This window comes from Mangifera indica, unplaced genomic scaffold, assembly GCF_011075055.1.
Source record: "Mangifera indica cultivar Alphonso unplaced genomic scaffold, CATAS_Mindica_2.1 Un_0080, whole genome shotgun sequence".
In the NCBI taxonomy this organism is placed as follows: Eukaryota; Viridiplantae; Streptophyta; class Magnoliopsida; order Sapindales; family Anacardiaceae; genus Mangifera; species Mangifera indica.
The window spans coordinates 28,941-99,563 of record NW_025401172.1 but is presented as its reverse complement, the minus strand read 5'-3'; the positions used below and the strand labels follow the sequence as shown (position 1 = coordinate 99,563).

Here is a 70,623-nt window from a genome sequence, read left to right as displayed (position 1 = left end):
AAAGGGACGAACGTTCACCCACTAGGGTTTTCAAAAAGCTATTGAATTCGTAAAACACGTTTTTATTTATAAAGAGTTCATCCTTAGTCTTTATCCATACGATTTATGATTTATCCAAATTTTTTAAAACGAATTTGGATAAAACTATATCTTAATCCAATTCATGATGAACGAGCATTCATCATCCATGAATGAGTGTTCATGGTCAAGGAAAAAGTCAAACTGAGCTAATTGAATCATATTGGACAAACCTAGTCCATTTATGATTTTACCTAATCTAAATACACAAGGATTATTACTAAATAGCTTTATGGCTTAAAGTCTGAATTAACGTCTTTATGCATATGACCCATAAACTTTTTATCAAATTGATAATATTTAGATTCAGATCAAATCCAAACATAAACCAAGATTGACATTTAGTAAGACATTATGACCACCTGACTAAGAGAGTGTCAATGAACAACTTTAGACTTTGTCAACTACATGGTTACGTATAATTTGATCAATTTGTCAATTGATATCTCTTAAAGTTAAGACATGAATGTATGTCTATCTCCATAACTCCTCAATATGACTAATACACATCGTTAACCAACTAACTTGGACCAAGCTTTGACCTAATCCCACTATGGCCATAAATTCGATTTCATGTGAAATATCACCTTACGTGTTTGGTGAGTAACGAATCATTTATTGATCCGCTATAGCCTTTATGCATATCTTAATATGATCAATCACTACTTTTATGATTACCCTTATTATAGTGGCATGTTTGATAGTATCAAATCATAACAATTCTTGTATGAGACAATTTGATGACTTCAAGTGTAAAAATCACATATACCTGCGAGTTAGAGGATTTTTTTCATAAATACTAGAGCAATCATCTATATGAAAATCCTCTTTTTAGGTCAATTCGATGAATACGTCTACAACCTACATCTATATGTTGCACCAAAATGTTAGTTAACAGTTTTGATACGTAAGAAATATTACCACATTTCGGTGGGATCGTTCAACACTACAATAATATCATCACTATTACGTTTATCATTGGTCAAAATAATATTAGGATTACAAACATTTATAGAATAACCATCTAATGTGTTCATAGGATTTTCACAATCATTTATCAAATCCCTTTATCATGATTCTACTATTTTAAGAGAATATTATTTATGCGATCATATTATGCAAAACATTAATACAAATGAATAATAAAATTCCTTTATTAATAAATAAGTAAATTATAGTATTACAAATATACAAATTGATTGGCTTTATGGAAGCACCCTAAGAAGATGTATATATTATATAATGAATTTAATTTCACAAGAAGGAATAAGTTTAACACATACAAAAATGGGAACAATTAAGCATGTTATTACTTATATTTGTATCATCTCTAATATGTTTTCAAGCAGAGCATTAGATGTGTAAACAAATGTGAGTACGAAGAAAAAAATAAAAATTAACATTAAAACTCGTTAGAATTTAACCTTTTTAATGTTAAAATCTTATGAAAGTTATAAAACTATAATTACTCAATATTTTAATACACAACCAAAAGTTTATAAAGATCTTAATATAACGACAAATGCGCAAATATATTTTAAATCTTGGTACTAAATGTGAAATAACTTCATTAAATTCACTAATTTTATTTATAATTTATAATTTCATTAGTTCATAATTTCTAGAAATACCAAATCTTATTGTGTTTTTACACGATTTTGTGTAAACAATTCTGAAATAATATTATCACCAAATTGAAAAAAAAAAAAGTTGATTAATTGTGACAACTTACCTTACCATATAATCCCTCGTATTTTGTTGAATATATGTGAAGTTAGACATCTTCCCTATTATAAAAGTTGAAAAACTAGTAGAAGAAGATTTATGTACCAATCTTGACCTTACAAGCGAACTTTGTTATTGCCTTTTAAGTGTGGTGACATTCGAACTTGTATATGTTAAACTAGAACCGTAATATTTGCAAAATATGTAATAAACGATTTTACCACAAATATATTTTTATTTAACTAAAATGATCTGACACTATTGATTTATGGGTTTTTTTTTTTTTAATGAAGGTTGTGGCTATGATTCATTATCAAAGTATTGATTTTTTTATTATTGAAATAATTTAAAAAATTAAATTCATTTAAATTAAAATCCACTTTGAAATGAATTTGAGGAAAAAATATGATTAATTGAATTGAACAAATATTAAAATAAAATTAACACAAAAATAGTTAGAAACCATATAAACTTGACTTGAGATTTGAAAGAATTCGATAGATTAAAAAATTTGAGAGTGAAGTGATTACTTAAATAATTGTATAAATTTAGTAATATTTTAAATAAAAAATAAAATAATATTTTATTTAATTATATAATAATATTATTTATATATTTAAATTATATATATAATATTATTTATTACTTATTAATTTTAATTTTTTTGAAATAATTTTAATAAATGATAAAGGGCGAAGGTATTCTTCCGGTTGGCTATTATATGCTAACACTGTATTGCCATAGCCTTGCTCGTCTTCCAAATGTGAAAATAATAAAAAAATAATTATAAAAAATAGAATTGTCATCTTGATTTGAATGTGAATTTTGTGATTTTTCATTTGGGTTTCCACCGAAGACAGTGAGATGAGAGCCGCCATTATTGGCTGCCAGTAGGGCTCGATTTTCGCAGATCTACTTTCTCCGTTAAGGTTTCTCTTTCTTTCTATCAAAACAATTCTATTCAATTACTTGTTTTTTTAACCTAACTTTATTGCTCGCCTAGGGTTAAAGAAAACCTAGGTCTGGGGCTAACAAAGTCGAATTTCTAATCAAATGTTAAGCTTCTTTTGAGATTGAGACACTTCGATTCGAGGTTAGAACCGTCGTAATTCTTATCTTATCACCTTTTTTTCTGATTATGTTTTCACTGACTATCTTCTAATTGATTGTTGTATAAATTTTGGCGTTTAGTTATTTCAAAATGGGGGAAGTTGTTCCCATTTACTACGATATAATCGCTTTTATATGCACTGCTGGAGCTACTTCTTTGGCTGTTTTCCACATCTACAGACATCTTTTGAATTACACTGAACCTACTTACCAGAGATACATCGTCCGCATCATTTTTATGGTCCCTGTAAGCGTTTCTTTCTCTATATGTAATCATTTTTTACATCTTTCACTGCACGTGCTTTTGAGTTTAGTTATTATGAATTTTGTATCTCTTTCTGTCTTCCCTTTCACTTGTCAAGTTCTTCCATGGATTTTCCGAGATGTGTCTTTCTGTAATTAGTGGAGTAGTTCTTGTAAGGAATGGTTTGCTCTTTCAGGAGTGGACAGTGGGATACTTCATTCCATGAAAACTTGCATTTCATGCAGCATTATATTCATTGTTGCATTTTTGTTGAGTCTTGCAATGTTAGGAAATTGTGGCTTATATTATCAGTTACTATATTGTCTAAACTATGTGAACCTTTCTTCGTGGCAGGTCTATGCATTGATGTCTTTCTTGGCTCTTGTTTTACCAGATAGTGCTATATATTTCAACTCCATTAGAGAAGTGTAAGTATGTTTATTTTTATATTTATTTTGAAATGTGGGCATTCAACTTTAATTTTTGTTTAGTTTTGTGGTTGATAGATTTTGTCTTTCTGGCAAGGTCTGTCAAATCGTTGCCATATTGGGAAGTAACACACTAAATGTGTATCCATTAAGGTTTAGCTTGTATTTTTTTTCCCTTTGATTGATAAATGAGTTACTCTTAGTTTGTTTTCAAGTTAACTGTTACTCTACATCTTCAAGAGTAGGCTCCATGGTTCTGAAATTTCTATCATCTCTTTAATTTTCTGTTCCTTGGAGCTTGTTATGGGGCCAGTTCTATTTCTTGGCTTCTTCCTTTATGCTTCTGGGACAGCATTTAACTTCTCTCCTGACAAAAGGATAATGGGAAAAGAGTAGGATATGCTCAGTAACATATGGTGTCCTATAGTTTTTTTTCCAGCTACTACATGCCAACTAGTATTTTAATGGTCTGTAGTAGCTGGCAAAATTTCACATTGATCTTCTCTTCATTTAGAGGAAGAGAGGTGAGGTGATGGTGTCACTGAAGTATTTCTATACCACAGTTGGCAAAGAAGGAACTGTAGATATTATGAAATTAGCACTGGGTCTCTAACATCAGATTTTAGGAAACTGAACTTCACAGAGGTGGATGCAATCCAAATGACCCAACAAATTCCAAACCTATCACATATATGCATGCAGTGTGGATAAATGACTAGATACAAGAAGCAAAAACCTCTGAACACAGCTCCTTGTTGTAAATAAACAAGAACTTTGGTAAAGCGTAAAACAGAAAAAAGATTCAGATCACTGCAGTTTCTGAAATTTTGTAGGATGAAAAATAATGACGCGTCTTTGACTTCGATGGTTATAGACACCAAGAACCCAAAAAATAACTATTTGCCAAAGAAGGCAGGGAGACTCCCTGAAGTAATCATAAAAATGTCCTGTCGCATTCTAGATCACTCAACAAAATAATTATCACTGCAGACTTCCATAAAATGCTTCTTTATATCCTCAAACGGCAGGGGAATTGCTCATAGAACTAAACAGCAGCAGAAAAAGAATTTTAGGGCAAAAGATCATTATTAGAGTTAGAAGCCTAACTAAAAATTGCAATTCTTGGGAATAATATTGATATTCAGATCATATTTTTGATTAATTTGTGCTGTTAGTTGCTTGTTTGCTTTGTAGATTTTACTTCAAAATATGGTTGTAATTTTTACTTGACTGATTTTCCTGTTGTCATTAACCAGTCAGAGGCCTCTGAAATACTTTTGAAGGAATAAAACTTGCTTTATTTATGCAAAAAAAAAACAAGTGACAAGTTATGGTTTGCACTGTGGAAACCATTCTTTGCTAATACTGTTCTTTGAATTGTTTCAGTTATGAAGCTTGGGTCATTTATAATTTCTTGTCATTGTGCCTTGCATGGGTTGGTGGCCCTGGAGCAGTTGTGCTAAGTTTAAGTGGTCGTGTTCTAAAACCATCATTTTGTTTGATGACGTGCTGCTTCCCTCCCATACCACTAGATGGGTGAGTTTACCATTATTATTGACTGAATGAATAAGTTATACTTATTTTTAGATTCCACAATAGAATCAGTGCATCTATAAATATTTTTGGAAATGTTCAGATTCTGTTACAATCTTTACAACTTGATTATATACTTAAATGCCGTATTACTGATGATAAACTTGCATATGTGGTAATGCAGGCGTTTTATAAGGAGGTGTAAGCAAGGCTGTTTACAATTTGTAATCCTAAAGCCCATCCTTGTCACTGTAACTCTCATCCTTTATGCTAAAGGGAAATATAAAGATGGAAATTTTAGTCCGGACCAGTCGTATCTTTACCTTACCATCATTTATACAATCTCATACTCTACGGCTCTTTATGCTTTGGCATTGTTTTATATGGCGTGCAGAGATTTGCTACATCCATTCAATCCAGTTCCAAAGTTCATCATCATCAAATCTGTTGTTTTCCTAACTTATTGGCAGGTGAAATTTAATTCTAAACTTTTTACCATTAGATATTAAATATATATTATTTCTGTATCTGCAATATGTTTTTAAACCCATGACAACATTAAATTGGTGTACTGCTGGCATAAAGCATTAATTGGTTTTCTTTAAGGAAAAGAGTACTGTAGGGGTCTGAGGAGTGAAGGGAAGAGATGAATTTTACATTTAGTATTGATAGAGGGGAAGGATTCATCTAGAGGAGAGAGCGAAAATGCTCTCACAACAAATTGAATATTTCACTGCCATAGACCTTCCAATAATGAGCTATTGCAGACTATTGTTTCATCACTCATAGGAGTGGTAAACAACGAACTTATTATTTGGAAATATTCTAGAAATTCTGAGACTTTGGAAATTCCTGAAATAATAATGAATCTAGTTTCTTTAATGAAAAGATAAAATTTCTTCTCTTGAGTGCTAAAATGCAGTTGTAAATCTGAGACAACCTAAAATCTATGATGATTTTACTTCCCTATACAACTTAATCTCTTCTCAAATTTTCAGTAGATGTGATTCAATGCAGTGTTAGTAGAGCCAATATTCATGATAAGACAGCTATTCAGAAACAAGTAAAAGCACTGCTGTTTTATAGAAGTAATCCAGCCTCATTATCAGTTATTAGATTTTTCTTGTAACCTTGAGAGTTGATTTGATGGGTTTTACGTCTCTTAGAGCCATCTACATGACGTGTATAATAAGTTATCTAACTATCAAGATTTTATGGTCCACTTGTTAATTTTGAATTTGATGAACTGATTAGAGGTGTGAGGGGATTTCTGGGCATCCAATCTAAAATTTATGGAAAGACAAATGTTGTTTTGAATATATCATTTTACTAGACTTCTTGTCTTATTTAAGTTGATTGGTGCTCTCTTTTGTTTCTTTCTTGGTTTACTGTTGATGCTTTTTGATGAAAGACTATTGAGTTACCTAATGTTATCTGGTGTTTTTAAAGGTTGATCTGATTTTTCTGTCTTAACTTAGACTTTATCTACTAAGGAAGGTTAAATTTGTAGATTGTTCTGTTTTAACTTATTTGTCTTGTTTCTGTCAGGGTGTTCTGGTTTTTCTTGCTGCGAAGACTCGATTAATAAAGAATGCAGATCAAGCTGCTGATTTTCAAAATTTTATAGTATGTGTTGAGATGCTTATTGCTGCTGTTGGTCATTTTTTTGCATTCCCATACAAGGAGTATGCTGGAGCAAATATTGGTTGCTCTCGTGGTTTTACGGGAAGCCTTGCACATGCTGTGAAGTTGAATGACTTCTACCATGACACTGTTCACCAGGTGCACTGGTGCTTTAACATTGTATCTAGCAATTCTTCTATTGTTTAATTCTCCATATCGTAGGTTGCTTTACCTCCACAGCTATACTGATGGTTGTTAATATTGTGCAGTTTGCTCCAACTTATCATGATTATGTACTCTACAACCATAGTGAGGGTGATGAGGGAACAAGGAAATACCGTTCACGCACTTTTGTGCCAACTGGCCCGGAAATGGATGCTGTGAGAAGGAATAAACACATGTTTGGAACCAAGCTGGATGACATTCAGCTATCAAGTCTTTCATCTTCTTCTGGAAGCTCTCAGTCTGATATATCGAAGTCATCTTTGCTTGTAGATACCTCGAATTCGTTATCTGTGCCCTATGATATGTCACTTATTGATATTGACATTTCCAGTTACCCTGAAAAAGTTTCTGCGGCAAATGAAACTGGGACTCAATGACAAGAATGAAGATTCCACTGCATATGTGTGAGAAGAGTGTCAATACTAGGAACCAAAAGAGTTGCGACGGATAATATATTTGCCTGAAGGAAGCCTTGTTTGTCTAATTGTGTATGAAAGTGGTGTTAAAAAAATGATAGAGCCCTCAGTTGTCTCTCTCATGTGCTTTCAAGTATTGTAATCACTGGTACAAAACGAAAAAAAATTGATTTCTGGGCCGATTTCTTCACTATTGTCCAGTGTGTTGCCTTGCCATTGTAGATATGGGCTTCCATTGTCATACTTGCTAAATCATTACTTTAATCACCAAATTCGTTTCTGAATTGTTTTCGGCCACACATCTGAAGACCAATCATTTTGAATTTGGACTTTTCTAGTGTTGGTTTGAAATTTGGAGATGGCTGTTATTTTCTTTATTCTGGATTTCTTCTTGTCTATATGTACTCACTAAATGCATATAGGTTCCTTGGTTTTTTTGTCTTTATTTTCTTTCCCATTCTTTATTTTTTTATTTCTTTCTGGGAAAGAGGGGATGGGGGATTTGGTGTGGTGTGACGTGTTCATTTTGTCTTCGAAGTTTATATTTTTATATACAGTTTGGTTACCAGTTGGACGTTCTGTTAGATCCAGATTCTAAATTGGGTATCTTTTTGACATTTTTTACAACCAAATGATAATGAAATGAAGGAAGAATCTGATTGGATTGAAGATGGTGCTACATTGAGTGAAGTTATCTATATGGTTTAGGAAGAAACCATAGTGCACGGATTTCCCGCTTGTGTTAGCCCCACAGCTGGAGTTGCCGGGCATCTGAGGTGACAAACTGCCAAACTATGATTTGTAGATAGATAATTTTGTTGCTAATAGGAGAAGAATATTTGATAGTAAGCAATGACTAGATAGATGGCCCATTTTGGAAGGTATAATATGTGTATATTTTGCTTTTCCGCTGTTGATGAGAAGTTACAGGTATTATTATTATATAACAATTCATGTGGGTGGGTGAGTAGCTAAATTTCAATCAGAGTGAAGTGGTTTCCTTTTCAAGTGAACCAAAATGACAGGCAACAAGCGTCGCAACTTTTGCTTTATTATTAATTATAGGCGAAGGAAAATTATGGGCACTGCAGCCATGTTTTAGGTTTTAAGAGCTGACAATTGTAAGTAAAGTTTGGCACAAGTTATTAGACAGGAAAACTTGGAGGAGAAACAGTGGATAGTCAAAATAAGTATAGTTTGTTCTAACTTGGAAAACAGGACTTTTAGCAGCATCGGTGGGTGGGTGCACCAGTCTGTCTTTGATTCAGAAATTCGGAGAACTTCTTCAAAGCTAGTTGGCATTACGTTGTATCCATGTATTCTAGATGCGTTTGTCTCACTCTTTTTAACGTTACGGGTAATCAACGTTCTTTTCCTTTATGCAGCGACTCAAAACAGTGTAAAGGTTTTTTTTTTTTTTTTAAATCATAAGATTATATGCCTAATTTTATTTATAAATAATAATATATCATTTTTTTTTATAAAAAACCTAGACCATAATAATCAAACCCACAATCATAGTACCAGATAAATTAAAATTTTACAAACGTGATAGAGACTCAAACTCAGAGTTCATCTTGAAAGTTTTAATACTGCACCGGTTTATTATCCCTTAGGGTCAATAATAATGTGTCAGTATATAATTGAGTGTTGATTTATTTTAACTTTCAATTATTTAATCATATGATAATATATTATTGTTTTTATATAAAATTACGTATGTAATATTGCTCTTTTTTTAAATTTAAAATTGTTTAAAAGAGCAATGAGTTATAAATTTATAATCAACACTAATTTAGATACTAATAACGATATACAATTATTTAATTGATTATTATTTTATCTTTAATTTAAAATTAATAAATTATATAATAATAAATCATTTTTTATACCTAAATAAAGAATTATTATAAATATATAGTTTTATTATTTTTAAAATACCACTTAATTGGCAAATCCGCTTGTTCTTGGTAGGATGTGAAAATCCTCAAGCGTGGGATTTGCTACAAAGGGGTTAGGGGTGTCAAAAAAAAATTCGATAATCCAGTTGAAGCAATTTTTGAATCAAAAATCGAATTAAAAAATAGGGTATTTAAAAAATTAGTTCAAATACTGATTTAAGAATATAGAAAATTTGATTTTTTAGTTTGATTATCGATTTATCAAATTTTTTAAACCAGTTAACCGAACTGAATTAGTTTTTTAAAAAATGAATAAGCAATTAATAAAATAGGATAATTCTTTAAACTTTGGTTTAAATCTGGTTAACCAAATATTTAGTTCGGTTAATTAATATTTTTAATTTAGTTAAAAAATAATTCAATTTTAATTTATGATTTTTTTCTAAATAAAAAATTTTGTTTAGATTGATTTTAAAAATGACTAAATCCATTCAATTAACCAATTTTAAATACTCTCACAAGAGGTTGATGTAGACTATCCAAATGAAACCAAACCACCCCTGCCCAAGTTGATGCAATTGACCCACCCCAATTTGGTTTCGGCCTTGAGCTTGTCCGAGGTTAGAAAAGATAAATAAATAATAATAAATAATTATTAATAATTTATGTACGATTGATAATATATTATCATTTAATTGAATAATTTTTAATTAAAAATTAATACATAATTATATACTAACATATTATCGTTAATATACAAATTAATACTTATTGTTAGTTTACAATATTACTCAACAAATAAACATAAATGGTTAATGACTTGATCGTTCATAAGGTTTGTTTTGAATGCTAAATATCTTCTAGTTTGAGAAAATCACTTTTATCTTTAATCTTTCTTAGCATCATAACTGAGCTAAACTGATTATTATTGGACTCAAGTTAGACTCGATTAGACTTATGCAAAATGTTTGAGTTTGAGTTTGAGTTAAAGACGACAATGGGTCATATTAGATCAACTTGAGCGTGATCCACTATGCTTATGGGTTATGTAGGCCAACTTACAAAAATATATAGGCCTGTAACATGACCTATGCTATGTTGAGTTCTTAATAGACCAACTTGTGAGCTTTTGGTGGGTTGGTCTGTTAATTATATATATATTTTTTATTTTTTTCAATTATTTTTTGTTTTTGGCTATATTTTTAAAATTTTTCATACTAATTTTTTCTTATAAAAACAATGACAAATAATAATAATTTTGATTCCCGATATTATCTTTTTGTTTTTCTATCAAATTAATAATAAATTTATTATTATTTTTTAATTTTCATAATATTAATGAATACTATTAGATTTTCTGTGTAAATTATTTGGATTTTCTATTTAATAATAAATAAATAATACATTTTTTTTAAATAGTGCACAATGTCGTGCCACCTCAAGTTAGCCTGCGACATAACTTGCATGGCTCATGGACCGCTATAATGTGTGTTGGACCCTTACCGATCGTGCCAATAAAATGGAGCTCAAGTTGGGTCTTGACTCAACCTAACCCCTTTGATGTGTCTAGCTTGAGATCAGTGAATTTCAAAATTATAGAATTGAGTTCGAATTGAAGATAAAAACTATTGAATTGAACTCGATTAAAAAAATTATAGTTAAAGTTTTAAATTTTTATTTTTATCAATTAACACTTTATATACAAAAATTTGACTTTGGATTATACCTGTGAATTTTAGAAACTAATGGGGTCCTATTAAATTGTCATCTTAGTATGTCAAAGTTAATTATGGGCAAATATAATTAGTTTTCAATAAAATTATATACATACTTTTATAAATAATTTAGATATATAAATAATATATTATTATATAATTAAATAATTTTAAATTAAAAATAAAATAATATTTAATTATATAATAATAAATTATATATATTTAAATTATATAATAAAAATATTTACACATAATTTTACTAATTAACTTTACGGGATAAAAAGTAGGACTTTGAGATATAATTTTAAATTTTCGAAAATTTATTAGTTTTATAAAATCTGTCTAAACTGATTAACTCAGGGACAATAAACTTGTCGAGGTGGCAGCGAGTAACTGGTGAGCGAGCAGCCGTAATCCAAAGCATATCCGAACCACGTGTAAAAGTTGGTTTATTTACGAGAAACCGGTTTGGCTCTTGATAATATTTTCAGGTTTAGAGGCTCTCTAAGGCAGTGCACTGATGGCAGACAAACTTCTAAGAAGCCCAAAGCCAAAACCAAACTCCAAAGCTATGTGAAAGTCTAATCCATTTCTATACCCAAGTTCAACCCTTTCTTCTTATATATATTTTCATAACCTTTCAGTTTCCACCAAATTATCATTCTCACTCTCTTCTTTCTAAGCCGTCATGTTGTTGGTGCTGCACAATCAGCTTCAAACCCCACTCTTTAGGAGCGAGTCATTTGGGTACATGGAGCAGAGCAAAGTGATGATGGAGAAGAGACGGCTCTTCCTGAGAAGCTACCACTTCTGCAGAAAGAAGAGTGCGAGTGAGAGAATCAAAACATCTCTTATAAGAGTCAAGACGGTGATGGGGCTGAAGCTAAGATCGGCTTGTAAATTTCGGAAGTTTGTTTGGTCAAGGCTTAGATGGAGCTTAAACTATCGGAGAAGAAGATTTGTTCGTCTTGTAAACCACAACTACCACCACAAACATTGCAGCTCTTCCTCCAGCTTCCTGTAGTGGTAGACAAGACAACTCCGTTTTTATTTTATCATATTATTATCCTTATCTTATCTTTTTCTTACTGTTTCTTCAAAGATTTGATGATATGCTTGCTTGTTAGAGTTTGGTGTTTTATATACAGAAAGCTAGTAACTTTCCTGCAAATCTCTCATCAAATTAGTCTAGAAATGATAAATATGTTTTCTTTTTTCCTTTTTGTCAAAGTACTTCTGCTAGTTGCTTCACATGTCCATTAGTATGGATCATAAATTCTGTAATTGCTAAATTTTATGTAATTAGTCATTGACTTTACTGTTGTCTTGCGAAAGCTATGCCGGGTTGGTGTCAAGGGTGGAAGGGAATCCTTTTCTTCAAGTAAATGAGGGATATGGAAAAAAGGGGATTGATGAAATTTAAAGTTCAAAGTTTGAAAATTTCAAGGTTGAATTTAGTTTGAGGTGCCATAGACTAAAGTTAGGCATGCAGTTCCCAAAGATGAAAGGTTGAATGAAGAACATGCAGAGAATGATGATGTGTAAAGATATTACCATTGCTGTTGCTGAATTTGACTACATACACCACACCACACCACGCCACACCACTCTTTTCTTTATTTCTTTCCTTATCGTTGATGACTCAGCGCCATCTCCAAGACTTCATTTCCCTAAGACATCTTTGATTTGATATTGGGGTAATCCATTTATCGCCTTTGGATCTTGGTCAAAGGTTTTTATCAACTTTAATCCGATTAGGTTAATTTAGTAGCATGGCATATTTAATGGTAATGGTGCATATGGAGCAAGCTGTTTGAGAAGAATAGCTTGAAAAATGACAACTTTCTCATTCATTTATTGACGGAATTTCCATTTGGGTAGTTGCAGAAAGACTGCTACAGTTACCCATATATATATCTATATATATTGGTTTGGTGGGGATGACGGAGAATGAAAAGAAAAATAAAGGCAAAAGAGAAAAGAAAAGAAACGTGAGATAATCTTCTCTGTTATTAAACTATAAGGAGCAAGAATTCCAGTGGATTAGGTGGCACAAAGACATTGGAAATCTACGTCACTTACAGGTCGAAAGTGCTAACTAAATTCACTCATCTCTTTGCTTCTCTTTGTGGACAAATATGAATTAGTTAAATAAGAAAGCATATTCCAGGATCAGCAACTGTGCCAGATCCTACTGTTTATTATTAAGTCAAACATAATATGGACATTCTTCTTTTAAATTGCACCTTTCACACAGCTACGTATGTTTAAAGCAATCGTTTGATTTTGAATGAAAAAAGACAACTTTAAAAACTGTTCTTAAATGATATATATATATATATATATATATATATATATATATATATATATATATGTATGTATGGCAAAAGAACTTATCCCTACCCCAAGACCGTTACTTTTTTTAATTTTTACTCCTTAATTTTAAAAAATGTTTTTACCCATCTTGAGACCATTAAAATTAACTAAATCATAAACTTGACATAGGAGGAAATTATTATTTTTTAAGATTTAAAAGAGGGAGGAGTAATATAAAATTTTAGTTTTTTTAAAATATTACAAGTAAAATATCATTTTTACCTTTAAAATTAATAAACTTAACAATTTATAAGTAGGTGAAATGATTTTTTTAAATTAAAATATAAAAATTTGAAAAAACAACAATAGTTGGGTTTGAATAAGTCTCTTGGCCTGTATGTAATTGTTAAACTGTTTTCATACATGTCATTCGCGATAAACTTATGAAATCCATGAGTGATACGGTGGTATGATGATACAATATATATACCATGAAGTACCAACTGATAAGGAAAATTTAGAAAATTTGTGATGAGAAGTGAGCGAGGAAAGTTGAAAAAACTAACAGTGAAAAATATGTGCTTAATTGATGAAATTTGAAAAGCGATGATATCAAGCAAAGAGTAAATTCCTGATTCATGTCTGATAAAAGTCAAATTGAATCCAGAGCAATTACGATTAGAAGGAGAGAAGGAGAGAAAACCTCAGGGAAGAAATAGCCATTTTTCAAAATTTGAAAGAAAATTTAGGGGCAAATAATGAGTTTTCAAATTAAGGGGGGAACATGTGATAAAAGTTTAGTTTTTTAAAGAGAAATTATAAAAAATGGCCAAAATATCCCCCGATTAAGCAAAAATGCCCAAATTCACTATTCTTAAGCAAAAATGCCCATAGATTTTTCTAAAATACCAAAATTACCCCTCCCCTCATCTCATTTATATAAACTCTCTCTCTCTCACTCTCACTCTCACTCTCATTACATATATTTCTTATATCACTTAAATACTTACTTTCACTCTCATTTTTATTTAATATCAATTACTACGGGTTCGTTCGGAAAGAAGAAATTCATATTTCTGAATTCGAATAAAAAAAATCAATTCGTAAAAACTATATTGAAAATAACATATTATGAATAAATAGATATATTGAAATACCCTAAAATGTCAATAATAAAAAAATTACTCGAAAATCTAAAAAAACATATTTGAATTTTGAAAACTACACGTTCAAATAGCTTATGAACGAGAAAACCGAAAAATCGATCAAAAATTTCATAATTACATCGTAAAACGTGTCTAAAAAAGCACATTATAATTACAAATATCAAATTTCAAAATTACATATCAAAAAAGTCTAGCCCGATTACAAACAAACTCAAAATCATAAAAACCAAAAATCCTAAATTTGATAAAATAAAAAAAATTGCATAATACACATTGAAACAGTTTTATTTTGGCCTCCAGATTTGGTGCAACTAGAAAAACTAGTTGTCGTTATAGAGCTCGAAACGAGCTTCGCGTTGATATATTACAGGCCCTGTAACTCCTCCCGGATCAAAAGTTATGGTCGTTCAAAGTCTGTCTCATATAAACTCTATAGTTTTAAAAAAAGTTAATTTCTCCCCAACCCACCGTATACATAGCAACAACCCACTGTCAGGTGACAAATTTCAAAAAAGCCCACAGTGGACTGAGGACTCTCACACAACTCTCTAATATTTTGAAAATACTATTAAGCCCTCTAACCCACTGTCGACAGGGGGAAACACTGTTCCCACTATCAACTTCCGATCGCTTCGGAAAGAATTTTCGATCAAAAATTCGTCGTTTCGTTCTCCAATTTCAACACAAATCAAATCTACATAGGTTATAATACAAAATCCCTCAACCAATTCAACAAAAATAACCAAAAATCAAAACATTTCTGAAGGGAGATGATGGAGAATGAAAAGAAAAATAAAGGCAAAAGAGAAAAGAAAAGAAACGTGAGATAATCTTCTCTATTATTAAACTCTCAACTCATCAACTATAAGGAACAAGAATTCCAGTGGATTAGGTGGCACAAAGTCATTGGAAATCTACGTCACTTACAGGTCGAAAGTGCTAACTAAATTCACTCATCTCTTTGCTTCTCTTTGTGGACAAATATGAATTAGTTAAATAAGAAAGCATATTCCAGGATCAGCAACTGTGCCAGATCCTACTATCTATTACTAAGTCAAACACAGTATGGACATTCTTCTTTTAAATTGCACCTTTCACACAGCTACATATGTTTAAAACAATCGTTTGATTTTGAATGAAAAAAGACAACTTTTAAAAACTGTTCTTAAATAATATTCTAAAATTTTATATATATATATATAAAAGGCAAAAGCACTTATGCCTACCCAAAGATTGTTGCTTTTCTAAATTTTCACTCTTCAACTTAAAAAAACTTTTTTTATCCATCTTAGGGCTGTTAAAATTAACTGAATCTATAAATTTGATCTAAGAAAAAATTGTTTATTTTTTAGGGTTTAGAAAAGAGATATAAAATTTTAGTTTATTTTTAATATTATAAGTAAAATAATATTTTTATCTTTAAAACCAATAAACTTAATCGTTTATAGATGGATACAATAGTTTTTCAAAATTAAAGGGTAAAAATTTGGAAAAACAATAATCTTTAAGCGGGAATAAGTCCTTTGGCCTATACGTAAATGTTAAATTGTTTTCATACATGTCATTCGTGATAAACTTATGAAATCCATGAGTGATACGGTGGCATGATGATACAATATATAAACCATGAAGTATCAACTGACAAGGAAGATTTAGAAAATTTGTGATGAGAAGTGAGCGAGGAAAGTTGAAAAAACTAACAGTGAGAAATATGTGCTTAATTAATTAAATTTGAAAAGCGATGATATCAAGCAAAGAGTAAATTCCTGATTCATGTCTGATAAAAGTCAAATTGAATCCAGAGCAATTACAATTAGAAGGAGGGAAGGAGAGAAAACCTTAGGGAAGAAATAACCACTTTACAAAATTTGAAAGAAAATTTGGGGGCAAATAGTGAGATTTTCAAATTGAGGGGGGAAAATGTGATAAAAGTTTAGTTTTTTAAATGTCTTGTTAAATAACAGTTTTATCTTTAATCTTAACTGAAATTTTTAACAGAAATTTACTTATAAGTGAATATTTGTATTTTTGAAAATTAAAAATTAAGACTTATAGAATTTCACTATACTTTGGGTGGGAACAAGTCTTTTGGCCAAGTCAAATTGAATCCTCAACATAAAAGAGAGAACATGCACATAAGAGTAATATTGTATCTACAAACAAATATTATTAATATATCAATATAATTTAACGCGATAGTATATAATTAAGTGCTTTTGAAATAAAAAAATAAACAATTATATCACTTAAACAAATGTCGTCGCCTCATGAAGGCTTTATATTTAAGGTACTTGTGAGTATATTTGGTTTCCTCATAAAAAACAGTTGTTATATAGGTATAGGTTCAAACGAATACAAGATCAACATGTCTTTTGCTTATCGATTAAAAAATCAAGTTATAATGTTACATCCGAAGATCCGAATGTCTAAATATTAATTATTTAAAAGAGATAGCAAGTCATAATAATATACACGAAGTTTTTTAATATAACACGATTTTTTATTTTAATATATTTTAAAAGTATTCAATGATATCTTCATTATGAATAGTATGAATATTTGGATAATTTAGTATATACAAAATCTTATTTTTTATTTTGAATATAATTTGAATACTTTGTTAAAAAATTCAGAGGGAATAAAAATTTTGGGGATTGTTTGTACTATAGACATAATTCAATTAAAAAAAAAGGGTAGACCTTTCTCTCATTTTTCATTGCTTTTCAATTTTGATGGTGGACTCAGGTCCACCTTCATAATGCTACAGATCCCTTCCTTATGTTATGTGAGGTGTAATTTATATGAATAAATTAATATGATTTATTTTTAAATAAATTTTTGTTCACCTAGTAAATGAGAGTTAGTATTGATGTTAAGTGGTAAAGTGACTCTCATCATCACAAACAATTATTTTAGTTCAATTATTAGGCCAAAAGACTTGTTTCTCTATAAGGTATAGTGAAATCTCAAAGTCTCATTCTCACACTTTCAAAAATTTAAATATTTATCTATAAATCAATTTTTGTTAAAAAATTTAGTCAAAAATAAGGATAGAATTATATTTTAATAATAATATTAAAAAATATATAATTTAACCTTATTTTTCATTTCAAAATTTGAAAATTAACAATTTCATCTATGTCTAAACATTTTCAATTTTGAAAAGTGATTATTTCCCCTCACATTTTGGATTTTTTTCCCCTCTCCCACCACCACTCCGTCTCTGACGACTTCCTCATTTTTCCTTCATTCGGTTGGTTGTTTTTCACTGTGATTTGTCAGTGCACAGTGTGACGAAGAGACGAAGAGATCTTTGTCTCTTTGTCCCATTGTGCGATAAAGAGACGAAGATCTCTTCATCACAAGATCTCCAGACAAAGAGATCTCATCGTGGTTTGCCAACGCATGGCGACTGTGCGATGAAGATCTCTTCGTCAAGGATTCGTTGCATTGTCTTGGCCGAAGAAGGCTAAAGAGGGAAGGGAGAAAGACTGGGAGGGAGAGATAAGATAGGAGGTAAGAAAGCTGATGGTCAAAGACGGTGAATTGTCGTCAGAGAGAAGAGAAAAAAACCTTAGAAGGGAAATAGTCATTTTTTAAACTTTAGGTGAGAGAAATTATGAGATTTTTAAATTTGAAGAGAAAAATGTGATAAAATTTTAATTTTTTAAGTAAATAATGATTTTCTCTCTACCTATAACTGAGATTTATAACATAAATTGATTTATAGTTGAATATTTAGATTTTTAAAAGTTAGAGTATGAAACCCTGATATTTCACATGGGAGCAAGTCTCTTGACCTAATTATTAATCACCAAAATTGATTAACACTGTCCCAAAAGTGACTAAATTTTCAACTTCACTTCATCCTAAGCCAAGAAGATGTTTCCCAAGTAAATCTCGATTCTCAAGGCAAAGCCATCAAAGTAGATGACAACATGTAGTTGATATGTTGGTCCGGGCTCATGAATATCTACCAAACCCAAGCTCAATTTCCGAAGCAAATGGACACTCTTAAGGAGATTAAGCCCGTGCATGTGTACGATCTTAATCAGTCCTCGATGAACCCAGCTAGTGCTGGTGGAACAATTAAACAATCACAACAATACAAGCGGTCTGTCTTGTCGAGTAGATGACAAATTAGACCACACGTCACAGACCTGACTCCTCATTGTGCTTTAATTGGTAAAAGGTTCACAAACTTCACTTTCATTATTGACTAATCTCTGTTTCAAAACAATTAGCTAGATCTGCAGCTCCATTGGTTAATCATAATTACCACATTCATATTCATTCTTCTCCTTATCAAATGGATGAATTATAGCAGCTGCATCCCATATTCTTTTCTCCATTAATCTCATATACTGCCACTCAGTTACTCATTTTAGAGTCTTTTTTTAACGTGGTTTAACCGAAAAACTGTATAAGGGCATATGTGAACGATGTAGCTGATAATATATGTGAAGTCAATTACAAAGGAATTACCTCTTTCATTTTTATTGTCTCTCTTTGCCGTTTTATAGGGATGGAATTACGTTTGAATACAATATGATAATGAATGATGATACGATAGTGGGTTTCATAATGCATGGAATAGTAAAGACACTTCGCAGTTTGTTGCTGAATTCTAAGAAAATTATTTCAGGAACATATGAAATTAATCCATTTTGCTGATTTATTGTGAAGATCGTGGTATACATGGTCCTGGTTGTGTTGGCATGAGGCTTCTAGAAAAGAGATAGTCTTTCACAAGCTTTTGGCTGTATAGTTGCCCTCAATTTTAGAAGTACAAATAGTGATGCTAAAACTTTCATTCTACTTAATCAAACTCTACACAAACAATCAGGATTTCAACTAACAAGATGACGGCAGGTGGAGAGTATTTAATGTCTCGTACGCTTGAGTCGTGTGCCAATTGAGTTGCTTCAAAAGTCATGATTTCTTGAGGGTTATGTTTCTTCTCTTTAGATTGATACACATATTTTGGAGTAGTTTTTAATGAAGAAGATCTCTTCCCACTTTTCCATGTACAATGTGGAAAAGTGGGAAGGCAATGAGGTGTATTATGCCATGTACAAGCAGGAGAAGTTTGATAGCAAATTCCAGGAAGAATATAGAAGATATATTCAATGCCAAGCTTTCTACCACCAAGGAAGATCCTGGTGAGATGTGTGAAGCTGCAGCAACTCTAACACCTCAGACAGCCGCTTTTCCTTCCCCAGAAAGTGTAAGCCTCAGTGAAAGATGACCAACATTAAGAAGGGAAGCTTATTTGTTCCCCACTTCACTCTCAAAGTCAGTGCCTCTCTATGATATAACAAGAGGTTGCTTAATTTTACATACGAAAGGTAGTTCTTTATTTGATTAGAATGGTCTTGCTCTCCCAACACCGGTTGTAGTTAGACAGGCTTATATGAGTAATTAGAATGGTCTGTGATCAAATAAATACCATTCATGTTGGCATCCCCATTTTTGTAGTCCATGTTAAATCTAGGCCAAAGGACTATTTCCCACCCAAACTATGCTGAATTCTCAAAGTTCCCCCCATTAACTATGGAAATACCATTTACCCACCCATGACCAGTTAAATTTAACAGAACCCTAACGCTTGAAAATTTTATCTTTTTTTGCCCTCCTAAACTTTAAAAACTAAAAGTTTCTCCTAGCCTAAGTTTTAAAAAATGGCAGTTTCACCCTAGGGTTTCGTTTTGAAATCTCCAGCGACATCTCCAGCTCCATTGCTAACGACCTCTCCCTCCCGAAGCATCTTCTCCTTCCGGCGATCTCTTTCCTCCTATTTGGAAGCTCGATCGACGTTGGAGAAACCTTGGGAGACGAAGAACGTCGTCAGGGAAGACAAAGTTTTTCGTCTTCCCAAACAAAGACAAAGCTGTCGTCTTCAATTGGGAAGACGAAGAACTTCGTTTTCCCCGATGAAGTTCTTCGTCTCCTAAGGTTTCTCTGCCGTCGATCGGACGTCCAAATGAGAGGAAAGAGATCGTCGGAAGGAGAGGATGCTTCGGGAGGGAGAGGTCGTCGGCAATGGAGCCGGAGATGTCGTCGGAGATTTCAAAACAAAACCCTAGGGTGAAAATGCCATTTTTTAAAACTTAGGCTGGGGGAAAATTTTAGTTTTTAAAGTTTAGGGGGGCAAAAATAGATTATATTTTAGTTTATTTTTAATATTATAGAGAAAATAACGATTTTACCCTTACCACCGTTAATTTTAACAACTCATGGGTAGGTAAACGGTATTTCCGTAATTAATGGGGGGAATTTTGAGAATTCAGCATAGTTTAGGTGGGAAATAGTCCTTTGGCCTTAAATCTACTCAATAAGAACTGTAAATTAATACACATAACCTGTCATATATTAACTGCTGCTTCATTAATTTAGTCTTTTGATTCTACTGTTTTGAAAGTACTTACCCTAGGAAAGTTCATAAAAATGTCAACTAATGTCCATCTAATCACAATGAGATAATTTTAAGTCACACCGACTAAAGTTAATCATCAGTCACCTGTCTTACCAAGACCTTTTCTCAAGTTAATATCTTATTCATCCATTCTTACCCATTTTACTAGAATTGTAAGCTATTGACAGGATCATTAGTTCAACTTCTGTTACTATAAGTTATGAAGTCTTTCATAAATTGGGTGGCTTCTCCTTTATTGTAACTAATAATAAAGTGAAGGGATGACCTTGGGAAGGAGTGTTTGCCGATATTCCAATATAGAGTTGCTTTCATATTTATGTAGATTCATTTTTGTTATTGGTGTTTGTGGTTGTAAATGACTACACTTCTCTTATAGCCAATAGATGTGGATACGTTTTGGGCAAGAAGACTGCAAAGAGTTCACATGATTACTTGGTTATGTCTCCGTCAACGACAAATTTATATGCCTCCCACCAAAGCCAACACTTGGAGCTTTAACTATTCTTGTCTTCCTTTTTTGGTGAATTATCTTCCCAATTTGGTTTATGTATACACGCCATAGACAAATTAATTTTATTTGTAGTTATATAAAACTCCAATTTTGTAGTGGTTACTGTTTCAAGTTGAGAAATTTTAGAAGAGGTGAAAAAAAAAGTTTCTCTTTGGCCCGACTACTTGAAATTCCATTCTCTCTGAACAAAGGAGAGAAACTTGAGGTCAGTTTTGATAGGTTCTCTTCTTTTTCTTCTCATTTGATCCCATCAGTCAAGGGCTGTATTGGCCCTTGTTTCAGTATCTTGATTTTGTTCTTTCTGCGCTATGTAAATACCTATATCTGTTCATGTCCGAGTCTGATAAAGAAATTTCTAGAGTTGGTAGTACAGTTGATGATGATGATGATTATGATGGAGATGATGATGATCAGACGGTTGAAGGTGGTGGTGGTGGGGTCCATGGGAATGAGGGTGAGGAAAATCATGGAGGGTTTTCTTGGACACAGAAATTTAGACGAAGGGTTAAGAAGGTGGTCCTATTTCCAGTGGCAAAGGCAAAAAAGCAACTCTATAAGAGAAGACAAAGACTACAAAACAAAAGGGCTCCTCTTTCTGATGATTTTGCAGATGCTGGTGAGAATTTTGGCGATACTAGTAGTAAAGCTTGCTTCTTTTGTTTTATGCAACCACAAACTTTAGATTCATCTGCTGCGTCTGTCACAAGTGACCCCAATGATCCTAACTTCTCTATTGAGATGTTGAGGTCTTTGATTGAGAATAATGATTTCTATTCTAAAGAATGCAACCCCCACCTGAATTTTCACGGGTTAATGACTCTGGAGGATTGATATTGTTGTTTTGTGGTTATCTTTTGCCAGAAAGGTCAAACTTTTGCGTGCTCTATTGGTTTCAGCTGATTCTTAAGACTGGATTTTGGCGCACATCTAGAAAATTTTCATGTTATTGGTCAAATACATTGTGGACGATCATGTGGCATTTACCATTGTTTCTTGAAGTTTTGACTCCAAAACAATAGCCTAATCAAGCTCTGGCATATTTGTTTGATGAAAAAAGAAGAAAAGAGCACTGTGATCCACTGCCCAATTAAAACAGGTTATTGAAATCCCTTCTAGTTTTTCAATTGCAGAGAAATTTAGTATACTTATAGGTCAATATTGTCAATATTCATATTCTTAAGACATGATTTCATCATTTCATTCTTTGCGCACGATAAAGTGTGATTGAGTTCAGATTTCTGTGCACTGTTTGTTGCTACATGTGCCTGATTTAATAGGAATTGTGGAGAATTTCGAAGGTTTTTTAAGGACGTTTGGTTTGGGGAATGTTTTATTACTAAAATTAAAAGATTACCTTAAAAGATAGATTACCATGAGGATTAATGCATAATGAAAGATTATTGAAATCTTTTATTACTTTGTAAACCAAACAAGACAATAAAATAATAAAAGATAGATTACTAAGGTAATCTTTAAATTTTTCAATCAAATGAACCTTTAGAGTATACAATTTTAAGAATGATAGCCATCAAGTCCTTTCCCCTACTTTGCTTTATCTAGCTGCTTAGACTGTAAGGACCACTTAGTGTGAACCACATGGATGATGTTTAATAAGAAAGCAGCTACTTGGCCAGTCAAGATAAACAGTATATACAGTTCAGATCACAATTCAAAATGGTTTTCAAATTTAATGCAACCGCTGAATATCAAAATGGACAAGTTTCTGGGGATATTATTTCAAAGTGTATGTTTAGAAATTGAATCTTCCTAAATTTAGTACATACCAGTAGTAGAATTCGCCCGTATATTGGTAAAAGCTTTTCTAGTTACAGGTTATGGTATTCTTGCCGATGGATATTATTGCAGACTTATGACTACTGCGACCATGTTTTAGATAAATTTTTTCTACTTGTATTTTGCATTTGTTCTCAAAATATTCAGAATCAAGGTCTATGTTTGATTCTTTTATCTTTGGTTCTCCCTCATACAGTGTTGTGAGTGAACCATTGTCCATTTACATGTAACTCATGGGTTCAGCAATAAACCCTGTTAGGAACTTTTGAACCAGATTACACAACCTTTTTTTTGCCAATATTTTGGCCCTAAGGCCACCAAAAATTATAGTTCTCTGGCTTCACTATCTCCATATTGATATATAATAATGATATAGATGTATCTTCATATAGTTTTCCATGGCTTCATTACTGGAATCTGGTGAATAACAATAGCCAACAGGTGTGCTTCTAGTTGCTGGAAATAGTTTGTAAGTTTTATTAGCTTCTATAAGACTTCATTGGTCTTAAAGAGTAGAAAATAGCTTGTGAAACAGAGTTATGGTTGACAAAATTCTCGGTAAAGCCAACTAGCTTGTGTCCATGAAAGCAACAAATCAAAGAGAAGAAAATACTATGCCAAACTGGAATGAAATAAAAATGTCTCTTTCCAGCAAAGTCAGAAACATATGTTTATCAGAAGTGATTCACCAGTTCAATTTCTTTGCCAAAAGTAGGCCATGGCACTGGGTACATGGATTCTATTATTATCAATATCAACCTGCCAGAATCAACAGTTCTAAATATATAACTGCCAAAGAACTATTCCCACCCAATGTTTGGTGAAAAGACCAAAACACATCCACAGAAGTTCAAAAACCCAAACACACACTTGTTTCTAAATTTCCATTAAAATTACAATAAAATATTAGGGTAAAACTGTCATTTTAATTATATATTAAAAAATATATAAATTAATTTCATCTCCCCCCCCCCCCCCTAATTTTAAAAATAGATATTTCACCCTTAGGTCTCAACTTTGAAAAGACTTTTCCACAATCAAATCCCCAGGTTTTCTCCTCTCCAACAATGACGACTATATTGATCACCATCTCCATCCTACCTACTCCCTCTACCACCGCCGATGACTCTAATGACATGCGAAGAAGCTCTAACCAATGACTAATTGAAGATGAATCAAAGACCATGGCGTTCCATCGAATCTGTTGCAATCCCTCATGTTTTTGTCATCTTCTAGTCTTCTCCTAGCCCATGGTTCCAGACGTGGTTGTTGAATCAGACTGACAAGATTGAATTGACGACCTTGTCAATTGGTTTGGACGAAGATGGTTCATCTTCTCTGAGGAAGACGAGGTTGGAAGAAGAGAGAGAGATAGTCGGATAGTGCCTGTTGTTGAAGAGGGAAAAGTTTTGCCAAAAAATCGAAACCTTAAAAGAAAAAGTGAATTTTTCAAAACTTAATCTTGGTTGGAAATGGTTAGTTTTCCAAATGAGGGGGGGAATGAGATATATTTTATTTATTTAATATTATTAATAAATAGATAATTTTATCCTTTAACCCTAACTAAAAATTCATAGGTGTGTGGTAATGAAGTAAACTTTAGGTGGCTATTTGATTTTTGATCTCCCATAAGTATGTAGTCTTTTTACCAAACTTTGGGTGGGAACCTTTGGCCATACATAACAGACAGCAACAAATTAACAGCATTTTGGCATCCTGTACAAGGGAAGTAATTGTTGCGTCACATGTTGCTGTAAAGAAAACCAAACTTAAATCAATAATGTTTGGAATCTTAAGCAGGTATATGTCTACTCAACTAGTCAAACGTGAAAAGGATAGGGTCTAAATCAAAATCATTATCACTGGAGAATTTTTATCAATGCTACTATGAAAGAAATCTGCGAAATGCTGCAGATACACCACGTGCTCTTCAGTTATAGGCTATAGCAACTCCAAGATAGGAAGCCAAAATGTCATTATCCAAGCAAACTAATATTCTATTCCAAAATCATGATGTGGGGACTGCAAAGCAATGAAATCTCATTGCATCGTTTCTTCCTTATCCCATGGAGCAAACGTCAGTAATGAGAAATGAAAAGCTTTATCATGATAAAATTCCATGTGAACTTACAGTTACACCTTGAGGTTCTCTTTTTTAACAACACCTGTTCTTCAGGCCAACTTCTCTAGACCAGATGAAAGAAAACTTAAAAAGAAGTAAATAATTTGACTCTATGTGGAACAGATAACAGAAAACAGAAAAAATAATAATAATAATAATAGTATGAGTTTGTTAACATCCTTGGGACAGAGAACTGCAAACTTCAAAAGGAACTTATAGACGGGGAGTTTACAAGTTATCCAATTGGTGTTATCTTAATATCTTCAAGTAAACTGAGATATGCACATAATAAGATTTGTTGCGATTGGCGTCTTAAAGTCAATTCTTTTTATAATTCAAGTTCATGGATAAATGTCATATATGTAATTTTCTGTGATTTTTTTTTTTGGTCCATAGGAGCATATAATTATGCTAAGAGAAATGTCTTTAGAATGTTAAATTGCGAGGAGGGAATTAGTGCATGTCAACTGACTATAAGAACCTTATGTTCATATTAAATGATTGTTCTAGAAACATCCATCGTTCTGATATTATCATAACTAAGGGCACATATAATATAATTAAGATTATCATAGTGTTAAATGACTCTATTGAAAGGTGGTAGCAAATCTAATGTGTCAAAATTGTTTGTTGACAGTTTGGTACAATATATGAATATACATTGTAGATGTGTCCACTAGCTAAACCTGCCAAGAAGATTTTATATAAATGATTACTTTAATGTCTATGAAATAAATCTTCTTAGCAAACAAAAGTACATGTGGTCCTTAAACTTGAGGTCATCAGACTATCTTGTACAAGAATCAGTATAGTTTAACACCAACCTAATGTACTTTTTATAGAAGGTTGTCAGAAAGATGGTAATTTATCATATCGAGATATGTTCGAAGACTATAATAAATCAATAAAATATTTATCACTTCTGAGCATAAAAGCGAATATCTCTGATAGGCCATAATGATTGGCATTGACAACCAATAAAATCTATGATCTCAGTAGGATTGTGTCATTACTCAATCCAATATTGCAGAGACATTGATACAGACTTTAGTCTATACATAACGAGGGTACCTTGAGGTATACACTAAATCTATATCTCAAACTTGAAGAAATATTGTACGATAAAATAATCAAACTATACGAGTAACTGTATTATTGATAGGTTTAGAGTTAATCACTAACACTTCATTAGTCGGGTTGTCATGATGTCTTACTAGAAGTCAATCTTGGTCTGTGTGTGGATGGTTGTTGGGTTGAGAGCTCGCTATGAATCCATTCACTATCACCTTAACGAAGAGTCTATGGATCATTCATAATAGGAGTTTATCAAAATTTGGAGACATAAGATTATTTAAGATGAATTCGGTCTGGTATCTAGATGGACGATTTCAAGTTTGAGATGTCTTTGGACTAAAAGTGCAACTTATAACACCTAGGGACCAAAATGTAATAATCCTGAGATGTTTGAATGAAATAATTATTCTGAAAGTTGGGCATTTTTTCACTTGGATGAGGATAAAACCCAAATCGATTATTTTGGGTTATGTACGACTATGCATGGATCATGTTATGCTCAAACATCCATGATCCTTGGATAAGGATTATCCATGATCCTTATCCACCCTAAAATTTGATTATATCATGAATTGTACAAGATATAGATAAGAATGATGTGCGGTCATGCATTTTGATGAACGATCATGCATAACATCTACATAAATAGACGCGATTTCATAATTTCACAAGTTTTTATATACAAAGAGAGAGAGTGCACACTCATGCCTCTGAAACACCTGCTCGTGCACAAACCTCCTAGTAATAATTTGTGCACATTTAAGCTTCATATGGATACTGAGGTATGATTTTGATTGTGTGTTTTAAAAAATTTAAATTCAACCTTTGTTGCGTTTCGTGTGTCATAGAACCCAATAGGGGAGCCACATTCAAGTGATTATCATACAAATTTTATTATGCAATTCCATGAATTCAATTGAATAAGTATGTTCTTATTTTGAGTTTGAATTTGTGTAATCTTGTAACGATTGATGAGTGTATTGTTGTAGGCTCATTTGATATAAATCAACATAAATGTGTTGTCAAATTGTTAAATGCAAGTTGTGAAAATCAATTGATTGTGTGCCTCGATCTTGCATTGTCATGCTAAATCACCTTCATTATGCGTCGTTGCACATATTGAGGGTTGTTGTTGGGATAAGATAGGCTCTCATAATTTTTTTTTTTTAACTTTTGTTTCGTAGAATGGATTTGACCGATGACCTAGTTTTTCAAAAGATATTTGAAAACAAATTTGGGTTGGACGCAAAGTATTTGGACTAGTATTGACATCTTCAAACTGTACAAAAAGAGAAGAAAATATTGTATGTTTGTTGTGGAGGATTTACTTGCTGAGCCCAAACATGACATCACAATCAAGGAATTTAATGCTTCTGAAAAACATGAAGATGATGCAAAACATGCATTAAACATCATATTGACTTTGTTGACTCATGATATGCAAACTAACGATTTGACTGATAAAGACATAATTGATCATTTGCATAAGATTTTTTGGGATCATACTCATCTAGAGCGTTATGAAACAACGAAGGAAATCCTTACTCATAAAGTGGAGATTAGAACTCACATGTTTAAGATAATTAAATTGATCAAGAGGATCAAATCTCTTAGCTCACTTGTGACAAAAAAGCTCACGTATGACAAAAAACATAACATTCGACCTTGTTGTTTCATCTCTACTTGAATCTTATACTAAGTTTATTATAAACATTCTACAGGATCATAAGATAAAATCCACGGAAGGTTTGCTAAGAATGATGTTAAATGTTGATGTACACATCAAAATGACTACATTGGTCAAAGCCAATATGAAAAGAGAGGAAGAAAGAAGTAAGGTTATGGCTAAGCTAAATTCCGAATCTCATCCAGTACCTTAGAACACAATGAACCCTACTAATGGAGCAGATAGCAAAGGTAAGGTAGTTTGTTTTAAATGTGGTAAATCTGACCATCGGAGCAAATGCCACAATACCTTCTTTGCTAACAAGAAAAGAAAGACCAAGTCTTTACTTCATGTATTGATTGAGAATTGAACATTTTTTCTCAAAATTAAGATTTGTGCACCCAAGTAATCATGGTTTGCCACGTTATGACGTGTGTGCTATGAGTGAACAGAGGCATACATGTCTTGCAGAAATTAAGGTAAATTTTTGTTGTGCCTGAAGTTATGGCTTTAAATTTATCCTGGGTGCTAAGTACCCCGGCTAATAAAAATTTAGTTCGTAAAATTTGAATTCTGAGAATCAATTTAAGGATAAGAAGTGTGAAAGTGAACCTTTTCCATCATTTTTTTATGGTAAAATCCTGAGACTGACGTTTGCCAAGGTTGAGTCCCTCAAGGATTTCTGGGTATTTGATTGAGAGAAATAGCCTAGCATTCATGAATTAAAATATTGGACAATTAACTTGACAATGTTCCTGCTGAGAATCGATCGAAGCATTGTTAAATTTGTTGCCACAATTTACATAATATGTATCGACTATTTGGGGTGTGCGGAATTCGATTAAAACCATAAAACCAAACCAAACCACTTAAAAATTATGATTTAATTTAGTTTGGTTTGTTAAATGGTTTGGACGATTTTCAAACTGAACCAAACCGTAAATCATATTTGAAAAAAAGATATATATAATATAATATAATATAATATAATATAATTTTTCAATAAAAATTTAGATGTACAACTTGTTATTTTTATATTTGTTTTATCATTTTTTTACATATGTATTGTATATATATTTCATATTTATATTTTATTCTATAAAACTATCGTTCAATTAATTTTATTAAATAATATATATTTAAAAGTGAATAATTTTAATATATTCAAATCATAATCTAAATCGTATTTTTTTAATTTAATTTGATTTAATTTAAAACTTACAATGATCTGAAAAATTTTTCAAATCGTTTTTTCAGTTTGATTTGAAAAAATTTTCTCACTCAACTAAACTGGGTGATGCACACCTCTATTGACTATGTTACGGTGTAGTTGTACAGTTATAATTATATCATTATCATCATAGCTATGATTGTGTCGTGCTGCCCTGTAAAGTTACAATTATCATATTTACCATAAGCATAGGTCTGCTTTATTGGTTGGGGACAAGGGAAAAGAGCCAGACAGATCACTAGAAGGCAAAAAGAAATGGTAACTTAATTGTTTTTCTATGTTTGATAGAGAGTAATGCCATATCAGCTTGTACTATAATATCGAGATTTTTTTTACTTCATATGGTAGAAATTTTATAAAATTCTTTGATTGAGAAATCAAAAAGAAAAGATAACTAAGTAAAGTAAAAGAAATTCATCTCTATTCTGCATTAGAAGATTAGTTGGTCCATGTTTGATTGCTGGCTTTGCAAGGTAGTATATGTTATATATTTAAGGCCAAAAGCCCACCCAAGGTTTAGCGTATGCCTCCGCACACACCTAGGGGGTTTTAAAAACTTAAACATCCATTTATAAACTATTAAATTTAATTAAAACCATTTGTTATAAGGGATAAAATCATTATTTTATCATTAAACCCTAAAATCTTAAAAGTTTATATCATTTTCCCTTGACCCAAAAGTTTGAAAAATTCATATTTCCGGTTACGGTTTTTTCTTCTTTCTCGGGCAATCGAAATCCATTTTCGTCATCAACTGGCCTTCTCGTCATCTTTTTCTCTCGTTGTCAGTCTTCCCACTATAGCAGTTTCGTTAAACAAAGATGAATTGTTTTTGTCCAACCATTGGATTGTCATCAGAAGATTCGTTTGATGTCAATTCGTTGGGTGGATGAAGATGAATCGTCTTCCTTCAGTTGAAAAGACAAAGATGATGAATCATTTTTGTCTCTTTGTCGGACAAAGACAATTCGCCTTCGTCCAACAAAACTACTACAGTGGGAAGACCAACAATAAGAGAAGATGGTGGGAAGGTCGACTGACAGTAGAAATGAATTTCGATCACCAGAGAAAGAAGAAAAAACCTAAAAGGAAGAGTGAATTTTTCAAAACTTAATCCTAAGGGAAAATGATATAAACTTTTAGGGTTTTAGTAATAAAATAACGATTTTATCCTTTATAACTAACTATTTTGGTTAAGTTTAACATCCCATAAGAAAGTGTTTAGGTTTTTGAAATCCCATATGTGTGTATTTGAGAATGGTTTAAACCTTGGGTGGGAATAAGTCCTTTGGCCTATATTTAATGACTTTGATTTAATATCCCAACTAATCTTTTTCAAGATATTTTAGGATTGCTTTCAATAGGCCCACATTATCATAATTACCATTTGAGAAGATTAAATATTTAATCATGTTTGGATTTTTCATTAAGTCCTAAATTTATGGTAGTATAGACTAATCTAACCCATCATGATTATCCTCTACTTTTAATTTTTTCAAATTTATGATTACAACGGAAGATCTTTAAATCAAACATTTGCTTACGACATATTTATGTAAAATTTATTTTGCATAAACGAAATAAATTCATACCATCTTAGTTTTATAAGATTTATGTATAAAATATAAAATATTGAATTGAAAACTTTATGCAATATGAATTTATTACACTATGGAGATTACCTATATTGAAATGATTGATCTTTTGCTATGAAACTTTTCCTAAATGACTACTTTTAATTAGTAAAGTTATATTGTATGAGTTTCGGAGGGAAAACCTAACAAATATACTTGGTTATTGGACCTCATCAAAGATCTAATAAACCTTAAGACCCACCATAATATCCTATATCCATATTAATATTGAGTTTATCTCGATTTTATTAAATCAAAATTATAATTAATGTTATCACACATTAGAAAGATTTATAACATACATTGAATCAGGAAACAGAGCATGTGTTTTATTATGAAAGAACAGAGATTGAAATAGAAATACAAACTCCACCCAATTTGATGTCACAAACTGAAACAAGCCCAAGTATAATGCAATGTATCATTGATAGAAATGGTTAATTAATCCTCATTCTCTACTTGGGAGCAAGTCTGGACTTAATTTTCTCAACTTGCTTGGTGCCAATTTGGAAAGCCTTGGTCAAGACATTGTCAGGCACTGTTGGCTGTGCAGTAAACAATGTGAGAGCAATGGATTGAGTACCTGGAAACTGGCTGTTAAAAGCAGCAATAACAGCAGCAGACACATCTCCATTGTTCTTCTGAAAATGCACCAGCCCTCTTGGAAACACAAAAGTTTCACCCTTCTTGATGACCTTTGTGAAGAGCTTGTTGGCAGTTGTTATGAAGCCAACGGTGAGTTCACCCTTCAGGACAAACACCATTTCGGTGGCGCGAGGATGAGTGTGAGGTGGGTTAAGGCCACCTGGGGCATAGTCAATGCGGGAAAGTGAGACACCAAGAGTGTTTAGACCTGGGATTTTCTGAACATTGGCTGCTGTCGCAAGGGAACCCAAGCTGTTGTTTGTGCTTCCTGGGTTGGCCAAAATGTCTGAGAAGAAATCTTCTTCTGTTGGATTTTCCTTGCAGGGGAATCCATTGACTTTCGTAGCTGTTGATATTCGTCAATTCAGGAAAAAGAAACAACAAAAAGAGAGATTATATCTACCACCTACAATGAAATTACTGAAAGCTAAAAGAAGAAGTGATTTTGAGAGGTCCCAATTGTAATATGGAGCTAAGGAGCAAGTGAGGTCAATGAAAATTATGAACATGAAGAACACAAATCAAGTAAGAAGAACAAGAAGTTTACCGGAATTGAGGTCGGCGACGCAAATATCTTGAAGCAAATCAGGATCTGCAACAGTGATTGACAAGGCCACAGCAAAAGTCAAGACAAAGAGAGTCACAAGAGCAGCAGCCATATCTCTTTTGTGCTTGGTAGCAGTTCCTATAAATTATTGTTGTTGATACAGGAGAAAGAAAAAGAGAAGCAATCAAGATAAGAGTAAAAGAAAAGTTGGATTGAAAATTGAAGAATGAAAGAAAAAGGATGACAGCGTGACGCATATATAGTGACAGACAGACAAGTAATGGGATGATAATATTGAATAATATTCTGTTTGAAGAGGAAAGTCAGGGTGAATACTGGCAAGAACATGGTGTCCTATTCGTAAAGAAAAGTCAGAACAAAAGGAAAGGCTGACGCTGTTACTTGCCACCTATTTTGGGCTTGGTTGGCTCTGATTTGGTGTGCTTTTATTAAGCTTGCATGTAGGGAGGGATGATCCCCTTCTTATTTTTTTGGTACTACTCTACAGGTACGTGGGGTGTCATTGCTTCTACTTTGTTCCTTAAAAGAATGTGTTTTACGTTGCTTTGCTTTAATTCGGCCCTTGCCTTTTACGGAATGCGATGTGTAGTCACATTTCACCTCCATGTTCGTATTAAATTTGAGAGTTATATAATTTCCCATCCAAGGTTTGACTTTAAAACAATTTTTCACATATAAGATAAACTAATCTACTTTTTTACATGTTTGAAAACTTGTAATTTAATCCCCGCAATTCAAATTTTAAAACTTTAGCTATTACGAAAGTCACTGATCCGAACCCAAATTCACTACAAACTACGAATGCCACACATCCAAACCCAAACTCATCACAAACTTAATAGAACCTAAACCCAAATTCACCACCACAAACTTAATAGAATGGCAAAATTTGCTTAAAAAAGAGAGTGAAAGTGAAAGGGGAAGAAAAGTTTTGATGACAAATATGATATGCAAAGGGATAATTTGGAATTCTATTGATTTGGGATAAGACGATAATAATGTAAAGTGAAATAATTAAGGGTGACATAATATTCTAACTTTATGACATTTTTGTGTAAATCAATTTTTTAACTCTTATGTTAAGAGAAATGTTGTAAATACTTGGTCATTATCTACATTTATTCTATCAAAATATTTTCAAATATATTATTTCTTAGGTTTAAATATATTTTTCCCTTTTTATATTATTGTATATTGATTTATATTTTCTTATATAAGATATATAATAAGTATAAATTCATATATTATTCAGATAGGTGAATATACTAGAAATATAAGTTCTTCATATTTTGATATATTCAAGTTACCGATCAATGAATAATATATATATATATATATATATATATATATATATATATATATATATATATATATATATATATATATAGAGGTGCCAATAGGGTCTATGGGTCAGGTCAGATCTAAGGTTTACAAAATAACAGACCTTATAAATAGATTAACCCATAGAAAGTATAAGATCTATGACCCGACTCTATATATAGGGTTAAGTCAGCTCATTAATTTTAATACAGAAATAATTTTTTATATTATAATCATTATTTAATTAATTAATTTTTTAAATAATTAGGAAAACATAAATAGGATAGGTTGGGCCAACCCATGAGCCTTGTGTCTAGGTTGACCGTTCCAATTGTGGGTCAGGCCAGGTCATTTTCCCGTGCTTCATGCTGAGAAGTGAGTCAACTTGACCCATGCGACATCTGAGGAGTTTTATTTGATAACTTTTGTATAATGGACAAGTCATTTGGTTACAAAATCAGAGTGATTTTGTGTTGTGTTGGAAGAGTTGGTGTTAGCGTGCATAGAGGAATATGGCTTGACGTGCTAGTAAATTTGGAAGAGACTTGGGATTTGGATATGATAATTTAATTTATACTCCAAGAGCATCTTAAATTAATTACACAAATTGATAATCATGAAATAGGGTTTTCATATGCTTAAAGTTTGGATTAAGAGCAAAATCTATCGGACGAAGTTTTCTATCCATCTAGGATTTTTCTTGGTAATAAGAAACCTTATCCAAATTGGAGTATCATTTTAAAGATCGAATCAATTTTATCAAATAAAATAAACTCTAAGTGTAATGATTGACTTTACAACTACTGAACTCATCGAAAGAGACTTTTAACTTATAATTTTTTATATATAAAATCTCTTCTTTTATCATTTAAATTATCTATCTAAGATTTATTATTGCCGTATCTTTAGAGTAGGTTTGCTGTTGCAAGCAGAAAGGCGGAATAGAAGGTCAATTAATCAAGTACATGTCTTTGAAACATTAGACAATTAACTGAAATTTGTCCATTAGACAATTGTTTCAACTTTCAAGGAACGGCTAAGAGTGAGTGTCGTGCACCCTTCAGCTTTGAAGGAATTGGTAACTTGCTCTTTTTTTGTTATTCATGATTGATTTGAAGTCTGCATTTATAGATAAATCTGAACATATTTATCCAATAACATTCGGATTTTTATATCTAATAAAAATATGTGTATTTAAAATAATATATATTAAAAATAAAATAATATTTAATTATATTATTAATATATTAGTATTTATTCTGAAAGCACATATGTCCACAAAATATATGCAAACACAACTAATTAGATCCAGGAAATATATTATTTGAAGCCACACAAATATATTCATAAAAATAAAAAATATATATGTATGTTTGTTATAAATGGTGATTTTCTACCACGTAAAAGAAAATGTGGACAATAGCATTAAATGAAGATGGGCGTTGGACCTTGGGCGGTGGACTTTGAACTGCAACATTTACCGCTTGGCAGCACATCTACTTCACCTTGGGCAGTAGAATAGGCTATATATAGGGAAGAGGACTATCCCCACCTAAGTTTTAGCGCAATCTCAAAAATATACTTACACTTGATAAAAAACTTAAACACTCACATATCTCTAAACAACCGTTAAATTTTCTATTAAATATAAGAGTAAAATCATTATTTTATAGTTTATATTCAAATTATATAATTTTATCGAATTTTCCTACTCCGATTTTAAAAATTAACTTTTACCCCATACCTAAACTTTGAAAAGTGATTTTTATCCATCTAAATCCCTAATTTTTTTCACTCTCCCTACGCCCACCAGCGACGACATGGTTAGAGAGAGAGTGACGAACGTCGTCCAAATATGGACGATGCTTGACGACACTTGTCGTCTAAAATAGACAAAGAAGGGCATCCAGATCTGGACAACGAAGTGCGTCTAGATCTAGACTATGCTCGTCCTCCAGATCTAGATGATGGTCATCCTCTTTGGATGACGATCGTTGTCCAAAGGTTGATCTTTGGACGAAAACTCTTCCACTGTCAGTTGGCCATCGCTAGAGAAAGTGACTGGATTTTAGAAGAAAAAAGTGAATCTTTTAAAACTTAATTCAAGAAAAAAATATTAGTTTTTCAAATTAAAAGAACAAAATGAGATAAAATTTAATTATTTTAATATTATTGATAAAATAACGAATTTGTTTTCTTTATGCTTTAGTGGGTTATCTATGCGTTCTTTAGGATCCAGTGGATAAAACAGCCAACAATATGGGCTCATGCCTTTGAGCTCAAAGGGCTTTCCTAGTCTCAAATTGGACAAAATCCAAAACATTTGGGTCCAACATGCCCCAAGCCAGTCTTGATACATACAAGGAATCTAAAACCTTATCCTTACCAAATTATTTGTACCATGTTCATATAATTCTAGTTTGATTGGTCACTTAAACAAGTTAGAACAAATTAAAGACTGGTTTCTGAGGAGGTTTGGACTTCCATGCATATGACCTAATAGTATTTTCTTAATTAATTTAATAGCGTTTGGATAACTGATTTTCATTCATTTCATCATCAACTACTGAAGATTATATTGCCGCCCGCAAACTCAGTCTCAAACAGGACACTCAACAGCTAGCTCCCCAGGCAAACTATGACTGATTTTCTACAAATTCTTTTACTTCAATTCTACCTATATATCGCCATAGGTTCTTGCATTCAGAAGAGAAGCAATCTGTTTCAGAGAGCTGCCATGAAGGTAATGTTACATTTCATGCATCTTCAGTTTCCTTTAAGGTCAAAGGACTTACTCCCACCCAAAGTATCTTGCTTTCTCAAGTTCCTATTTTTTAACTATGAAAATCTCAAACACCTATCTATGAGGGGTTAAGTTTATTAGTTTCAAGAGTAAAATCATCATTTTATCTGTAATATTAAAAATAAATTAAAATTTAATCTCCTCTTTTCCAAAACCTTAAAAACTAAAAGTTTATCTCTTAGGTCAAGTTTAAAAAAATGACATTTCACCCCCAAGGTTTAGTTTTCAATTCCCGACACCATCGCCAACGAGAAGATTCCTCGATACATCATCATGCTTTGGTGGTCTCTTTCCCCTCCTTTAGAATGTCGATCGAAAAAGATCTCATCTTTGTCTCACCAGTTTCATTCGACATCGATTGGGTGTTCAACTGAGAGGAGAGAGATTGTAAAGAGAGAGAAAATTTTGGGAGGGAGAGGCTGCCTACAATGACGTTGGAGTTTGAAAACTAAACTCTATGGGGAATGTCATTTTTTAAAACTTGGTCTATGGGGAAAATGATTAGTTTTTAAGGTTCAGGGAGAAAAGAAATAAAATTTTAAGGGGTTAGAATTCCATTAATTTTAACCGCCTATAGGTCGGTAAATAGAATTTTCAAAGTTAAGGGGTAGAAACTTGAGATAAGAAGATACTTTTGATGGGAAATAGTCCTTTAGCCTTCCTTTAATTATCATGTATGCAATCTTTGATGGTTTCATGCTGCATGAATTTACTTCAGAAAATAGTGATTAAGTCAGGTTGAATTGACTGACGATATTACAAATAATAAAATTATGTGCATAATTTTTATATACAATTTTATGCATAAATAATGATATATTATTATGTGATTGAGTATTGTTTTATCTTTAATTTTCAATTGTTTAATTACATGATAACACATAATTATTTATGAACATAATATTATTCTATTACAAATACCTAAGTTGTTTGATAGATATAGACAAAAAAAGACGGTGTTGGATGTATTGAAATTTGAAACTTGTTAATATTTGTTTATTGAAAATTGCCTTGAGATACGGAGTTTTAGAATCGGATTAAACTGATCAGTTCAATCAGTTAAACTCTGTATTAGTCTATAATTTGATCTGGTTTTATAATCTGATCCGTTTTATATACAAATATTGACTTGTTTGAAATTCGGTTAAATTTGATAAACTGTTTGAATCAGAAAAAACTATTTAAAACCAACAATTTGTAATTAGTTTTTTTCTTTATTTGTGTAATATAGTGTTAATTATTTAATTAACATATTTGAAATTATATTTTATATGTTTTATGTTTAAAAAATATGATAAATGTTTAATATAATTCAAGAAATATATAATAATTTGGTAATACGTTAAATCGATTGATTATCCGGTTGAATTGATTAAACTACAAACCAGTAAGATGATTGGTTCAATCAATACTCTAATTTTAAAGATATTGCCTGAGATTAGTCCCAATTCTACATATTTACCTATGATTCTATGAAGATGCTTCACTTATGGAACAAATGGTGAATCATACCATAAGTTTCTCAATTGTACCTTTCTTTATATTATATTTTCAGTAAAACTATGTGTACCAATTTCAAAATAACAAATTTGATATATGATATGTCTAGAGACGAAGACATTGAGGAGGGCCATCGAAAGGAGGCTGGGTAAGAGAAGAAGAGACGTTGCCTAAAGGTCACCAGAGGGGAAGAAACGTTACTGGAAAATTGAATATGAAAACTTGGAAACCCTAGGGGGAAAATGCTATTTTTGAAAACTTGGGTTATGAGAAAATTGTTAGTTTTTAGGATTTAAGAGATGAAATGATATAACTAACCAACTCAATTAATTTTAACCACTTATGAGTGGGTAATAAGATTTTTAAAATTAATGGAAGGAAACTTAAGAAAACAACATACTTTGGGTGGAAAATAGTCCTTTGGCCCTTTTAAAAACCAATAAGTTGTCCAAACCTAAATTTCAATCTGTTAGTAAAATCTAAATACCTATCCGTGGAAACCTAAAAGTATCATTGAGAAATTTTAGAGTTTCTCTTTCTATGGCAATTTTCCCCCATATATTTTCCCCTCTCACGCTGCCACCCTTCATTTTTGTAACTTCCACAATTGTCTATTCTCCACAGACTGTTGATCTCTCTGCAACTAGCATCATTTGTCTCTAATTGTCCTCTTTGTCTAAGACCAAGCTGACTTCAACCTAGTTATCTTCTCCAACGGTCGAGCTCTTGTTTGGCGTAGTCACACACATCAACATTTGTCCCTTTTCTTTGACTTGAATGATGACTTTTTTCTCCGATTTTAATCAACAAAGATTCTTTGTCGTCGACAAAGACTTCATCTTCATCTCTAGTCAGAGACAAAGATGTCGTTTTCGTTGAGACAAAGATGTCGTCTTCGTTGAGACAAAGACGCCGTCTTCGTCAACGACAACGTCAAGGAGGACTGTCAGAAGGAGGTCACACTAGAGAGGAAGAAACGTCTCCTGGAGGTTGCCAGTGAGGAAGAAAAGTCGTTAAAAAATTGAATCTGAAAACTTGGAAACCCTAGAGGGGAAAATGTTGTTTTTGAAAACTCGAATTGAGAAAAAATTGTTAGTTTTTAAGGTTTACGGGAGAAAATGATATAACTAACGGACTCAATTAATTTTAACCGTCTATGGGTGAGTAAATAGGATTTTAAAAGTTAATGGGGGGGGGGAAAACTTAAGAAAGTAGCATACTTTAGGTAGAAAATAGTCATTTGGCCCTTTTAAAAACCAGTAGGCTGTCCAAACCTAAACTCCAATCTATTAGTAAAATCTAAAAACCTATTTGTGGAAACTTAAAAGTATCATTGAGAAATTTTAGGGTTTCTCTTTCTATGGTATTTTACAATGTACCCTCACATATTTTCCCCTCTCATGCTGCCACCCCTTACTTTTGCAACTTCCATAATTGCCTATTCTCCATAGACTGTCGATCTCTCTCCACCCAGCATTGTTTGTCTCCAATTGTCCTCTTTGTCTGAGACCGAGCCGACTTCAGCCCAATTATCTTCTGTGACAGTCGAGCTCTTGTCTAGCGAAGTCACACGCATTAGCACCTATCTCTCTTCTTCGACTTGAATGATGATTTTCTTCTCTGATTTTAATCAATTTTTAGTATGAAGGTGAAGGGTTCTTTGGGACTAAATTGATCGAGACCGATAGATGAACGGAGAAGAAGCCCTTCGTCTGAAAATCAAAACCAAGATTGGGACTGAAAAATGAAGAAGAAGAAACCGAGATCGAGACCAAATTTGTCATTGTGTGTCATCAGGAGTGACAAAGAGCATCGAAGAAAGAAGTTTGTCGTCCGCGATAGAAAAAGAATGCTAGCTATCAATTAGAAAGGGCATTAGAGAAAATAGAAAGAAAATATAAACCTTGGTAGAAAAATATGAGTTTTAAAAATTTTGAACTGATAAAATTATAATTTTTATAAATTAATGAAGAAAAATAAAATAAAATATTAATATTTTTATATAGATTTTTAAATAACATCTTTTTCTTTCATACTGTAAAAGAATATTTTAAAATGTGCTTCTAGTTTTGATGATTTGGATTATACATCTAAGATGTTTGAAGAATGTCCTATGAGGCTATACTTGGTCAGATCGCGGAGATGTTTAAGGGTGTTTTCTTATTTATTCAGAATATTACGTGTTAGACAACTGGAATCCTAAAACGCTTTAGTTATTGAAAATTTGAATGAAAAAACAGGACCCAGAGTTTTTCTTATTGTTACTTATGAGATCTTAAGAGAGCTGAGTTGTGGATCTCACTTTGATAGGCCATGTTGGTAGCCACTGGGGGTTTTGCCGATCTCTGCTGACTCTCTGCTGACTGGGTATTTGGTTTCTTGCCTCGAGTTTCTGGAGAGTAAGAGAGTGAAGACGGTTGAGGAAACGAAAGTTTTTATGGGTTTGATTTGTTAGAGGCAGAAAAGACACCATTTGAGTATTTTTGTCCTTCAAAAAAAAAAAAAAGTTGGCTGCTTTCGCTCAAAAGTCAACTATATGCACTGGTTATTCTAATGCGTATATTTCAAAGCTCTTCTAGGTGTGTAAAACGGGCATGAGTGAATCGAAGATGAAGAAGAAGAATCACTGTGGTTCAATCAGAGGAGAACTCTATTTTCTCCTAGCATACGCAGCAGTCTTCTATTTTTTTGTCATTCGTCGCTCTCTTCAAATCTCTACTGGTATTCCATTTCTTCATCTATGTTTAAAATTTAACTACTAATAAACGATTCTCAGTTCTCAATTCGTTATTATCTCTCTCTGTCTCAGATCACTATAAAAAACTCTACGCATTACGTCCCGGCTGGCTCTCTAATTTTCTCAATGTAATTTACCTAGCCCCCTTTCGACTATCACTACATAGAAGTAATTAATTATTTTTTATTGACTGTTCTCTTCTACTTTGTTTTAGGATGTCTCTGATGCTCAATGGAGAAATTTTCGTTCTAATATACCTATTCTTTCTGTGGTTTTTGGAGTTTTCGCCACATTGGCCAATTCCCTTAGAGCTATTTTTCATTTTAGAGCCAAGGGGATGTCAATTCTCTGGCTTTTCCTTTCTTTAGTTTACCTATTCTATCTACATGGAGCTTGGTATGCCTTTTTGTCACACTCTTTATATTTTGTTTAATCTTGGGATTTCACTAAACTTCTTGTTCAATCTTTTTGCAGTGTTATATTTATTCTCTCTATTGCCTCCCTTAATTTTCTTCTGGTCAAGGTATGTTTGCTACTCCATAAAATTTCCATCTGTCACAGTTGTAGATTTCCCACCAGAGATTTTTTGTCGTTGACATATTTAACTATATTTGCCTTTTTGCAGGTTTTTGCCCGAACAAACTACTTCCCATTTCTACTTTGGGGCTTCAACATATTTTTCCTAATATGTAATCGTGTTTATGAAGGATATTCATTGTCATTATTGGGGTGCGTTGTGTATGATACATTAGTAATTGCTTGTTCTTTCATGTAGTAGTTGCATTTCTTGTTTAACACAAGACATTATCGTCCTTCTAACTTTGTTTATGTTTTCTGTCCTGCTTAGGCAACGATGGTCATATTTGGACAACTTTCGGGGGACCTTTAGATGGCATATTTGCTTTAACTTTGGTATGTTCTTGATTCTATTCATTTTTGTCTTTCTTTTCGCTGTGAGTTTTCTTCATATCCTTTAGTTGAGTGTCATATGCTCTAATCTTCACAATTAATGGACTACTGTCCTCCATAGGGTGCTTTGCCTATTGTTAGATTAGAGCCAACTGGGTTCTTTAGCCACATAAATTTTATAGGCAATTACAGAACTTTGATAGTTGGATAGACTACTGTTAGTAATTTAGCTGGTAGTGTTTCTTGGGGTTTACAAGTGACCTTGTAATTGATTGCCTCTCACACCTGGTTAGGAGTCTGGTTAATCTTCATATGGAGAAAAGAAATAGAGCTTTGAGTTTTGAATAGAAGTTATTCTTGCAGAATGGAATTGTAGTTTGGAAATCTTACATATGATATTTTATTTGTTTATTGAGTGTTCTTTTTAGGCAGGTTTCTTATTTAGATTAATTGTTTCAGTTATTTTGCGCATGATAAGTTTTGGATATGATTACTATGTGGCCCATCAGGATTCTCGATTTGATCACAAGGTATTTGTTTCACAGAGACTTTGGTACTGCCAATAATTTATGCATATTACTGTTTGTGGGATTTTTTTTTTCTGTTTGTTTTCAGCTCTACTTGGGTTTTGCTACCATGTCTATAAGGAAAAATAAAATTGCAAATTTGGTAGCAATGAACTAGGGCTTGAATTGTGATTCTACTATGAAATATTCTGCACACATTCATTTGCCTTGAATTTTCTGTATTGAAACAACATTGTGTGCCTGTTCCTCAAGAGTGGACACTATGTATTCTTGTGCACCATTATATTGAACATTGATCCAGAAATTTCAGGGTTTCTAAATTGCAAATTGATTTTCCTTTTTTTTTTATTGAGAGTTTATGTTTGCCTGTACTCAAACAGTTGAGGGAAACAATTATTTTAACCAATCAGAAGCAAAATTTTTCTGATATTTTTTCATACTGCTCCAACGTCTGCAGAAGCATGTCCAACGTTGCCAAAATTGTAAATTCGGAGAAAGCTGCTTGGAAGTTCTACAGGTTAGCAGCTACTTAGACAGAGCCATTGTACTAGTGTTCTTGCTGCATCCTTGTTGCTGCTATCTTCTGTACTAATAGGATTTGGTGTTCATGAATTTATTTTTACACACAGGAAAGAAGTATCATTGAAAGTTTCACCTTTAGTATATACATCTGTTATTTGGTATATGCACCTCTTTACATTGCTGGGCCTATTATAAGCTTCAATGCGTTTGCTTCACAGGTCGATGACTCTTATCCTGATACTATGTTTTCATTGCTTTCTTTTTCCTTATGTTAATATTCCAATTGTATATAAAGCTCTGAACCATTCTCTGGACGAAGTGGTTTTAGTGGTACGCTCTGTAGTTGTACTTAGTCATTGGCCTCATTTCTTACTCTGACCATAGAGTTCCAGTTGTTTCAGGAGTCATTAATGGTCTGAGTTAGAGAAACAATCAAACAGTTAAAAGCATTTATCTGGACAATATTTTGATCTTTGAAGAATGTTTGTAGTGGAAGGTCCAAAAGACATTAAATAAGCAATTCCAGTAAATACCAACATTAAGGCCAACATGCACAAGTGGTTTAGATTGTGGGATCATGCAACTATTAGGAGTGTGTAACTTATTCATGTTATTGGCCACAGTTGTCTGCAAGTTAGAGGATAAATAATTATAAATTACAGACAATTAATATGCTATATATGATTTTCTATTGAACAACACTATGGCTGTACACATATATATATATTTCCCAAAAAACTTTGTCCATCCTGGTACCTTTTCATGGATTCTCATTGTGTTTTCTTCCTGCAATGATTTTGCAGTTAGATGTGCCTCAAAGCAACTACCCAAGAAGAGATGTGGTTTGGTACGGGTTACGTTGGGTATTTAGTCTTTTTCTAATGGAACTAATGACACATCTGTTCTATTACAATGCTTTTGCAATCAGGTAAGCTTGGAAAGGATGAATCTTATGTCAGGAATGTTGCAATCATGTTTTGTTGATGAATAATTAATTTTATTTCTGCAACACCAGTGGCATTTGGAAACTATTATCTCCTTTGGATGTTTTCATAATTGGATATGGGGTAAGACATGATCTTGATTCTTTTTATTCTTTTTCCAGTTGGATTATAGGCATCTTAGATTTAAATATGAATCATCTTGAAATATGTTCTTTTGATATCAAAGATATTGTTTCTATGTATAAGTTATCTGAGCATTGCAACAGGAGGTGTAACTTCTGCTGTGATGAGCAATCAAACTCCCTATGAGTGTTTATTGAAGTGAGGAAAGAGCTCATGTATTATGTGGCTGAAACAAGTCCAGAAGATTTATTTTATTGGCTAAAATATGTTATACAATCAATTAGTACCCTTGGGAATGACCTAATTGATCTAGTTTTGATTATAATTTGTTTCTTTTATTACTGTACAATTAGAAGCATTCAAAAAATGTGTATAGAAAGAAATAATTAATGAGAGAATAGAATTTGTTCTGCGTTACAGTTAATGGTTAAAGATGCTGTAAAGTTTAGGCTCACTTGTACCTTATTATTATCTGTATTGCCTCTTTAATTTGTTAGATGGTAAGCAGTTCTTGGAATGATCATATTGATCTTATGCATTTGCCATATGCTATTACAGGTCTTAAACTTCATGTGGTTAAAGTTTTTTCTGATCTGGCGCTATTTTCGCTTCTGGTCACTGGTATATTTTGTTTGAAATTGTACTTTTCCCTTAAATCTTATTTATTCTTAACTGTTGCTTAAATATAGTTTCTTCTTATGTAGTCTAGTCCTTGAACAGATTTATTTTCTGGTCAATCATAACTTGTGGTTGACTTTTATCATTATTGCTTGTATACAGATGGAGAAAGCTTATTTCTTACATTAATGTCATTGTAGATATGTGGCATCAAAACATGGGAGAATATGCCAAGGTGTCTTAATAATTGCCACAGCTTGGAAACATTTTGGAAAAATTGGCATGCTTCCTTCAACAAATGGCTTGTGAGGTACATCTTTCAACTCTTCATCTGGTCTTTTCCGGCACTCTGGTTGATTCTGAAACGTATAACTGAAAATGGCTATAATCATAGGTACATGTATATTCCTCTTGGGGGTTCTCGAAGAAAACTTTTGAATGTTTGGCCTATATTCACGTTTGTTGCTTTATGGCATGATCTAGAGTGGTATTTCTTTTTTCCATCATATTCTTTTTGTTACTTCATCTGTCAGTTTGCAGTGTGATATGCTAGTAAAAATTGTTCCCCTTTACTGAAATCCTGTTCTCTTGTTTTAGGAAGCTTCTTTCATGGGCATGGTTAACTTGCTTTTTCTTTATTCCAGAAATGACAGTGAAATCAGCAATGACTACATTTCAGGTGATCTTTCCCTGAATTCTTAATTTTGTACTTCTCATACTTGTATGAGTTAAAGAGTAAACAGCTTGGGTTCAGATTTACCCTCTCCAAAGGGGCTGTTTTGAGTTCAACAAACACTGCATTGGTTGTCCTAGCCTATATGCTGTTGGGTCGATCTTTGGGTACTAATGAATTGAACAAAGTTAACTATGTTCACTTTTATACATTTATTTTAGAAGGTTTATGGCTTGCTTCATAGCATTTGAAGTTTGATTGTCACTGTATATGCTGTTGTCAGGCTGAGAGTGCTTTTGGGGAATTCATTTTCCGAGAACTCAGTGCACTTGCTGGTGCCATCACAATCACTTGTCTCATGGTTTGTTCTCAACTGCATTAAAGCTAGAGTAAAGTTAAAGTTATTATTTTAATGTACAGTTTATAACTTTCTCTTTTAAGAACTCAAGATTTTCATTTGTGGTGTCATTTTATTCTTCTAATCTTCTGAGAATTCACACTGGTTGGTTCAGGGTCTTAATTTATCTATGCACCCCTAAATTACCACATTTTTAATTTGTCTAGGAATTTTATAAAAAGTTATTGCATCTCTAGGCTCTGTAGAACTTGTTATAAGCTTCATTTATGCAGATTGCGAACCTTGTTGGTTATGTTATTGGACCATCAGGCCTTAATTGGTTGATGTCTCAATTTCTTACAAGAGAAGGTAAGTTGATGCCTACGACCTTGTTTTTGCTGCTTCAGGGCCATGTAGCTTGCACTATTTGATGCTATATTTCATGTTACAGGATTGCCTGTATTGGTTGGCATGTTTATAACCTTCTATGTTGGGACAAAGGTAAGTGGAATCAGATGGTTAAAGTATTCTAATGATTTTGGAGTATATATTAGCATTACAATAAAACTATGTACAGAACTTTTGATACATAATTTAAGTACACAAATAATGTGTCATCATGTGATTGGATGATTTTGAATTAAAGATAAAGTAACACTAATCATATAATGATGCATCATCTATGTACCTAAATTATGTACCAAAAGTGTGTATACATAGCATTGCTCATTAGCATTAACTAGGAATCTTTTCACAATTTAAGGTTCTGATTGCCATTAACTTCTCCTCAAATGAAATCTTATTGTGCAGCTGATGTTCCACATCCAAGATGCCAAGCTAGGGCAGCAGTAAACCTAGTGCCTGATTGATGTTTATTTCTTGGCGTATGTTCCCTGAGCTGTTAATTTGTAGAAATAGGAATGCAGATTTTGAATTGTTATTTGCATATTCATTTTGAGGACTTGGGATTTGCTCAATAAATTTTTCGATGACAACCATACTTCACATTGGCTAGTAGTAACAAAATTTCATTTTATACTTGAATTGTATAAGGTAAAATGATGGGGAAATATCTTTTGCAGATTGCTATTTTAGTTGTTCCTCTTCACATTTGCATTCATGAAACATTTATGTATGTTCTCCTGGGCAGCCTTAAGTAAATTTCTTGTAATTATGTGCCTCAATCAATAGTTACATACATATACATCTTCACATCCTTTTTATTGTCAAGTCTTGTGCTACAAATCACAAGTCCATTCTCCTAAATGTTTACCTTCAGTTCAAAATTACCTAATCATATGTTGTCATATTAAGTTATAAGGGCAACTTAATAAATTAAACACAAGATAAGGATGAAATGTGTTAGGTTGTTTTCTTTGGGTGAACAAAGACTACCTACTTTTTGAGTTTTTGGTCGTTGCTCTTGTAGTAAGTTGCTTCTCTTGATGTTGCTTTGTGATTTTGGTCAAAAAAGAGTTTTATTGTATAATAATTATCACCTAGTTCTTGGAGTGCAAGTTGAATTTTAAAAAAACTTTTAACTTTTTTGAAAGGATGGATGACATGTGGAAATTCAAAATCTTTGATCATATATTATGGCAAGTGATGCTTTGCCAAGTGCAGTTATGTGGTGCATTGATTATGCCGTTTTGCATGACCATGAACTTTAATCATGCACGTTTTGTTTGCATCCTAGGATGCTAAACATGTTTCTTAGGGATGATCACAACCGCTTCTCATTATGTCTCGATTTGGCTACAAATGAGAACATTAACTCTCAATTTCTTCACGTCCTCAAAGTTCTTGAGTCTTCATTTCTTGGGTCTTTGACAGTCTAAGCTCTAGAGGTCTACTTTTGGTGGTCAATTGGAGAGTTATGTATATCAGGTTGTGAGACAGTGAGTTATCAAGCACTAAGAGATCTTCGTTACACGAAAACCCTAGAATAACAACAATGGTAAGTTATAATTAAAATGGAAACAAAATAAAAATGATGGAAACTTACTTTTTCTTAATTTTTTTTTTCTGTCAAAACCAAAATTACATGCTTAAACCTTCGATTTTAAAGCTATTATTTGTAGCAACCAAAAGATAATTGTTTATGAAGCATTTAAAAAAACTTATTTTCATTTACAATTTGAAAAATATAATATTTGACTCATTCTTGGTAGTACTTATATATCTACTTTTTGAACTCTGAAATTGTAAATTTGGTATGGTTGGATTGTTTGTTAGTTATGCACACTTTTAAGCTTGGATGACGTCGATTGATGTCGAAAATAACTTAACTTTATCGGGAAGATAAAACTGACTTTATCTTTATCAGGGAAGATGAAGACAAGATCCAACGAAGATGAGAGATCTCATCTTCGTTGGGAAGACGATGTTTCGTCTTTCGTGACGAAACATCATCTCCTGCTAGGTTTAAGACCATCGGCCAGGGGAAAAGATAGTGAGAGAGTGACCGTCGAAGGAAGAGAAATGAGATATCGCCAGATAAGCGACCAAACCTTGGGGCGGGGGGGTGGTGGAGGGATATCATTTTTTAAAACTTAACCTATGAGAGAAATTGTTAATTTTTAGGGTTTGAAGAAGAGGGGGGGGGGGGGGATAAAATTTTAAGGAGTTAAAGTTTCGTTAATTTTAACCGCTTATGGATGAGTAAATGAAAATTTCAAGGTTAAGAGATAAGAATTTAAGATACGAGGATATTTTGAGTTAGAAATAGTCATTTGGCCTTCACACAAGCTCAAAGTATGTCCGACAAGGAATTGTTAACAGAGTAGAAACTGTTGCTTGCGTTAGATTTTGCATCAAGAGATTCACTTTAGATGTTCCAATCGAAGTGGTTGTTGGTCAGACCACAAGTATGTCATCTGTTTCCCGGTATCTAGTGTGGTGAAAATTAGAACCATTGATGGTGTGTGGCAAGTCTGGACTTTGCCCTGTATTCTTCTTTCTTTCAAGCCTACCTGTTGTTGAAATGAGGGCGAGTCAATTTAATCGAGGAGCTGAATATCTGAGTTCATATGTGTTTTCACCAATGGTCTCAGACATTAGCAAAGTCCATCTCTCAAGTAATGATACTGAATTCTGTCTCTAACAATTATACATCGTTTGAATGCTTTTGTAACAAATTTTGTAAATGAATGGCAATCTCTAAATACTTTCAGATTCTTGACCATTTGGAGGTCTGTCCCTTCTGGAGTCTCACTATGAATGCACTTGATGTTTCCAAACAATCTTCTTCAAAGGAGAATCCAGACAAGGCAAAAAGAGATTCCTCTTCGACAGAACCTACAGAGCAAGGCCAATGGATTACTTCTTACAATTTTAAATAAAATCATTTCTATATCTGGAAATGATTTGTTATAGACAACAAATCTATGCACTCTCTGACCAACTTCAATTCATCTCCAACAAGGTGTGGTTTTGATTCCCGGTCTTTCTTTTAATTTCCTTATCCTTGTTAACTCTTTTTGTGTCTTTGGAAGCAGCATTTATTGTGGCAAGTAGCACATAATCCTCTGCTGTGGACCAGATTCCTCATGGCAATTTCTGCCATTTCAACATTTTGATGCATTTTGCAAGAACCAAGCAAGGTACACAAGACCGGATCATCCTTGAAAGTTAGAAGGACAACTATTAATAACTTCAAGTGCCTTTTCAAGCATCCCGGCTTCCCCATACAGATTCACCATGCATCCATTAGTGCTTAATTCCAGGATTCAAATTGAACTTGGAGATCATCATGTGAAAATACTCAACACCTTCTTCAACTAGCCCTTGGTGACTACAGCCACACAATAAACGAAGAAAAGTAATGGAGTTCGGCCAAAACCCCACAAATAACATATGCCTAAAGAAGGCAATAGCTGCATCACCATGACCATGAACTCCATAGCCAACAAAGTTCCAAGTGAACAGAACCCTCTTATAAATCCCCACATTTTGCATACTTATCTATAAGAGCATTCCCAACAAAAAAAATTCCCCAACACCCTCATCTCTGAGACAATACTACGCAAACAAGCTTCCATGTCAAAAGCACTCACATGAGCACAAGAAGAAAGCAAGCCAACAAGTGTGAAACCATCGAGACCCACTTCTCATTTCTCATTCTTTCATAATCCGCCAGTGCTTTAACATGAAAACCCCCTTGAGAGTAGCAAGAAATCATGCAATTCCAAGAAACCAAATCTCTATTGGACATTTTATCAAAAACCAACCTTGCAGTTTCAGCCAATCCATCAGCAGCATAACACCGCAGAAGGCTGACTCAAATAACAGCACATCTCAAACCACATCTTATTACAGAGCCATGAAGCTCTAGGCAATTATTTAAAGCCTTAACTCGCTCACAAGCCTTGAGCATGAATGAGAAAGTGAAAGTATCAGGGTGGGACAGAGACCAAAATCATGAAATTGTCATAAAAAATTGGCTTGAGGAGAAGGGCTCTGAGCAAATCCTCTAACGAATGTATTCCAAGCTTGTTTTTGTGGCTTTTGGTTTGGATTTGGTTGGAAAGAAGTTGAGCTTAGGAAAGAAAGCCTGAGATGGAGATGGCACAAAAGTTCAGAAGTTTGTTGGAAATGGCAGGATGGTGTTGAAGACTATTAACGATGACGTGTGTGGAATTTTTTTTTAAGCCTTTGAAGGCTGTTGCATCCTTGCAAGAGAGTTAAAGTTGAAGCACAAAGTAGTACATATGGGAAGCAACATAGATATTTAGATTAAATCTTACATTAACATCCTCAAGTCTGCCTCAGAATGTTTCAACTCGTAAGAACACAACCAATTAATCTGACTAATTTTTCTATTCCACCATAACTGCTAGAAACCAATGTGTGTAGCTCTGGCCATCTACATTTAAGTTATATGCAAAAAATAAAAAATTATAAAAAAAAAACCTATTTCTTCTTCTTACCACCACCACCAGCCTTGGACTTTTTGTTAGCCGTTTCTTTAGGAGTATTCCCCAGTGTTTTCTGCCATCAAGTTGAGAAAACAAACACTATACTTGAGAGAGTGCTTCTCAGTAAGGTATTCAATATCCAAGCTTGAACACAAGATATTAAGGATATTAAAAACTAAAGTCTAGTTTGCTTGGACTTAAATTATGTGCCTTTGGAAACCCCCACTCTCACCTTCTTCAGTTGATCTACAGATACATTATTGGTAAATTAAGGGAGTTGATTACCATAACCAATTATGGAATATTAGAAGATTAACTTCCGTGCATAAAGGCTTTTAGGACAAAATCACTATAACCATCTTTACTCAATTTGTTATACTCAACTAATTCACTACTTCAAATCTACGATGTCAAACACCAGTTATAATTAAGAAAAGAAAGAATAAATTAAACTGGAAAAGGAAAAATAATCTGGTGGCTTGTCTTCAAAATGATAAATCACCGAAACAATTGTTACACCTAAATACATGAGCAGCTTATATGATATGGTCCAATTTTCTCATTATACCATAGCAATGATAAAAACCCCGATTTTGCTGAATGAATTAAGGGTAAGAAAGATAAAGTGCAAATAAGATCAGGAGGTTCAACAAGCTTCATAGGGTAGTGCTTTGAGCCCAGGGCTACAGATGGCAGCCTAGGGCTGCCAATGAACTAAGGATTGAACCACAAATTTTGGATCGTGTCATTAAGGGTACCAAGAAATTATGGAACCAAATAAGGTCTACACATAGAATACCCAACAGCAAAGATCAAGCTTGGAAGAAGGGTAATCTTTCTACCATTGTGTCATTAAGTTACACTACAGAAAAAGAGATCTTATACATATAGGCATTAGTTTGCATGAGAATTCAAATCAAAAGGCAGTGGGCGAAAAGTTATAGGTCATGATTAAGATTAGCAAGATTAGCACACAACTACTTTATATGATCCATTAAAAGTTTATCTTCAATTAACCCCAAAATGCATCACACAAAAAAATAGGCAGTCAGATCTTAATGCTAATGAAGCATACATTCTGTCTTCTGGCAGCATACATGTTAGCAACTGGTTTAAAAAATTATTCCAGCCTGTAACATGAAAAAAAAAAAAAAAGGAATGGTCGGCAAAAGAGAAAACTTTATTCAAACATAATTATTGAAGCAATACTTACCAGCCCTGTGATGACTTGTTCTTGGCTGACTTAATTTTTCCTATGGCCTAATATACAAAAAAAAAATTCAAAAATTGATTTAAAATAAATATTATTTCTTGACATGCTAAATAAATATAACCTCATGGAAAGTGTAGGAGAGAACTTTGCCATAACACTTAGAAGACAGACCTTTGTCACTCTATCACTGTTGAATCCATTTTCATTCACCAGAAAGGTAATCAATCCCTGAGAAGAAAGAAAATACAAAGCAACAACTTTAACATACTAAAAGGTCAAAAAGCAAGCATAATTCAACATATATGTCTAAGTTGGGCTATCATTCACCTCTTCATCTGGAGGAGTCCACTTAAGATCAAGTTGCTCTACATCAGTCAAGACTTCTGGTTCCTTAAACAGCCGACGAGTCTCTTGATATGGCCAATCTTCTGGTATTTGGTATCTGGATAAAAAAATAAGTTGAATGAATTTGAAGCAGATAGAAAGCATAAAAAATGTTCACCTCTCAAACAAATGAGTACATATACAGACTGATCAACCCGCATACCCTAAAAACTTAAAACTCCTTATGAGTTAATAATCCACTAAATTTATTATCAAAAAACAAAACAGTTATCACAGTAAATGTATCTTTTTTTAAGATAGGAATTTAGAATCAGTACTAATTATATGAGAAAGAGTAGACAGTTTCATAAAACAAGGACAACTCACACAAGGACAGCCTGCATTGAAAAGGATACAGAAAATATACACATGATATTGTAGGCAATAATGTGTACTAATCATGGCCAAATTTTATAATTCCCAAAATTGGAAATTAAACAAAAACCAGCAGCAATGGAAGAATTTATGGAAACTGATTTCAAACTAGTCATTTTGCTTGAAATTAGGCAGAGTGATCCTGTCTCATAATCTAAATGATAATCCAGACATGAATGAAAAAGAATGAGTTCTCCAACAATACTGCAGCCTCTTTCACCTTTTTCAAGAATTTGATCAGCAAGTTACAACAATCAAACTTCCAATTCATAACTTAAAACAATTTGATCATGCATTAGAAAACCGTTTCACACTGTATAAGCGGAAAAGAATAGCAATCATGTAATTACTTTCAAGCTGAAAGAAGTAATTACCTATCTTTATTTATATTCTCTAGTATATTCTCTATTAAGCCATGTTGACGAATGAGCTTTAGAGCAGTCTGTCCACCAATACCTGTAGCAAATGTGTATTATGACAAAAAAATTTAAGATGGAATTATTGAACCTTTAGACAATTATTGTCACAAAAAACAAAGTCCACTTTAAAATCCAAGTACCTCGAATGCTATCACAATAATCACAACCAGAAAGGATACTCAAGTCAATAAATTGCTCCATGGTAAGATTCAGTTCTTCCAAAATCTGATACAAAATAATCAAATAGAACAGTTAAGTAATTACTCGAGTAACCACATCAGTGTTCAATGTCCAATGGACCTTTGCAACTTCAAACTCGATGACAGGGACTTTTCTTGAGCTAGGATCCATCAAATGACGAAGAAATCTAGGAGCACCGAAAGTTAGGGTATCCATATCTTCAGAAGCAACAGCATAAACCTGATATATACCAGAGTTTACATCAAATAATTAGCAATATCTACAAAAGGCAGTAATGCTGTCATTCAAAGATTTTGCAGGGTCATCACACATTTATGAGAAACTGATATACTGTTAAATGATATAGAGAATAAATTAAATGCATATTAAATGCCACATAAAGCTTAGTGAAACCATCTTATTTCATGAATTGTGCACACATTACCAAACAAAATAGCTAATTGTCAAACTTGAGATACATGCCTTGTCTGATTTACAAAGTGCAGCACATTGGGCCTCTGCTTCAGAAGGAGCCTACAAAAATAAAGCAAAAGTTATAAAATCAAAACCATTTACTTCATAATTGGCAAAAAACAAGTTATTCATAAATAAATCAAGAAAAGAGATATCAAGAAAGTGGAAAAATAAACACATATTCTCAACATAACAAACTCCCCCAAGCAATAAATTGCATATCTAAACTCACCTCAACTACAGGCACTCCCATTAGTCTTAGAAGTCTTTTGCAGTCTTCATTGTGCTGCTTTGTCACCTGCAACAATAGAGAGCATATGGCCTCAAAATCTAGCACAAATGAATATATTCCTCTCTGAACAAAACCTAGACATAAAAGTGAAAAAACAATAGTATGGTAATCATAAATTACCAGAAGCAAGATGTAAGAGCAAAGGACCCACCTTCACAGTCTGTTTACTGAATTTTTCGATGTCGTCTTTATTACCAGCCTGCAATGAGGAAAACTAGAAGTTGTATAATTTATGAGTTACAGGAAACTTCTATAAAAAATTTGGCATATAGAGTTCTTTTGAACAAAACACACATGACCACCCATGTCAAAACTCCTACAGACCCTTGTAAGGGAATACATATTCGTTTTCCTAAAACATGTATATAATATAGACTGTGTTATAAAAAATTTCATATGACACCAAAAATATTATAAATGCAAAAAAATTTTATAGCCATTCTGTCATGGCTTCATATACGAGAGCTATTTGATGGAAATCTCATCACTGTATTGAAACAATGCACTGAAGTCGTGTCAAGAAACCATAATGTGTGACAGATTTTCTTCTTTAAATAATAAAATGAAAAGTAGAAAAGTAACTAGCAGAACAATCACGAGAAATGCAGAACAGAATATTCATATACCGCCACAGCTTCAGCCAAATCTTCAGTAGCATCCGCCCTCTTTGAGTAACTGCATCACAAGCACAGGGTCACAAGTACTATTAATGATGATACACAAGCTTGTGAAATTTGGATTGTATTTTAGGCAAATGATGATAAAGGTTGTACCGCTTTGCAAGCTCTTGTTTTTTCAAATCTGGAGGCTTCCCGTCAAAAACATAGCTGATTACTTAAACAAATCAGATGAGCCAAAGCACAAACATAACCAAATAAAATTCACATAACATTGAATTAAGTACTATCTGAAAGATTTATGTTTGAAAGAGGAAAAAGCAGAGGCAAGAAACACATTACACTGGCTTCATTCCAGCTTCAAGAAGCCTAATTGTACGAGTAAACATGCCTTGTAAGTGACTACAAAACGAACCCAACGAAATCCAATGTCAATATTCACGAACCAGATGAGAAAACTGAACAACAAAAAAAAAAAAAGTTAACTATAACTTGAACTAAATAGTCGCAAATTTTCTAAATCTTACCTAGTAACTTCACCAGCCTTATTAGTTAACGTTTCAGTCCCAGTTCTTCCCACCACAATCTGCTCATTGTTCAACACGCAAAAGCACACAAACCCACACATAAGTTAACCTCCAAAAATGAAAATTGTGTTTTTTTCTCTAAAAAAAGGAAAAAAAAAAGTTCTGGGTTTTCTAATAACTAAGTTTTATGAAAATTTTAAAAAAGAAAGACCAAAAATGTACGAACAAGGAACTGGTAGATGCTCATGCTGGCATCAATGGCAATCTTGCGACCAAAATAGCTGTCAAATTTCTGTTCTTTCATGGCTTTAGGTGCGTTGTCAGCTAACAGTTTTGTTAAACCCTAACACACAACACAGAAAAATACACCTAAATTCACAATAAGTAACGAGAAGAATGAAGAAATAATAGAAATTTCAAAGCAAAGACCAAAAACCTTGATACCCATTTGATCAGTTCAACCAAAAAAAAAAAAAAAACTGCTTCAATTGCCGGTTTGGGTTAACAATAGGCACACTTTTTATCTTCAACTTTCCCGCCTACTTCCGCAGTTCTTTGTGCGTTATGTTCACATACAAAGCCTCAACTGGACACGAGTGCCTTTTTTTTTTTTAGAGTTTTGCCAAAAGACTTATTCCCATCCACGATTCGTTGAAATGACAAAATTCAATCAGTTAAAAATACTTAATTTCCTACCTTCAATAAAATTTACTGTTTAATTTAAGTGTAAAAATATTATTTAATTAAATATATTTAAAAAACTAAAAATTAACTATATTTTTATTTAATTAAAATTTATTATTTAAATTAAGGGTAAAAATTTATTATAGAAAACTAAAAAACTAAAAATTTAAATTAAGGGTAAAAAAGGGAATCAGACTACAGAAAAATAATGAGTCCATCAATTCTTTTATCTCTTCAACAACTAACAATAGAGTAAGGATCACAGAGTACATTCTTTGATCCATTAGATTAATTTTTAATGAATAAACAACACCAAAAGTAAGCTGACTAATTAATGACTTCCTGGAGTAATGGTTACACCGGTGGACAAGGACTTGCCAGCATGAACCAATTATCATATGTTGAGTAGAGCTCTTGAAAGCTACTTGCCATAACACCAAGTAAGCTTTGCTTCATCAGTTTATAAAACAAGATATAAACACTCAACTTCCCACCTTCAGAATTTTCCAAAACTTGTGACTTCTTGTTCACAATTTGTTATTAAAAATGAGTCTCCACAATATGGTAAGTTTCATCATTTTCCATTGCTTCCGGTATTTTCTCTAGCTCTCTCTGATGTGTTGCATGTTTTGGACTGCAGGGGACTAACAATGGAGAAGACGCATTGATCACCAAGCGAAAGGGTGGATTCAAAGCTTGCATGTTTGTTTTTGGTGAGACAATTATGCATGGTTTTATGGCTGTGAATTTAATTGAACTTAACATGTGAGATTAAGTGTTCCATTTTGTTTCAAATTTTGTAGCCTTGACAGCATTGGAGAACATGGGATTTGTAGCCAATTTGATCAGCTTGGGATACTACTTCTTCTCTGTGATGCACTTTGATTCAGCTGGCTCTGCCAACACTCTCACAAACTTTATGGGCTCAATTTTCTTGCTCACTCTTGTTGGTGGCTTCATTTCTGACACCTTCTTAACCAGATTCACCACTGCTTTAATTTTCGGAACAATCGAAATCCTGGTGAGGAAGCATAAAATCCCTATTTATGTACAGTATCAGAAACCTCAAAAATAAAGACTTGCGTTTTGATTTTGGATTATTGTAGGGCTTGGTGTTAGTAACAATTCAAGCTGCCGTAAACAGCTTGCATCCTGTTGATTGTGGCAAGTCAAGTTGTGTGAAAGGTGGTGCAGCAGGGATGCTATATTTCTCTCTGTGCTTGTTAGCATTAGGTACAGGTGGATCCAAAGGATCTGTTCCTCCACATGGTGCTGATCAATTCAACCAAAACGATCCAACAGAAGCAAAATCACTCCCCACCTATTTCAATTGGCTGCTATTCACTACTACAATTGGAGCTGCCTTTGGGGTCACTTTTATTGTGTATGTTAGCACAGAAATAGCATGGTACAAGGGCTTTCTCATAACAACTGTTGCTACATTTGTTGGCTTTATTGTTTTCGTCATTGGAAAGCCTTTCTACCGGTTAAAACTGCCCAGTGGCAGCCCCATTACAAGGGTTTCTCAGGTCCATCCCCACCTCCACCCCCATGAACCATGACCTTCAAGTTTGCACATAAATATATACATATTGAGCCTAAGCATAGTTGAATGTGTAACAGGTTATAGTTGTGGCATTTAAAAACCGAAAGCAGTCACTGCCAGAGAATCCTGAGGAATTGTATGATATCAATGAAAAAGAAAGAGCTGCAACAGAGGAAAGAATCCTACACACCAACCAGTTTAGGTACTGTCTCATTGTTAATAATGTACAGCAAGCTAATTTTTACTTTTCTCAACACACATGATTATGAGTTGGCTTAATGAGACTCATTAGATTCCTATAATAAGGGATGCTTAGCTGTACCTTGATCCACAAGACAAGCCTCATGGAAGCTGCAGAGAAGAGCTGTCCCCTCTCAAAACGTGTATTCCTGTACTTAATAATGCTTAATTAATCCTTGGTCAACCTAAGTTAACAACTAATTAAAGCCTTTAGGTGAAGAATTGACTACTTAATTAAATGATTGATCAGTTAACCAGTACTTACGGATGTGACCTGCACGAATTGACAGCTAGGAAGTATGACATTATAATATTAAACTATACTTTCTAATTAGCTAATTAGCTAATATCAAATACATTAGTTTAATTCTTAGTGTAGTTGACCACTGAGAAAATTTATGACTTTTGAGCTTGAATTAATATGATTAATTGAAACTGCAGATGGCTCGACAAGGCTGCAATTAGGAGCAAAGATTCAGTGCCAGCACCATGGACAGTCTGCACTGTGACTCAAGTTGAAGAAGTGAAAGTTCTAACTAGAATGTTGCCAATTTTAGCTAGTACAATCATAATGAATACTTGTTCAGCACAATTTCAAACATTTTCAGTACAACAAGGCTATCTCATGGATCGCCATCTGGGCAAATTCGAGGTTCCTCCTCCTTCGATCCCAGTGATTCCAATATTATTCATGCTAATTCTGCTTCCTATATATGAATATGCTTTTGTGCCCTTCGCGCGCACGATCACCAAGCATCCCTCAGGCATTACACAGCTGCAACGCGTGGGTGTGGGGCTAGTTCTTTCCATAATTTCAATGGCGGTAGCAGGCATTGTGGAAGTTAAAAGGAGGAACCAGTCCTTCAAAAACCCTTCAAAGCCTATCAGCCTGTTTTGGTTATCATTTCAATATGGGATTTTTGGGATTGCAGACATGTTTACTCTTGTGGGATTGTTGGAATTCTTTTACAAGGAAGCTCCCTCAGGAATGAGATCACTTGCTACAGCATTTACATGGCTGTCACTTTCATTTGGCTACTTTTTGAGCAGTGCATTTGTTAGTATTATAAATGCGGTGACAAAAAGAGTGGCTCCAAGCAAACAAGGATGGCTACATGGAGTCAACATTAACAACAATAATCTCGACTTGTTTTACTGGTTCTTGGCCATTCTTAGTGTGCTAAATTTTGGACTTTATTTGGTGTCAGCCTCATGGTATAAGTACAAATCAGAAGATCCTTCTGTTAATGCTGATGAGTTGATATTAACAAGACCTCCAAATGAGTTGATTCTTACTAAACAAGAAGAAAAGAGTGATGAGGATGGTGAAGAAAAGACAAAGGAAGATTATGAAAAATCTGCTGCAGCTGAAACAACTGAAAATGATAAAGAAAAAGCCAATGATTGGTGAAGTTATAAGAAAGTTTATTGCTGCTTATTACATATGTATGTAACTGAGTGTGGGTGTGAAATTTGTATGTTGTAAAGGTTTTTGTTACACATTGACAACCATTGGATCAAGTGGTTTGATGTCAACTAAATAAATATTATCCGTTTGTTTTGCATAGTAACAATAAATCATAAAAGTGAGGCCGAATGACTATTTCTTACTTGAATTTTAATAGAAAGATAATTTCCTATCTTTTAAGTTTGAAAATTTTGTTTTATTACGATTTATCAAAGTCAAACATTAGTTTTAACAATCAAAGAGTATTTTTGTTACTTTATATAATATATAATAAGATTAATATCACTCTCATACTTAATAGTACAAAAAACATTACATTTTCATCCTAACATTTCAATTTTTTCTTCTTATCTTTTTTTTTTTTTTGCTTTTCTTCTCCTTTTTTTTTTTTTAATTCTCGGTCGTCAAAAAACACCTAGGGTGAAGTGAGTAGTTCAAAAAGTGACAACTTTCAAATATGACGGGTGTGTATTATAGCATACAAAGTCAAGTAGGGCTAGCATTGCAACAGAGTTGAACTAAATTAAGTATTGTTGGGCTCAAGCTTGACTTGATTCACAAAGTTCAAGCTCGATTAGCTTGAGAGTTATAGGCTTGAGCTCGAGATGGGAACTGTTGAGTTGAGCTTAGCTTACAAAATTACTTCAAAATTTTATAACTTATATAATTATCAAATACCTCATATATTCAAAGTTAAGAAGTAAGATGTTCGAGGTGTAAGTGTAAGATTTTTAAACATTTTAGGAATTTGTTGATGGTATACTCAAACTGACCTGTGAGCTCATTGAGCCAAACAAAAGTTAGGTTGAGCTCGGTTTGATAAAAATCGATTCAAGTGTAACTCAGCTCAATAATAATCAAGTCGAGCCAAGCTTGACACAATGAGGGTTTGACAGCCTAAACCCTCAACCTTTATCTCCTCTCAATCTCACTCAATGGAGAGACCACATCTCACCTTTCTAACACTTTTCTCTTGTTCCAACATTATTATTCTTTTTTGGCGTTATTATTCTATTTCTAACACCTTTTAGTGGCTTTCTAGCATTATCCTTCTATTTCTGACATTATTTTGGTGGGTTTTTGACATTGTTATCTTGTTTCAATGTTCTTCTTTAGGGTTTTAGCTTTTGACATTGCACTAGTGATATTTCAACATTGTTCTCATGTTTTTGACGTTGTTCTGCTATTTCTAACACCTTTTGATGGCTTTTCAGCATTGCCCTACAACTTTTGACATTGTTTTGATAGATTTTCAACATTGTTCCACTATTTGGACATCGTTGTTTGATGTTTCCAACTTCTAACACTATTGTGATGACTTTCTGGGACCATTCCCCTCTTTTAGATATTGTCTTTTTGCTTTCAACGTCTTTTGGTGATTTTTCAATACTATTCTCCAATTTCTGACATTAATTTAGTGGCTTTTTGACACTATTATCCTGTTTTTGGTGTCGTTCTTTGGTATTCCTAACTTTTAACCATGTATATATTGAATAATGAATTGTCATCTAGTTTTAATAAAAATAAAAGTGTATTTTTATTTTTTCACCAAACTTACAAAAAAATTTAACAAATTTTATTTTCCAAATTCATAACTTAATGGGTGGAAAATAGTGAGTTGACCTAAACCGCAATTTTCATGGATCTAGACTTCACAAGTAGGGCTGGATTCGAGCCGAGCCAGCTCGAGCTCGAGCTCGGCTCGGCTCGGTTCGAGCCCGAAACGAGCCGGGCTCTGCTCGGCTCGATCGAGCTCGAGCTGGCTCGGTATATTTTTTTAAAAATTTTTTATACAAAACGACGTCGTTTTGATTCCCATATGTACACAAAACGGTGCCGTTTTGATATGAAAAATGAGCCGAGCCGAGCCGTTACCGAGCCAAACAGAAAACGAGCCAAACTCGAGCCGAGCCGAATCCGGCTCGAGTCGAGCTCGAGCCGAACTCGAGCCGACCATTAAAAAACCGAGCCGAGCCCGAGCTCGGCTCGACTCGAATCCAGCCCTATTCACAAGTAAAGTTTTGAACTTAGTTGTTAAGTGTTTTTGCAAACATTTTTGAAACACAAAGAGCCGACTGAGGGTAAGTGAAGCATAGAAAATGTGTAATTTTCAATTGGAAATATTTTCTTTTCTATTAAATTTAATAATAAAATAATAATTTTAAAGACAAAATTCATTTATTAAATTATAAGAAATTAGTCTAGTTAAAAAGGTGTTAACAATGTCATATATAAACTTTTTTACATATAACCCTTTTAATTATTTAATTTGTTTTTAAATGTAAAATCTTTCACTTAACACATATCACAAAAACATATGACATAAATAATATCTAAGAATATTCATATCTATTAATTACATATTCTATGAGTTTAGAGAAAGCTAACCCTACATATAGAGTATATTCCATTGGCTTGAAAAGTCTTTGGCCAAAAGATTTGTTCCCACCCAAGGTATAGTGAAATTTCAAAATCCCACATTCCAACTTTTAAAAACCCAAACACCTATTCATGAGCCAAATTCTATTAAAAATCTCAATTAGGGTTAAGGATAAAACTACCATTTCAATAATAATATTAAAAAATATATAATTTATTATATTCCTCCCCGAGTTTTAAAACTAACAAATTTACCCTACCTAAAGTTTTCCAGTTTTGAAAAGTCATATTTCTTACCCTCTCAAAACCTATGGTTTATTTTCTTCACCTCTAATCATTATCTCTGACGCCAGCAATTTTCTTTTTCCACCCTAAACCATCTCTGACACCAGTTGTCACATTTTCCTACCCTAAATTATTTGGACGAAAAGTCTAATAGTCGGAGAGAGACTAGTTGTCTAGATGACGATTTAGGGGTGGGGAAATGTTGCAACTGGTACTGACAACAGTTTAAAATGAAAAGGGGACATTGTCAATGTCGAAGATGGTGATCGAAGATGGAAAAAAAACCTTAATTTTGAGGGGAAAATGTTATATATTTTTAATATTATTATTAAAAATGATAATTTTACCTCTGTCTCTAACTGAGATTTTTAACAAAATTTAGCTCATAGATAGATACTTGAGTTTTTGAAAGTTAGAGAGTAGAACTTTCGGATTTCACTATACATTGGGTAGGAACAAGTCTTTTGGCCAAAGTCTTTTATTGAAGATATAAAATGAAGATAGATTGCTTGCTAATAAAACTAATAAATTGAAATACTAAAAATAATAATAAAATTAAATATGAGCACATATTTCATGCATGAATAATGTCTCTCTCAATGAGCACATCAATAAAATATGAACAGGGCAAATGATTCATAAGAAACCATTTACAGAGTAGCTGATATTAATTAGTATTTAAGTTTAAAAGGTTGTCTTTCATGTGAAATATAATAGATAAATAAAGTTCAAATGGTGTTACTTCACGTGACAAAAGGATAAACTTTTACGAGAGATAAGGAAACTTTAATATTTAAATAAAGGCCAAAGGACTTCTTTCCACCCAAAAATTGCTTCTTTTTCAAGTTTTTATCCTTTAACTTTAAAAAACTTTTTGACTCAACAATAGACAGTTTAGTTAATCAAATCCATTAGTTTTAAAATTTTATCTCTTTTTTCCCTTTAAAATAATTTTCCGCTAAACCAAGATTTAAAAAACAATATTTTCCCCCTAGGGTTGACTCTTCAATCTCCAACAGTCTCTCCCTTTGGATGTATTCTCTTCCTTCGACGGTCTCTCTCTTCTCTAGCCAGTGATTCAAGTTGGGAAGGCGAAAATCTTTGTTATCTTCCTAAACAAAGACGAGATCTCTCGTTTTGGTCTTCTCGACTTGAATCGTTGGTTGGAGGAGGGAAAGATTGTTAGAGGGAGAGAACACGTCTAGAAGGAAAGACTGTCAAAGATTGCGCCAAAGGAGCAACCAAACATTGAAGAGTAAATCCTAAGGGGGTAAATGTTGTTTTGTAAACCTTGATCTAGGAGAAATTATTATTTTTTAGGGGTTAAAAGGGAAAAATAAGATAAAATTTTAATTTTTAAAAATATTATAGATAAAATGATGATTTTGTCCTTAAAATTAAATAAACTTAACAACTCATAAGTGATAAAAGGAATTTTCAAAGTTAAATAATAGGAACTTGAGAATGAAACAATCTTTGGGTAGGAATAAGTCCTTTGGCCTTAAATGAATCATGTGAGACATGAATTAAATATTAAATTGGTAATATTGTGGAAAAATGGATGTGCACATTGCACCGAAGAGATAATACTATGTATACTTATTTTAAATATATAAATCTGTACACATTTATGTATATTATCATTTAATTGAATGTTACTTTATTTTTAATTCAAAATCATCCAATCACATAACGTCATACATCAAATATATATATATATCCATATTTATATTTATATATTCAAAATATATACATATAATTTTATTATAAATATAAATATATACATATAATCTCCACATCCACATAAAATTTCTTATAGTTTTTCGATTTCACTTGCACCAAAGTTTCCAAACAAACTACATAATTTCCCCGATAAAATGAAATCTTTTGAATGCTTACCATTTAGCAAATTAACTATAGAAGTGTAGCCACCGACAAGTGAACAAGAAGGCAATTTTCCATAAAAACACATAAATTAATTGATTAATAAAGAAAGCAAGGCAATTTCACATGCTAGCATCCTTTGTAAAGGTTGCAATTGACAATTACTTCATTAATTATACTTAATGTTATTCTTAAATTAGTGACATCTAGATTAAACAGTAATCATGTTCTTTTTTTTAATATTTTGGAATCTAAACATAATTTAAATTTTTTACATTAGTCTTGCAATAGAATTAGGAAGTTGTGACAATTAACAGTAGACTTGTTTTCTCTACGATTTAGGATAGATAGTAACAATTACGGAAATAGTAAGATAAGATAAACTTAGGTTATTTTACCGTTTTGACTTATACATTTATTTAAAAAAAAAAATGGCTTTCTCTACGATTTGGAATTCGAAACTAAGATGCTCACCGAACTTTATAATATTAAAATAAATGAGAAATTATAGTATTTGACTATGTAGGTATTCTTTAGGGATAATTGTGATAACAAATAACATTAAATAATTTTTTTTTTTGTAATTAAATATATAATTATTTTTTACAAATTTTTCATTGAGTTTTACAATATTATGATTAAATAAACACTGCTAACAAACATGGTATATTAGAGTAGACACTAACTGATATTAAATCATTTAAAAAAAAATTAGTATTAGCGAAAGAAAAATAATAAGTGAATAAATAATTGATTGTTATAAGTATTATTTTTATGATTTTAGTGATCAATTATATATACTCTCATTAAAATTAAACAAATTTATGGTTTTAATAAAAGAAAAATTATTTTTAAAAGTCAATTTTTCATCGTTAGAAAGTTTTAACGATGAAAAATAAATTTCTAATAATCATTATCTCTTTGTTAAAATTATAAATATATTTAGTTTTAAAAAAATATAAAAAAATAGTAGTTAAAATTATATAAAAATAGTATTTATAACTATCAGATATATACTCATTCATTCTTTTTCTTTCCTTAATACTTTTTTTTTTTTTTGGGTGGTAGTTTAAGGTTGAAGGTGTCGGTGGGTTGAAAGGAGCATGTTATTATGGAAGCAAGTGCTTTCACATGCCTCATCTGCTTTTATTGGTTGGTGTTAATTTCTGTGTCTTTGTAATCCCATTTATGATGATTTGTTGTTTGACCAAACCCTAATTGTATTGATTGCTCCACATTGCATAAAACCTTCGTTCAATTATATATGTTAGCCCAAAGAACTTATTCCCACCGATTTTTGTAGCTATTATTAAAGGTAAAATCGTTATTTAATAAAAATATTTAAAAAATTAAAAATTTATCATATTTTTTATCCTAAACTTAAAAACCTAACAATTTCTCTCTCAACCTCACCTAAGGTTTGAAAAATGACAAATTCTCCTTAGGGTTTCGATCTCCTCTCTCCAGCGACAATCTCTTTCCCAGACGTCAATGTTTTCGCTCCCTTCCAGCTTCTTGTGTGCTCTTTTTGAAATTTGCAATTCATGCTACATTTTCTCTTAGGAGAGATTCAATTGGTAAGCTCAAACTCCCATTGTTACATTTTCTCTTAGGAAAGATTCAGACTAACTCATTTGTGCTAAGTCAATTGTTTGAAGACATCAATTTTTATGGCCACAGCAGGAGATCAATACAAGTTGTTGAACAGTGCTCATGTGGCCTCACTCTCATTCAAGGAGCTGGTGCCAAAGGAGCAGGTATTCATACCCTTCACCTTTTACTTTAATGGTGTTCTGATTCTTTGTTAACTTTCTTTTGCAGATGGGTTGTGCTTTTCTAGTTTCTTTTGTGCTATTTTTGAAATTTGATCTTGTTTTTCATTCTATTGATTTGGATTTGTTTTTAGTCATGGAAGCATTGATTGCAACTAGAACTACACATTTTAATGCTCAGAATTTTGTTTGTTTGTTTTTCTCTGAATGTTGGTTCTATGATCTGAGTGGAACATTTATATTCTATTGCACGTTTGTTTTTTCACTGGCAAAGATGTTGATCTTTGTATGTAAATATGTTGCCTTAAGTAAACCTGGTTATAAATTTCTGGTTATATTTATTGAAGACTTTGACTTGTGACTAGTGACAATTTAACTGTTGCATGCTGAAGTGTCTCTTGTTGGCCAAGTTGATTTTTCTTCTTGTTTGCGTGAATCTTACAGTTTGTTCAGATGGAACATTGCCTGGATATCATTTGCATCATGGGTATGGTTCAGGAGCAAAATAGTTGGCTCATTCAGTTGGAGGATTGTAATATAAATTCTTTTTGAGTCTTCATCACCAGTAAGAAAAAAGGAAAATAAAATCATTGAATTTCTGGAGGAAAAACTCTGCAACTCTTTAAAAATGCTTTTCTATTGCTTTATGCCGTCAATGTTCTTTTTATGGTTCTTTTGGGATTAATAGTATGTTATTGACATGGTTGAACATCAGCAGATCCCCACGGCTATTACCACGGTTGCAGGTTAAACCAAGCGAAATGCACTCCATCACGGATTAGATTTTTACAAGGTGAATTATGTATGAATATGAAAGTATTTTGAGCTTTCACATCTATATGTGCTTTAAGCTGCTTCAGGAACCAAAGTGTTGAATGCAATCAAAGTTTTCTCAATGTCTAGACAGAATGGCTTATTTATAAATTCATGTTTTTCTCACTGCCAATCCGAGAGGCAAGATACATGGTTTCTCAATGATTCTCCTGTTGTTGGTAACCAGGTATGCCCAATCTAAAGAGTTATGCACGGATTTCCAAGAGCCTAAATTATGAAAACTTATATAATATATCCTTACTAAAATAGGCATGCATTTTGTTTGATTATATGTTTGCTTGTTTGTTTGTTTGTTTGCAGATGAAAGGCCACTTCAATAAAATAACAAATGCATTGTTTTTGAATTTTTCTTCTTCCCTCTTATAAAATGAAACAATAGTAATCGAATTTAGCTCAATCACCCACATCTATTGAGTGGTTTTGTTGATAACTCACGTTGAACAAATCTATTACGTTTTGACTTAACTGGATTTGGTCACGGGAGACTAGTTTTTTTCTTGCATTCTTACTAGTCATTAAAGGACATTATAAAGCTCAAGACCTAAAGAATGCCCTTTTTGAATTTGCATATGGGATTATAATACTTGTATCTTATCTTGTATATGCCTTAACTCGCCCCATTGTTGATTAGTGGTTGATATAACCGAAGCATAAGTTACATATAAATCCAATTTTCTTTTATTTGACAATGTGCAGGCGGTTGCAATAGCTGTTGGAGATTGGTATTTTGATTGCACAGGCGTTAAGGTCATTGATTGTGCTTACCCTTGTGACAAAACTTGCCCAATCTAATTTTCAGAGCCTAATTTAATCAGTTGGAATCAATTTAAATGGTCTATGTGTAAGTGTATCCCATATTCTACCCATCATTCATTAAATGCACTTACAATTCAACCAAGGATGAAAGTAGAGACAACAAACAGAGGATTGCTGAGAAATGCAAATGCAACCAGCAATCCTTTTCCATAGCTACGGCTGTTTACTTGCTATGTATTGGAGACTAAAAAAGAGTCTCACATTTAATAAAAAAAAGAGTAAAACAAGTGATATATAAATATGATGGATTGAACTTTAACATGAATTTATTAGTTTTATGAAATATGAGTTTCGATCTCCGCATTTATAAGCCAATATATTTCCAAATGACCTCTAGGGAGGGTTTTGGAGATTAAAAAAGAATCTCACATATAATATTTTTGGTAACTATCATCTTTGCTCTGAGATTTCTAGAGCTGTGAAGCTTAGCCTTCTGAATTTGTGTGTTTAAACTAATCCAAGAAAAGGACAACCTTTTACCCAGAAGTTAATTTAACTCGTAGGATCCTTCAGCAATAAAATTTCATTTCATGCCAGTCAATTCCTCCGTATAATCTTTTACCATATATATATATATATTTTGGTAACCGAGGATCCCACCCGTATCGATTAAATGGGTAAACTTGAGTCATAGTGATTGGATTCACAGTCATTACATCAAATAAGTTAAGATTTTATAAGCGTGACAAAAACTCAAACCCAGATTTCTCTTTAAAAATTCTAATACTTTATCAGTTTTGTTAACTTTTAAAATTATCTTTTACCATATTTTTTCCTTCATTTTTCTATATCAAGGAAAAGAAAAAAAGTTAAGTTCTCCTATATAACAATTAGTTGATTTAAAAATCATTAGCAATGATTGTTGCAAGATTCCAAATTGCTTTCAAATGATGGAAAAAATGATTTGTTAGTTAATCTGCATTAATTCCTCTTGCAGTAACTAAACCAACTTCGTTTACAGAGTTTCATAAAAACCAAGGGGGGTCTTAAAAATTAGCTATGTTTATCATATGAAGACAAGAGAGTCATCATCTCATAATTCTAGTACAAGTTTCAAAATCAACGTATGGACCAAAATGAAATGTACAGAAGAAAGTAGCCTGCTATTGACAGAATAGCTCAAAACAGGCCAAGCACATAGCATTATTGTAGGGATTCCCATATGTGGTAGTTACGCTTTAATTACTGGTGGATTTGAATTTGAATATGACTTACAAAGATGTAAAAATTCACTGAGTTTGGAAACCAGGTACCAGTAGAGATAGCAACAAGGTGGATAGGGTTTGAATACGTTAATCCTTATCTCTGTAAAAAGAAACCTTTCCTTGAGGATGATCGGAATCCCTATCTCCTTGTCACCTGAAAAATTCTCTATTCTTTCTCTCCCTATTCTAGCGGGAAAATTCCTTACACTTTTCTCTCTTCATATCCACTAAAAAATAATAAAATATTTAGTAGATGTCACATCATATTTGTAATAATTTAAAACTTTTGAGAATAATTCAATATGTAACGATTTAGGTATTATGTAAGAGAGCAGATGAATTGGAGAGGGGACGAGCCAGGGAAATTTTTATTTGTATTTTTGATTGTGAGGATTTCAAGTATTCTAGTCCTTATTTCTATCTTTATTAGAGAATTTTCTTTTCGTTCGAAGAGGGATAGGTTGAAGACCCAATTTTGTGAGTCGAATTGTTATCTCTAGAGATCGGCAATACAAGAAGGATCATGTGCTGCTCTTCCACATTTTTGATACTCAATTTGTATCAAACTATTATTTTTCTTCTCTATCAAGAACTTCTAAAAATTATCAGATAACAATTAATAGTCTATGTTTAATCCTAGTCTTTTTCAACTTGATTTTCTATTAAAAAAGGTCCTCAGCATATTATATTTGTGTATCATTATCCTTGCTTTTATAATGATTTCATCATCATTGCACTCATCTTCTTCCCTCATAAATTATTAATGCCCAATAGCTTGAACCTTGCCCTCTATTATACGTTTAAAGAAAAGCAAAGATTCTAAAACATTCAGCTTTGTAAAGTAGAGTTCATAAAATATTATTAATAGAAATGAAAACTTGGCATTGGAAAGCTGGTATCTCATCATCAATCCCTCCCCTTAAGTCTAAACGCTATGCTTTTTGTATTCTTTCCACACTCAAGATTGTAGGGCCTCAATGAAAAGGCCTAATAATTTAGTTCACATGTGTTTGAGCACACAAGGATAAATAAATAAATAAATATACATATATATATATATAAAATCAATATAAAAAAGGTAAATGTATCTGTATATTCATAGCAACATCAATATTAATAATATCGTTCTCCAATGTCTGCAAAGAAGAAGCTTATAATATTGAGAAAGAGTATTTCTTTGGTTGCTGTGCACATGGGAAATCATAAAGGATTCTGTCTTTTGCTTAGGGCTTGTACTTTGAAAGCCACTCTAGCTTTAAAAGTTGTGTAAAACCCCCTATGAAGCTCAAGGTAGAAGATGATTAGACTATTTCATCTGTGTGGTGTGGTCAGTTCTATCTCAAATAGATGATTTGGTTCAAGTAAAGTTTTTTTGTGACCAAAAAAAATAAAAGTAGAAGATCTTTGCACCATTTCTTTAGTATCCATTAATTCTCTAGTGAGTTTCTTGGAGTTAAGATTATTACGTAAGTGTTTTCCCATTTATATTAAGTTTCAGAATGAATAGATGCCCCTCTGATGGTCCCCTCACATTGTTGAAGTAAAAAGTAAAATTTGCCCACTTCAAGCACATAATGGCTAATGGCCTCATGTGAATTTTGTCACCTCTGGATTCAATTAACTCGCTGGGAACTATTACTAATACTTATAGTTTAAGTTTTTTCAATTTGTAGATTAATATTAGTGGTGCATTCTTTCTGTATTTTGCTTTAGTTTAAGAAAAAATGGTGATTGGCAACAAGGAAAATTGAACAGATGGTAAGAGAAGGTAAACCAATAGAAGAGTAGAATATTTGTTTCTGTCGTACTGTGATGGACCATTGGGAGAGAGGGAAGTGACTTAAAGGCTGTAAAAAAGTAAAAACTATCACCATCTGTTAGGGGACAATGATAGACAACCAATTAAGAGAAATGGTCCCTTGAATTTTGCATAAGGGAAAGCTCATATGAAATTTTAATGTATTGTTCAATGTGAAAACGATCAAATGGAAAGAGATTGCGAGTATTAAAGTAACTGAGTCCCAGGAACAAAGAGAGTCACAATCTTCATCAGCTTCAACTTTAAAAGGTAATGAACAAGGCAACTTTATTAAAGCCTTGTGGATAATTCTAAATTCAATCTTAGAATCAGCCCTTTTTATAGTTTTCTGATAAAAGAAGAGAAAAAGTATAGCTTTGAATCCAGAAAAAAAAAAAAAGACTTATTCTTGATATTCAATCACAAATATGGAAGATTTTTGTATAAAAAAATTTACAAAATCAAAAGAAAATTCTATGGCACACACCTGTAACAAGAAGACACCTTTTACAATCCATCAGAAAAAAAAAAAAAAAAGAAGAAAAAAGTTGTGTAATCCTTTCTTCCCTCCCCCTATTAGACTCTGAAGCTGCTAAATACAAGAGCAATTTACAAGCTAAAGGGTTTGTCCAAAAGCCACAGAAAGTCTGTGTAGATCTTTAGTATGCATATATGAAGCCTGTGAAGTTTGTTGATGTTGGTTCTGATGCCAACTGGTACTTGATCCATCTGATATAAAGGGTGCTTCTGGTTTAACTTCACTGTACACAGGCTGAGGGATTTGGCTTTGTATTGTGCTCCCAAGGAAGAATGGTGTGTTGAAATATTCAGACCATTTGATGTCTTCTTGATCACCAGATTTTCCAGAGTCTGTTAGTCCCCACGAAAAAGCAGCGGTGTTACTCTCAAAGAAAGAATTGTTGCTTTGCAATTCAATGCTATTACTAGTGCTTCCATTGCTGGTGCTGCAATGGTTACTGAAGCAACTAGCTTCCCAGTTTTGGACTCCACTGATATCACTAGGAGGATTCTCAGAAGGAAGACTAATGGAAGGCTTTATGTGAATTGGAGTTTGGAACATTGAAGCTGAAATGGAAGGGAGACTGGTTTGTGTCATATCAGAATTAAACTCGGAAATCAT

At 32.8% G+C, this 70,623-nt stretch overlaps 7 protein-coding genes and 2 long non-coding RNA genes across 15 annotated transcripts in view; 6 read left to right on the top strand and 3 right to left on the bottom strand.

Moving 5' to 3' along the window:
- Nucleotides 1–2,606: 2,606 nt before the first annotated feature.
- On the top strand, nt 2,607–7,666 carry LOC123207467 (transmembrane protein 184A-like). 3 transcript variants are annotated; one of them, XM_044624928.1, is made up of 8 exons: nt 2,620–2,732; nt 2,807–2,896; nt 2,995–3,160; nt 3,512–3,585; nt 4,972–5,121; nt 5,303–5,588; nt 6,667–6,900; nt 7,011–7,666. In XM_044624928.1, exons 3-8 carry the CDS (start codon nt 3,005–3,007, stop codon nt 7,341–7,343), a joined length of 1,233 nt encoding a protein of 410 aa, XP_044480863.1. In that variant the 5' UTR covers nt 2,620–2,732; nt 2,807–2,896; nt 2,995–3,004; the 3' UTR covers nt 7,344–7,666. The 3 variants fall into 3 exon arrangements, with proteins under 3 accessions (XP_044480865.1, XP_044480863.1, XP_044480864.1); XM_044624929.1 differs by having other exon boundaries at nt 2,630–2,726; XM_044624930.1 differs by having other exon boundaries at nt 2,607–2,896; nt 6,667–6,744.
- Nucleotides 7,667–21,192: 13,526 nt separating this feature from the next.
- On the top strand, nt 21,193–22,660 carry LOC123207464. The gene is made up of 2 exons (XM_044624878.1): nt 21,193–22,043; nt 22,289–22,660. Exons 1-2 carry the CDS (start codon nt 21,758–21,760, stop codon nt 22,444–22,446), a joined length of 444 nt encoding a protein of 147 aa, XP_044480813.1. The 5' UTR covers nt 21,193–21,757; the 3' UTR covers nt 22,447–22,660.
- Nucleotides 22,661–31,251: 8,591 nt separating this feature from the next.
- LOC123207465 (germin-like protein 5-1) lies at nt 31,252–32,376 on the bottom strand. The gene is made up of 2 exons (XM_044624879.1): nt 32,141–32,376; nt 31,252–31,939 (listed from the first exon to the last, which is right to left on the bottom strand). Exons 1-2 carry the CDS (start codon nt 32,250–32,252, stop codon nt 31,404–31,406), a joined length of 648 nt encoding a protein of 215 aa, XP_044480814.1. The 5' UTR covers nt 32,253–32,376; the 3' UTR covers nt 31,252–31,403.
- A 7,463-nt stretch (nt 32,377–39,839) lies between these two features.
- Nucleotides 39,840–46,282, top strand: LOC123207460 (membrane-bound O-acyltransferase gup1-like). The gene is made up of 19 exons (XM_044624871.1): nt 39,840–40,505; nt 40,594–40,649; nt 40,736–40,917; nt 40,996–41,044; nt 41,147–41,250; nt 41,369–41,433; nt 41,890–41,960; nt 42,415–42,474; nt 42,587–42,697; nt 43,283–43,407; nt 43,495–43,546; nt 44,105–44,167; nt 44,365–44,474; nt 44,559–44,651; nt 44,762–44,843; nt 45,121–45,198; nt 45,468–45,543; nt 45,626–45,675; nt 45,985–46,282. The coding sequence occupies exons 1-19, from the start codon at nt 40,379–40,381 to the stop codon at nt 46,024–46,026; spliced, it is 1,596 nt and encodes a 531-aa protein (XP_044480806.1). The 5' UTR covers nt 39,840–40,378; the 3' UTR covers nt 46,027–46,282.
- A 1,558-nt stretch (nt 46,283–47,840) lies between these two features.
- LOC123207463 lies at nt 47,841–48,629 on the top strand. Its single transcript, XR_006500348.1, has 2 exons — nt 47,841–48,251; nt 48,348–48,629. It is a non-coding gene; the product is annotated as an uncharacterized LOC123207463 (long non-coding RNA).
- Nucleotides 48,630–49,882: 1,253 nt separating this feature from the next.
- LOC123207462 (flap endonuclease 1-like) lies at nt 49,883–55,185 on the bottom strand. 4 transcript variants are annotated; one of them, XM_044624873.1, is made up of 17 exons: nt 55,008–55,185; nt 54,798–54,914; nt 54,572–54,630; nt 54,387–54,446; nt 54,201–54,254; nt 54,054–54,102; nt 53,579–53,626; nt 53,368–53,433; nt 53,145–53,195; nt 52,782–52,901; nt 52,622–52,706; nt 52,437–52,518; nt 51,631–51,745; nt 51,475–51,531; nt 51,304–51,350; nt 51,166–51,220; nt 49,883–50,163 (listed from the first exon to the last, which is right to left on the bottom strand). In XM_044624873.1, exons 1-16 carry the CDS (start codon nt 55,017–55,019, stop codon nt 51,211–51,213), a joined length of 1,032 nt encoding a protein of 343 aa, XP_044480808.1. In that variant the 5' UTR covers nt 55,020–55,185; the 3' UTR covers nt 49,883–50,163; nt 51,166–51,210. The 4 variants fall into 4 exon arrangements, with proteins under 4 accessions (XP_044480808.1, XP_044480811.1, XP_044480809.1 ...); XM_044624876.1 differs by having other exon boundaries at nt 55,016–55,185; XM_044624874.1 differs by lacking the exon at nt 51,166–51,220.
- Nucleotides 55,186–55,801: 616 nt separating this feature from the next.
- On the top strand, nt 55,802–58,521 carry LOC123207468 (protein NRT1/ PTR FAMILY 4.5-like). Its single transcript, XM_044624931.1, has 6 exons — nt 55,802–55,819; nt 55,896–55,968; nt 56,059–56,276; nt 56,362–56,784; nt 56,879–57,003; nt 57,483–58,521. The coding sequence occupies exons 1-6, from the start codon at nt 55,802–55,804 to the stop codon at nt 58,450–58,452; spliced, it is 1,827 nt and encodes a 608-aa protein (XP_044480866.1). The 3' UTR covers nt 58,453–58,521.
- A 5,964-nt stretch (nt 58,522–64,485) lies between these two features.
- LOC123207472 lies at nt 64,486–66,631 on the top strand. 2 transcript variants are annotated; one of them, XR_006500358.1, is made up of 4 exons: nt 64,486–64,634; nt 64,741–64,814; nt 65,274–65,829; nt 66,360–66,631. It is a non-coding gene; the product is annotated as an uncharacterized LOC123207472 (long non-coding RNA). The 2 variants fall into 2 exon arrangements; XR_006500357.1 differs by having other exon boundaries at nt 64,738–64,814.
- A 3,260-nt stretch (nt 66,632–69,891) lies between these two features.
- Nucleotides 69,892–70,623, bottom strand: part of LOC123207471 (transcription factor MYB61-like) — a 1,828-nt gene continuing 1,096 nt past the window's right edge. The window contains exon 3 of the mRNA XM_044624933.1: nt 69,892–70,623. This exon is cut by the window's right edge and continues 493 nt beyond it. Within this exon, the coding sequence (XP_044480868.1) occupies nt 70,099–70,623 (525 nt within the window). The 3' untranslated portion in view covers nt 69,892–70,098.

What these genes read in the sequence shown, in the direction of transcription:
- LOC123207462 (XM_044624873.1), bottom strand. An exon ending in TCGAGTTTGAAGTTGCAAAG is followed by an intron (nt 52,707 to 52,781) that starts GTCCATTGGACA and finishes ATTTTGTATCAG; the next exon opens with ATTTTGGAAGAACTGAATCT. An exon ending in GAGAATATAAATAAAGATAG is followed by an intron (nt 51,746 to 52,436) that starts GTAATTACTTCT and finishes TTTTTTATCCAG; the next exon opens with ATACCAAATACCAGAAGATT.
- LOC123207460 (XM_044624871.1), top strand. Translation starts at nt 40,379, where the DNA reads ATGAGTGAATCGAAGATGAAGAAGAAGAATCACTGTGGTTCAATCAGA. An exon ending in TTAATTTTCTTCTGGTCAAG is followed by an intron (nt 41,045 to 41,146) that starts GTATGTTTGCTA and finishes GCCTTTTTGCAG; the next exon opens with GTTTTTGCCCGAACAAACTA. An exon ending in ATTTTCGCTTCTGGTCACTG is followed by an intron (nt 44,168 to 44,364) that starts GTATATTTTGTT and finishes ATGTCATTGTAG; the next exon opens with ATATGTGGCATCAAAACATG.
- LOC123207467 (XM_044624928.1), top strand. Translation starts at nt 3,005, where the DNA reads ATGGGGGAAGTTGTTCCCATTTACTACGATATAATCGCTTTTATATGC. An exon ending in TTCAACTCCATTAGAGAAGT is followed by an intron (nt 3,586 to 4,971) that starts GTAAGTATGTTT and finishes GAATTGTTTCAG; the next exon opens with TTATGAAGCTTGGGTCATTT. An exon ending in CCTCCCATACCACTAGATGG is followed by an intron (nt 5,122 to 5,302) that starts GTGAGTTTACCA and finishes GTGGTAATGCAG; the next exon opens with GCGTTTTATAAGGAGGTGTA.
- LOC123207465 (XM_044624879.1), bottom strand. Translation starts at nt 32,252, where the DNA reads ATGGCTGCTGCTCTTGTGACTCTCTTTGTCTTGACTTTTGCTGTGGCC. An exon ending in CGTCGCCGACCTCAATTCCG is followed by an intron (nt 31,940 to 32,140) that starts GTAAACTTCTTG and finishes GAATATCAACAG; the next exon opens with CTACGAAAGTCAATGGATTC.
- LOC123207468 (XM_044624931.1), top strand. An exon ending in CCATTACAAGGGTTTCTCAG is followed by an intron (nt 56,785 to 56,878) that starts GTCCATCCCCAC and finishes AATGTGTAACAG; the next exon opens with GTTATAGTTGTGGCATTTAA. An exon ending in CTACACACCAACCAGTTTAG is followed by an intron (nt 57,004 to 57,482) that starts GTACTGTCTCAT and finishes TTGAAACTGCAG; the next exon opens with ATGGCTCGACAAGGCTGCAA.
- LOC123207464 (XM_044624878.1), top strand. Translation starts at nt 21,758, where the DNA reads ATGTCCGAGTCTGATAAAGAAATTTCTAGAGTTGGTAGTACAGTTGAT. An exon ending in TGATGATTTTGCAGATGCTG is followed by an intron (nt 22,044 to 22,288) that starts GTGAGAATTTTG and finishes ATCTTTTGCCAG; the next exon opens with AAAGGTCAAACTTTTGCGTG.